Consider the following 72,089-nt stretch of genomic DNA (forward strand, 5'->3'; position numbering starts at 1 on the left):
TTAAAAGATTACGTATGATTTTGAATCATTGGAAAAGTTTCAATGAATAGAAGATCGAATAAGAAGAATCAATTAGGCAGAAAGAAAAACGTTTGTCCAATTTGAAAAGATGGGAGACTACTTAAGTATCGTGTTTTATGATTAATTTGGTGATTATGAAACCGTATCACAATTGATCATCAAAGGACACCTTAGTGCACTAGTATGGCTAAGAAGAGGAATCAGAAATTGCTGAAATGGTTTAATAAAAAAAAAGTGAATCATATTTCGTTCCAAAATCAAGTCTTAGAGTCGTACTCCAAGATTGTGACTTGAGTGACATCATCTTAAGAAGGTTTATAACACTCATCAAATATGGAGTAGAAAATGTCTTCTTATTCCTGCACATTTGACTTGGTAAGTTGTGATGCCTTGGACAGGACAAAGACCAACCAAGACCAATTGTGTGAAATGTTTGTCTTGATGAGAAACTACACTAACTCTTGAATATTTGTTTGTCAAGAAATGTTTCTTGACAAGAGAATCATATATGTCAAGAAGTCAGTGGGAGTGTTAAAGATCTTGAAAAGTTTCAAAAACTAATCAAGAGTAGACCCATTGTTAATCACTAGTTGACATAATTTTGTTTCTATGCCATTCCAGTAAAGTTACTTATGCATATGAGTTCTACGAGTTCTCAATTGACTGCAAGCAACTTGTTCAATGAAAGTGCATTGACTAGTACAGGTAAGCTGCTAAATAACTTGGAAGCAATGGTGGGACCCTTGATGGCAAAAAATTAAGAATGAACAAGTTCTGTCCGTAAGAGTTTGGATTTGTCACAAACATTATCTTATGATTATGGTTATGACAAATTCACATGGATAGGAGCACATACACCATAAAATCTAAGTGTCATAAGGTTTCTCTCCTTCATGAAATTGATTGTGAGGAAAGGCTTTCACTAGGAAGATTTTAAGGAGATAGAAATTGTGAGAATTGCATTCTCAAATCCGATCATGATTACGACATCCCTCTTCATGGTTCGTGTTGTGAGATTTGGCAATTAGTCTAAACATTTAGGACTTATTGCTATAAGTTCTGAATTAGTTTAGACATACATATGAGTTGTCTAAGGAAAGTTGTATGAGTTTAAGAAGCTTAGATAAAGGCTTAGCGAAGTATATCGTATTAGAAATATGAACTTTGGAAGTCAATAGGTGTTGATTTCTAGAAGTTCAACTGCTTTCTGAATACATGTCAAGGCTAGTTGGAGCATAAATGTTATGCTGGTATGGATATAATTATCATGTTAGTGGGAGCATGATTATTATTTTAAGTGTTGCAAGTTAGAAATATTATTTATAGAAAACAAAAGTTTCACTTTGCAAAGTTGTAGGGGTTGAAAAAGTTGTTTTGCTATAATTAAGGGAGAGAATATTATACTTCATTTCAAAATCTAAAAGCTTGGATCGAGAAATTTTAATCAAATTTAGTCAAAGGACATATATGGATGTGATGTTGTAAAGGTTCAACTTAAAAGAATTCTATATATGGCAATATTATAGGAAGAAACTGGATTTGTGTCCCATACGCTTCGGGTATAGGATCGACTGCATATGCTGTAATATTCGAACGTTCTAATTTTTCCAAATGCCTAGGGCATTAAGAGGGAAAAAGGACTAGAACCGGATTTGACTAAAATGATTAAACACTATCAAGGACGATCTAAGGTTCGCCGAGGCTTGGTCTCTTGTGGGCAGTTGGAAGTATAGTATTAGATGGAACATATCGAAATTATTATGAATAGATATGATTCTATTTAGAATGTGTTGTCATATGGAAAATATGGAAATGTTTCCATAAATGGGAGTTGGACATCAAGAATCTATGTCTAGATTAGAAACTTTTATGCAAGAAGGATGTTCAAAGGAATGTACTTTGAATGCGAGACTTCACATCTATGGAATTGCCTTGTAACAATCTCCAATAGAGAACTTTGTAATATCATTGGCAACGTCTTGGTGGCTTTGGAGTTGTGACATTACGAAAGGATCGTTGCATAAAATGTTAGAATCTAACATATTCTAATAGTGGCAAGAATTTGGTATTCTTACACTTATGACAAGGATTAGGAGTTGTGAAATGAGTATTGTTGGAAATGTGTTCAGTAGATCTATTTCACAAAGTAAGGACCATAGGTAAACATAGTGTGCATGCTTGGAGCATGGGGCAACTGTTGTTATAATTCAAGTAATAAGTTGATTATCCGAAACATTATACAATGAATAATGAGTAATCAATATGGTGATTAAATAAACGTGTTTTATTTATACTCAAAAGTTTGGGGCCATATAGGATTAGTTTTATTCTTGTGTTTCACTTTGAATTTTTGACTTCCCAAATAATAAGATTATTCAAACCATCCATAGTCGATAAAAACTTTGGAAGTAGGTATTGAAGCTAGACTGTCATAAATCTGACTGTAGATTGTCAAAAGCGTTTAGACATAGCAACAATCTGCTGCAGTGTTCATGAGTACTCCTGAAATAAGATTTGGGTATTGGATTAAACCCACACTCACTTGGATCGTTTCACGGATTTTATCACGAGTGATTGGTGAGACGATACTATCTTATATTCTTGAAACGGAGACAAGTGAGTTGTAGTTTGCAAGTCGGTTGCACATTGACATATGTAAACGCACCAGTAACTTGGTGTTATAAAACATATTGTTGTGTGTAATTTGATGAGTAAATAGAAGCAAGAATGTGAGTCGAAGTTTATCTGTTTCTTTTACCCAATGTGGGATAAAAGCGATATCTGTGGGCCCCTCGATGATTTAGTGATGACACCCCTAAGCGCTTGGCCAAGCCTGGACTAAGTTGATGTGTTCAATTGTAGTCTGTTGTCAACCGTCATAAATCGGAAATCAGGAAACAACAGATACACTGAGAGAATGATTACAATCCATCTCTCATGTCTATACGATATCTAGAATGGAGGAATATATGATCCCTTATCTAAAGGGCGCGTTACTGATAAGATCAGAGTTGACAGCGGATTTTGAAAGCTACGATTGCTAATCAGGTTCTGAAGTCGTACTTGCAAAATAGTTATTAGACTTATCCAAGTGGGAGAGTGTTGGATTAGGTGTCTAAGCCCATTGTTTTGGTATGTACATGACCCGATTATGAGCATAGTCCTTTTGGTTGCCTTCACCATAGCAACTGATAGGATGAATTATGAAGAAAGATGATTAATTATGATTTATTAATATATTATGTGAATAATATATTAAAAGAGAAATCATATTGTTTAATTAATATTGATCAAGAATTAATTTAAAATTAATTTTGGGGTCAAAAGAGATTAATTAAATTAAGGGGACTGATACTATAAGTTTAAGATAGTTACAAAGTTGGGCTTAAGATCCATAAGGAAGCAATGGACAAATTCTCTATAGGAGTCCATATAGAAATTGTCCAAGGGGCCTTCTAGAAGGATCTGTGGGCTGCTTAAGGACTAAGCAACTGGATTAGGTTTTCCAAGTTGAAAACCCTAGTAGCCTCAACTATATAAGGGCCCCTAAGGCTCCCAAACACGTGGCTAAGCATTTCTAAGAGTATCTTGGACGTTTTTGGTGCCTCTACTGTCTCTCTTGTTTGCCCTTGTTGCTAATGGTGTCTGTGACTCCATTAGAGGTGCAACACTTGGGGGCACTAAGCTTTCAGAAGTCAAGATCAAGAAGTATTGTGATTGTTATTGCTACATAACAATCAAGGTAAGATCTAAACCCTAATCATATCTCAATTTCGATTATAGTATGCTAGAACTAAGGTTTATTACTTTGGTATTCAATGTTGTATGTTCAAATTAGAAAAACCTAGATCAAAGCAATTATGGTTGCATGAACACCATAGGAATGATGTTATGCTCATAACCCATCAAAAACTTGTGCACTCACCAACATCGCATGTGTTCCTAGGAAATAGTAAGAGATTTAGTATGGAAAGGATTATCGGCATGAAGACTTGTAAATTCTGTTTAGTAAAGGTAAATGGTTGGCGTTTTGGGTATAGGATCGAGTACCTTCAAATGTTCTGCAACTGGATTACGGCATCCCTCTTCCGAGTTGTAGAATATTGTGTTGGGTCCTAGCCTTAATATCTCATTTAGGTGTTTTATTAAGGACTCAATCAACTAACTTGAAATTTTCTCCCGTTTTGTAGATGTCAAAATCTAACAACCATGGTCTTCCGAAATCCTTTGGAAAAGGTTTTCCACATGAAGATGATGTTCCACGATTGGATTGTGGAAAGAGAAATCATGCTTCACTTCCTCCACCCCTCCTATTATTCTCCCTGACCCAACGTGTTTGAAGGCTTGAAAAGTTCAAGGTCACTCAAGCCCTATTGGCAAACAAACACGAAGATGGAAAGTCTATATGTGCTCATGTCTTGGATATGAAGTTGCATATTGATAGGTTGGGAATGTTGGGTGTCATTGTCTCAAGGAAGCTGGTTGTTGACTTGGTTCTTCAATCACTTTCCGGATCATATAGTGAGTTCATTAGAGAGTACTATAGGATGGAACATGACGTGACCCTCATTAATCTTACATATTTTCTTATTGCTAGAGAATCAGCATTGATTTGGTGCACTGGTAGAGCAAATTTGACTGGTAGATCAACCTCCCAAACTTCCATGGACATTGACAATGGCAACATTGGAAGTCCAGAAAAGTCTTCTCTTCCCAATGGAAAGGGATCGGCCAAGGTCAAACCGTTTGACCGGATGGTAAAAAGAAAGGCTGAATCTGAGATTGTCCCATGTACAATTCCAAAATAGTCTATTTGATTCTACTGCTAAGAGAAGGGGCATTGGATGCGAAGCTGCCATATCTACCTGAAGGATCGCGAAGATGGGAGAGTCAAGATGTATGACACTACTTCAGGTAAATCCACTATCTAACTCTATTAACTTCCAATATGTAGATTCTTAATACATGATGTGATAAGATTGCATTTTGTTGGTTTGTAGGATCGAAGAAAAGAAAGGAAACTTAAAGGAAGAGTGAGTTGAGTCTAATCACGAAGAAATGGATTTCGATCGCAAGGTTCGAAGATCGGATTTTTGAGCTACTAGTTTAGAGTTAGGATAGATTACTTAGGAATATGTAATAGCATAGTTTTCATTTGAATTTGCATTGTAAGGACAAGTTTTTCCGCACCATTTATAAATAAAATAAATTTTGATTTTGTCTTATTTATATATCCTTGCAATGTTATTTGTGAAAATTGATGTTTGTATCTTTCTATTATAAGCAATAATAGTGGATGTGATTTTTAGTTATGTTATTTGTGGTAGTGTCGTAATTTTCTAAGTAAGGAAAGATTCCCATCGCCCAAGTTTCAATTGGACAGAAGCTTGGAATCATATGATTTGATTCATGTGATGTATGGAAATCTTGGTAATTTGGAAAATTAAGACTAATTCCTTGTTCTCACAAGCATGAGAGTCAAGTGAACGACTAAAGGATCTAGTACACAATGTTGTGCACTGGTCAGATAAACCACATAGAATGATAAGACTATTCGTCATGATTTGCTAAAAGTTTAGTAAATGTGGTTATGCTTAAAAGATTAAGTATGATTCTGAATCATTGGAAAAGTTTCAATGAATAGAAGATCGAATAAGAAGAATCAATTAGGCAGAAAGAAAAAAGTTTCTCTAATTTGAAAAGATGGGAGAGTACTTAAGTATCGTGGTTTATGATTAATTTAGTGATTATGAAACCATATCACAATTGATCCTCTAAGGACACCTTAGTGCACTAGTATGGCTAAGAAGAGAAATAAGAAATTGTTGAAATGGTTTAATAAAAAAAAGTGAATCATACTTCGTTCCGAAATCAAGTCTTAGAGTCGTACTCCAAGATTGTGACTTGAGTGACATCATCTTAAGAAGGTTTATAACACTCATCAAATGTGGAGTAGAAAATGTCTTCTTATTCCTACACATTTGAATTGGTAAGTTGTGATGCCTTGGGCAAGACAAAGACCAACCAGGACCAATTGCGTGAAATGTTTGTCTTGACGAGAATCTACACTAACTCATTAATATTTGTTTGTCAAGCAATGTTTCTTGACAAGGGAATCTTATATGCCAAGAGGTCAGTGGGAGTCTTAAAGATCTTGAAAAGTTTCAAAAACTAATCAAGAGTAAACCCATTGTTAATCACTAGTTGACACAATTTTGTTTCTATGCCATTCCAGTAAAGTTACTTATGCATATGAGTTCTACGAGTTCTCAATTGACTGCAAGCACCTTGTTCAATGAAAGTGCATTGACTAGTACAGGGGAGCTGCTAAATAACTTGGAAGCAATGGTGGGACCCTTGATGGCAATAAATTAAGAATGAACAAGTTCTGTTCTTAAGAGTTTGGATTTGTCACAAACATTATCTTATGATTATGGTTATGACAAATTCACATGGATAGGAGCACATACACCATAAAATCTAAGTGTCATAAGGTTTCTCTCCTTCATGAAAATGATTGTGAGGAAAGGCTTTCACTAGGAAGATTTTAAGGAGATAGCAATTGTGAGAATTGCATTCTCAAATTCGATCATGATTACGACATCCCTCTTCATGGTTCGAATTGTGAGATTTGGCAATTAGTCTAATCATTTAGGACTTATTGCTATAAGTTCTGAATTAGTTTAGACATACATATGAGCTATCTAAGGAAAGGGGTATGAGTTTGAGAAGCTTAGATAAAGGCTTATCGAAGCATATCGTATTAGAAATATGAACTTTGGAAGTCAATAGGTATTGATTTCTAGAAGTCCAACCGCTTTCTGAATACGTGTCAAGGCTAGTTGGAGCATAAATGTTATGCTGGTATGGATATAATTATCATGTTAGTGGGAGCATGATTATTATTTAAGTGTTGCAAGTTAGCAATATTAATTATAGAAAACAAAAGTTTCACTTTGCAAAGTTGCAGGGGTTGAAAAAGTTGGTTTGCTATAATTAAGGGAGAGAATATTATACTTCATTTCAAAATCTAGAAGCTTGGATCGAGAAATTTTAATCAAATTTACTCAAAGGACATATATGGATGTTATGTTGTAAAGGTTCAACTTAAAAGAAATCTATATATGGCAATATTATAGGAAGAAACTGGTAAAGTATCACGTTTTTTCATTATGAATTGTGTCCCATACGCTTCGGGTATAGGATCGATTGCATATGCTGTAATATTCGAACGTTCTAATTTTTCCAAATGACTAGGGCATTAAGAGGGAAAAAGGACTAGAACCGGATTTGACTAAAATGATTAAACAACTGTCAAGGACGATCTAAGGTTCGCCGAGGCTTGGTCTCTTGTGGGCAGTTGGAAGTATATTATTGGATGGAACATATCGACATTATTATGAATAGATATGATTCTATTTAGAATGTGTTGTCATATGGAAAATATGGAAATGCTTACATAAATGGGAGTTGGACATCAAGAATCTATGTCAAGATTAGAAACTTTTAAGCAAGAAGGATGTTCAAAGGAATATACTTTCAATGTGAGACTTCACATCTATGGAATTGCCTTGCAACAATCTCCAATAGAGCACTTTGTAATATCATTGGCAACATCTTGGTGGCTTTGGTGTTGTGACATTACGAAAGGATCGTTGCATAAAATGTTAGAATCTAACATATTCTAATAGTGGCAAGAATTTGGTATTCTTACACTTATGACAAGGATTAGGAGTTGAAAAATGAGTATTGTTGGAAATGTGTTCAGTAGACCAATTTGACAAAGTAAGGACCATAGTTAAACATAGTGTGCATGCTTGGAGCATGGGGTAACTGTTGTTATAATTCAAGTAATAAGTTGATTATCCGAAACATTATACAATGAATAATGAGTAATCAATATGGTGATTAAATAAAGGTGTTTTATTTATACTCAAAAGTTTGGGGCCATATAGGATTAGTATTATTCTTGTGTTTCACTTTGAATTTTTGACTTCCCAAATAATAAGATTATTCAAAGCATCAATAGTCGATAAAAACTTTGGAAGTAGGTATTGAAGCTAGACTATCATGAATCCGACTGTAGATTGTCTAAAGCGTTTAGACATAGCTACAATCTGCTGCAGTGTTCATGAGTACTCCTGAAAGAAGATTTGAGTATTGGATTAAACCCACGCTCACTTGGATCGCTTCACGGATTTTATCACGAGTGATTGGTGAGACGATAATATCTTATATTCTTGAAACGGAGACAAGTGAGTTGTAGTTTGCAAGTTGGTTGCACATTGACATATGTAAACGCACCAGTAACTTGGTGTTATAAAACATATTGTTGTGTGTAATTTAATGAGTAAATACAAGCAAGAATGTGAGTCAAAGTTTATCTGTTTCTTTTACCCAATATGGGATAAAAGCGATATCTGTGGGCCCCTCGATGATTTAGTGATGACACCCCTAAGCGCTTGGCCAAGCCTGGACTAAGTTGATGTGTTCAATTGTAGTCTGTTGTCAGTCGTCATAAATCAGAAATCGGGAAACAACACATAGACTGAGAGAATGATTACAATCCATGTCTCATGTCTATACGATATCTAGATTGGAGGAATATATGATCCCTTATCTAAAGGCCGCGTTCCTGATAAGATCAGAGTTGACAGCGGCTTTTGAAAGCTACGATTGCTAATCAGGTTCTGAAATCGTAGTTGCAAAATAGTTATTAGATTTATCCAAGTGGGAGACTGTTGGATTTGGTGTCTAAGCCCATAATTGTTTTGGTATGTACTTGACCCGATTATGAGCATAGTCCTTTTGGTTGCCTTCACCATAGCAACTGATAGGATGAATTATGAAGAAAGAGGATTAATTATGATTTATTAATATATTATGTGAATAATATATTAAAAGAGAAATCATATTGTTTAATTAATATTGATCAAGAATTAATTTAGAACTAATTTTGTGGTCAAAAGAAATTATTAAATTAAGGGGACTGATACTATAACTATAAGATAGTTACAAAGTTGGGCTTAAGATCCGTAAGGAAGCAATGGACAAATTCTAGATGGGAGTCCATATAGAAATCGTCCAAGGGGCCTTCTAGAAGGATCCTTGGGCTGCTTAAGGACTAAGCAACTGGATTAGGGTTTCCAAGTTGAAAACCCTATTAACCTCAACTATATAAGGACCCCTAAGGCTCTCAAAAACATGGCGAAGCATTTCTAAGAGTATCTTGGACGTTTTTGGTGCCTCTCCTATCTCTCTTGTTCATTCTTGTTCCTAATGGTGTTTATGACTCCATTAGAGGTGCAACACTTGGGGGCACTAAGCTTTCAGAAGTCAAGATCAAGAAGTATTGTGATTGTTATTGCTACATAACAATCAAGGTAAGATCTAAACCCTAATCATATCTCAATTTCGATTATAGAATGCTAGAACTAGGGCTTATTGCTTTGGTATTCAATGTTGTATGTTCAAATTAGAAAAAACTAGATCAAAGCAATTAGGGTTGCATGAACACCATAGGAATGATGTTATGCTCATAACCCATCAAAAACTTGTGCACTCACCAACATCGCATGTGTTCCTAGGAAATAGTAAGAGATCAAGTCTGGAAAGGATTATCGGCATGAAGACTTGTAAATTCTGTTTAGTAAAGGTAAATGGTTGGCGTTCTGTGATTTATCAAAATCTTTATACCGTCACCACTCGGCACTTTCCGCCATCGGCCGAGGAGGGTGTGACAGCAATTCAAATCATGGCTAGGATCGGGTCCTTGAATTTCTTTTTCGTTTATCATGGTGAAAATTGGTAAATCATCATTTACCTACCTTCAAATGTTTTGCAACTGGATTACGGCATCCCTCTTCCGAGTTGTAGAATATTGTGTTGGGTCCTAGCCTTAATATCTTATTTGGGTGTTTTATTGAGGACTCAATCAACTAATTTGAATTTTTCTCCCGTTTTGTAGACGTCAACCAGACTAGTATGGGGAAATACTAGGTGTCAGAATAAAAAGGTTTAGGAAGTTGACTCATCGCCATAATTATGTAATTGTTAGACAAAGGAATTTGAAACCCTTGTGAGTGTACTCTAAGATTGTTATATATAAAGTTCTAATGTGTATATATGATTATGATAGGTAAATAAAAATAGTAATCCTTCCATAAATCCACACCATATTTAAAATAAGAGATTTAGGTTTCATATTGGTGTAAAATTAAGATAAGATAAAAAAGGATTTAAAAATACAAATATTAGATGGTAATGATAAAGTAGAAAAATTAGAACTAAATAACTAAAGAGGAAATTTAGTTATCCCAAAAAATAGGAAAAAGGAATCAACACTCTGATGAAGAAAATGGTCTCCCACTCGAGATTACCATAAGGTTTGAATTTCAAGGACGAAATTCCTAAAACAGGGGGAAAATGTAACAATTGGGAATTTCCCATCACCAATTGTCACTACAGATTAGCATCAACCAATGATAATGATAGAACTTTTCATATTAAAGGAAAATATGATCAGTTAGATAATGATAATAGGGTCAAAAATGAATGACCAAGAAGTTATATCATTCTTATGACGATTAGTGTACCTGGAAAGTACACAGTAAAGTGGTTGCAAGGATATAAGTGTTGCAAAAATCTGACCTGATTGGAGGAGTTATGATTTTATAAACATAAAAACCAACCACGTTAGTAAACGTTATTAACGTCTAAATAGAATAAATAGATCGGTTGAGTTTTGGATAGCATCACTAAAAGGAAAATCGTAGTAACCCGTGAGATAAGGACTTTGAAAGGAAAAAGGTCAAAACCAGAGTTCGTATGAAGGAGATACGGGTTAAAAAATTATAAAATACGGGTTAAAAACAAAAGTCAAAATTTGGCAACGCGGCCTTAATGAAAATTGTAGTACTAGTAGAGAGCTACACAAATATATAAAGAGGTTAAAAAAAGATTCATATGAAGGAGATATGAATTTTTATAAAAGATTTAGGGTGCACGCCAGGTGCACGTCACTGCAGCGCGCGCACCTGACACCCGTATTCGTCAAAAATTTAGGAGACGTCGACCATTAGAAGAGTGACACGTGGCAAACTCCAGATGGAGCCACATAGCAAGTGCACGCTGCACACCCTCTATAAATAGAGGTGCTCACTTCTGATTTTTCTCATCCCACAAACTCTTCCAAATCGTCTCTCTATACCTCTCAAGCTGTTTCGGAGACCCTCTTGATGACGCGAAGCTTCGTATGCAATGGCTCGGATGCTTAGAATACGCTACGAAAGTGAGTCCCGTATTTTCACTATTTTAAATGTTTTAAGGGGAGATACATGCTTATCAAATGGTTTTATAAAAATATATTTATCGTTATAAATATCAAATCATTTTGCAAAGCTTAAAGCATTAGGATAATGTTGCTATAGCTACTATGCCTAGTTTTAAACTATGACATTATGCCTAAGAAATATGATGTCTGATAGAATCAGAAGAGATAATACCTAGTTGTTATAATAGCCAATTCCCCATGATAACATAGTACCTAGAAGTTATGTTGGTCTAATGTAGGGATATGCACTGTACTTAGTTGTTACTCTACCTAAATATCCTATTTGTAATAACCATAGTTAGGGTATATATATGAATACTTATATATACCAAATAATTATGAGATCAAAGATTATAATTAGCAAATATACGCTAAAGATAGATATGATGATAGTTATAGTAAATCCCTAAGTAGGATTAAGATAAAAGATTATACCTATCAAATATAAGATACTTATATTGCGATAATTATAGGAAATCCCTAGGAAGGATTAAAATAAACGAAAAAAATATAAAAACCTAAGATCAATGCGTTAGTGAGCTGATAATTCATCCAAAGGCCTTGATTAAATTCGGCATTCCCCAGATACCTATAATCATTAATTTTGCGAGACCTAGAAAGACATGTATAGATCTATACGGGGTCTGACAACCCCACCTGTGATTCTAGATACAATCCAGGCATGATAACTTTCTTATTATTCACTATTCGATGTCTGATGAAACGTCATGGATGGGCACAATTTTATTCAAACAGTGTCGATTATATGGGCTCATGGTAATACATTAGATCACCTTAGAGTTCAGACTACCATATATGGACGCATTGGAATGGTAGATAAAATACGTTAGGATTGTTAGATATCCTAAAAGATAATAAGATAGGATCATTATATATACTAGAGATAATAAGATAGGATCGTTAGATATACTAAAAGATAGTAAGATAGGGTTGATAAAATACTTTAGGAAAAGTTTTTCTAAAAGAAAAGGATTCTTAAATTATACAACCAAATAAAAGTCGAAACTCCAAAAACATGTGTACTCACCAACATTATGTTAACGTTTTCAAAAATCACATGTGTTCCTAGGAAAGAGTAAGATATCAAGTTTGGAAAGGATTATCGGCATGAAGACTTGTAGATTCCCTTTAGTAAAACTAAATGATTGGAACATTGTGATTTAGGAAATTTTTATACCGTCACCACTCGGCGTTTTCCGCCATCGGCCGGGAAGGGTGTGACATAAATCCATCTCATGGCTACCATCGGGTCCTTCACCATGTCGAACTCTGGGGGCTTTGTTTTGCTGAAGTCCTGAATTGGAATGATCCTCTCCCTTGAACCCCCGTAGCAGTAACAGCTGCGGTAGCTGCAGCAACAGCCTCAGACACAACGACGTACCACTCATCGAACATCTCAATCATCGCGATACTGATATACCCAAAGAGCTCGAAATGGCATCCCGGATAGCAACAGCTACCTCAGTGTCGATTAATTCACGAATGTCATCATCTGTCAATCCTGGCATCTCCAGGCTGCCAGCTCCCGATCCAGAACCTCTCGTGTACACCATACTGAAAATGAACCAAATTATATTAGAAATTCCATAATTCATACTATTACCATTATTATAGAAAATTAACCCCTCGGGGTTCGTGACTTCCTTCCATACTACCTTCCTCACCTACTTGTATTTGTCTTAAAGGATCTTCACAGACCACGCAATACAAAACCCCACATCTAGGATATGGATACATCTTAGATTCACTCTCTCAAGAGTGGCTAATCATCCCTCAAGCTTCACTGCTACCATCCATGCAGCCGCTCGTGCATGTAATAATACATAACGTTGGACTCCATAGACAGTCGAATTCTTGATTATACCCTAATCCCACAACAGGACAAGGAACATGAGATAAGACTAAATTAAACATACTTAGGCTATAAAATCTTAGTTATGTACAACTATGATGCACACACTAATCAACTATGGTAATGATGTCCATTTCATCTATTATACAAGAAATTCTCCTTGGCTATCAGGCATCATAATATATGCAATTCTAACATGCAATTCCTGAAGATCCTTAGCCTATACACAAGCATGCAGTTCTATCATAATCATCATAAGAAAATAACAATGTGGGTATCTTGGGGTATACTTTCTTACTCCGGCTGATCGTACACAACTCGTCCTTCCTTGATTACCTTCGAAAACAGTTTTAAATACAATGTTGAAAACAGTTTTTGAAAACTTTTACATATCATAAGTTTGAGTCTGGATTAACATGAGTTCTCATCCAACTCACTCAAACCAGGGCTCTGATACCAACTTGTAACATCACAAAAATCACAATAATTTTTTTTCGTTTTTCTATTTAGTACAAATAATTGTTCAATCAAAACCCAAGTCATAAGAATCAAATATCCAAATTTAATTATCCCAAAATCAGAGTATCATAAAATCACCAAAACATATCATTGAAGGATGTGTACGATTACATCTTCGCCTTGCCCCAATCATCAGAAGTACTTGAAATATAACACTTAAACTATAAGCAAAAGCTTAGTGCGTGTACCCATAATATCCCACACAATAGAACATAGATAGACATAGATGTTGGGTCCATAATCATTACACTGGATTACCCTCAGGTCCGCTGCTATCGGGCTGGATTACCCCCGGACCACAGTCATCGGACGATATTACGTTGGCCCAATCAGTCATCAGAGTTCAATGCCCATGTCTGTTGGCTTACACACATAGTAGTAAAGCCTCAACCCATACCGCACAAGGTTGACATATGCAACACATAAATCATATAATAGCACATATATTCATACAAATCTACAGATTACTACAACATAGCAACGTTCTACATACTAGGATACATAACCTAGTGGGCAAACATTATTGACTTCGACCCACGAGTAGAGTGAGGAAAACTCACCTCCTGGTCTGAAATGTAAGAGAACATATCTCTGCTCCAAGTGTTGTCTTTACTGGTCACCGAAGAAATAAACAGGGACCTAATCTAAATTTACTATTGCAATAAACCAAAATTCCCCTAAGTCAAACTTGACTGAGTACACCCTGCGTACTCAGACACTACATGCAGCGTAGTGAGACCCTTCCCTGGATACAGGGATCCTCATCACTACGCTAAATGTACCACCAAGTACGCCAATGTACTATCATTGGATCCAAAAAAATTTGTTAAGTCCTTAATGCAGTATGCGAATACACAAAACTTCAGGTCTAAGTAAAATGGGCTATCTCAAAGGATAAAGTCTCTTACTTTATCCATTTACATGCATACAAAAGGGTGTATAATCAAACCCTAGGTCCAAAAGTCATCCAAGGCTCCAAAACTCAAGCATGACTTAATGGGAGTGTCCAAGATCTCATTTTTATGAATCCGTGAGCTTAAAACTACAGAAAAGTACATCTCAAGCACCTAGAGTAGCTCATACTCCACTAGGCCAAAACTATGGGACCAAAAATGTACACAAACTCTAAACTAGAAAGTTCACAACAAATAACTCATCAAGTTCAAGTCTTTATACCTTCTAGAGGTTGCTTGCAAGGTGGAACTTCCAGATCTACAATTACTTGAAGCTTCCAAGATGATCCCACCACCTTCCTCTCCCTTCAATCACACAAACACACACTCTCAAGCTCAAAAGGCTCACACAATGGATTAGGGTTAGCAAGGGACGTTTTTGGAGATGTAGGTTGATGAAGGAAAGGTTTTTAGGGGATAAGGATGTTTAAATAGTGCTCAAACGCTAAAAAATTAGGGTTTGCTCACCAGCCACGTACATGCAGCTTACTCGTGAGTACGCCCAACGTACATACATGAACAAATGGCTTCTTTTAAAGAGCTACGCCATGTGTACGCCCCAAGTACACAAGGCTTAAGGACCTAGTTTGCAACAAACTTCATACTTACGGTTAAAACAGAAATTCTAGGTGTTACAATTAAGATAGTGGTGATCTTTTACCACTCCCTTTCAACACTAGTCCCCATTCTTTGTACTATGTGGAGCTGGCATCAAAAGCCATCACATTTTCTAGTACTCTTTTCTTTGGTGAATACCTCTGCTATTTGGCCATCGATCTTCATCTCTCGTATCTCAATTTCTTCCATCAAGACTTTCTCTTTGATAAAGTGATATTGCACTTTAACATGTTATGTTCTAGCAATAAATGTTGGATTTTTTCCAGCACGATTGCAAATTGGTTGTGTAACGACCCGGATTTGTTTTCGTCAATGATGTTAGCTTCCTTTAGTCGAAGTTTTATTTTCATATGATTATTTCGGTTTCAAGGTTATATAATGAAATAAATTAAAGAAAAATGATGTTATTTAATAATTAATAAATAAATAATTTAATTAAATGAATTTATGAGATTATATGGTTAAACGAACTCCTTGGAAAGATTTAAAATATGATTGAAGTGCTAAAGTTTTATTAAAAGAAACTTGAAAATGTTTTAAATTAAAAACAAAGTCTTCTGCTAACATATTCTGTAAAACATTTTTTAAAACAAAAAAAAAAATTTGGTAAAAATCACGATGTTACATGTTGGTACCAGAGCTAGTACACGGGTCAATGTGTTATATGGGGACGTTGAACCTTATAATGAGGGTGAAGGTGGGTTGCACCTGATCCCACATTGGCTTAGAAGGAGAAAGAAGCATTTCCTTAAAAAAGGTGTGGGTACCTTCCTTTTCACAACGCGTTTTAAGGTCATGAGGGTAGCAGATCCCATAAGAACTGTGCACTTAAGCATGCTCGGGCGGGAGCAGCACGAATGGTATCAGAGCTAGGGCACAGGTCGTGTTCAAAAGGGATGGAAACCCCTATATCCTCTTAATTAGGTGCTTTATGCTCTTAAGTTGGGGAGGGTGTGTGTCAAGTGATATAGGACAGTTACATGTAACTTTCTGAACATTCCGTTCTGGCAATTGTTATGTATAACTAAAGCTCATCGTTATTTAGGATCATGTCGTGCACTAAAGAGGACATCAATATTGAGGGTGCCCGTGGGGAATAGAACAACCGTACCCTGGACAAACCACCATTTATTTTTCAGACCCCACCTGATGGTCGTCTGTCACGAGCTCAATCAACATGGAGCGAGCGTAATGTAGGGAGTGCTACCATCATTTATGACCTACTGGAACAATTGAGGAGATGTGGTGAGGAGATGGGGGTTTGTGATGCATACATTGCTCAATTACAGCACGCCATGCGACCCCTATAACTACTACCTTCCGAGGGTGATGTTGTCGGGGGGTGGAGGGCTATTGAGGATATGGTCGAGAGTCGCTCAGTTACTAGGGAGCGGAGCAGGGAGCCCATCAATGATCATGATGAGAGTCGGGGTAGCTTATTTAGAGCATTTAAGGACCACAAACCCCCTGTCTTTCAGGGTGGAGCAGACCTGACTATATGTATGCACTTGTAACGCAAGATAAGTTAGATATTCTGTTCGTGTGATTTCACTGAATCTCATAAAGTCAGCTATATTGTTTTGAAGTTGGATGGTGAGGCCCTTGAGTGGTGGGAGGCTACGTACTTTGTTATTATTGAGGCATCACGTCGTTCCATGACCTACGAGATCTTCAGCCGAAAAGTTCAGGAACATTTTTATCCATCGGGTTAGATGAGGAGAATCGAGCGGGAGTTCCTTGACCTGGAAAAAGGAACTATGTTGGTTTCAAAGTATAACTTCATGTTTTCTAAGAAGCTACAAGTGGAAAATTATGGTGAGGGATTACCAACTGAGTATAGGGCTACAGTGAGGCATAACATCACTTTGGCAGCTGCCATGGATGAGGCTATTCGGGTTCAGGTTCATTTAGTTACACCATGGTGTACCATTGCGAGGAACGGAGAGAAGAGAAAAGTTGAGGGTTCATTTGAGTCCTCAAAGAAGAAGGGTCACCTAAAGAAGAAGAGTGACAAGCCAACCTATTGTAAGAAGTGTCACTCTTCCTATTAGTGCCCTTGTAGTAGTAGTACCATTGTTGCAAGCGATATGGTAAGGTGGGCACCGTTATGAATATTGTATGAGTGATGAACGCATGTGCTACAACTTCCACCAATTGGGACATATCAATACCCAGTGTCCCAACCGCAAGGAACAGATGGGAGCTAGTGAGAGGAAATATGAAGCACCAAAGCTGAAAGTTGTTGCTTTCAATATGACAGCTGATGAGGTAATTTTCGGAAACCTCTTAGTTAATTTTGTACCTTCTTATGTGGTACATGTTCTTTTATGCTATATGATGCTTGTGACTGTAATTAGTTGGTTTCATTGCATTTATGTACTCATTTGTGGTGTACCTCGGACTCCGTGAGTTTTGATGTTAGATAGTGAACACAAGTTTCCTTTTACATTGATTCGTTTTGGAGTATAACCCTATGAGGTCACCTAGGAATAAAATGTTTCCATCAATTAGAGATTCCGAGGACGAACCCTTTTTAAGGAAGGAAGAAATGTAACAACCTAAATTTGTTTCCATAAATGATGTTAGCTACCGTTAGTTGAAGTTTCATTTTCATAAGATTATTTCGGTTTTAAAGTTATATAACAAAATAAATTAAATAAAAATGATGTTATTTAATAATTAAAAGATAAATAATTAATTAAAAGAATTTATGAGATTATATGGTTAAAATAATCCTTGGAAGAAATTCAAAATGAATTGAGGGGCTAAGGTGTTACTAAAAGAAACATGAAAATGTTTCAATTTAAAAACTAATTCTTCCGCAAACGTATTTTGTTAAAGAATGTTTTAAAACGAAAAAAAAATTATGGTAAAATTACGACGTTACAAGTTCTCACAGAGAAGTGGCACCGTATAGTCAACTTTTTGATGTAAGCCCTCCATTAAGAGTACTGCTGAGACTAAAACTCTTTAAGATCGATAAGATTCTTAACAAGCATTACAAGAACAAAAAGTAAATAAGAACACCAGATGAATCAAACAGATGTCGAATGATTAATAAGTCACAACCTCAGAAGAACTCTATGAAGAATTGCTACTGTAGAGGTATGGTAGGGTTACAATAATGATATCAACAACTACTAACTACGGTGCATGCATGCACTATTTATACAATAACCCTAATAATTAATACGGATGGACAGGCCAATACCGTGAACATAATGGACATTAACAAAAAAGCCCAATGACGCAATCTAATATACTCAACAATCTCCCTCTTTGCGTCAGTTGAGGCCCGAATCCTTCAGCCTTGGATTCGCATCTGTACATCGTACACGTTTGGAATTAAGGCATATAATGCTTGGCGAACTTCAATATACCAAAGAATCATATCAGAGAAGCACTTGATATCATTTTTCTTGTTGCCTCTAAACTTGCTCAGTTGCTCCAAAATAAACTCAAGAAAGGTTGTGGTGTAGAGATGCTTATCTGAAAGATAGAAACAACCTTTACGAAAATCTGCTCCAGATCGCTCCCTAGCAGAATAAACCACGAACCAATATCCACAGTAGATTTTTCCTGGCTTCAATTTTTCAAAATCCTTAGGATTTTCCTTAAGGACAGCCAAAGGTTTCATTCGCAGTACTGCTGCAATTTCAGCATCAATCTCACCAATTTCCTGGATGTAGGACTTTATCATAATTTTAAGATGAGACATGACAGGTTCATACTTTTCCTTGTTTTTCCACAACAAGTTATAAAGAGTGATCCAATCATTTGGGTTGAGGCATGGAAGATCTGCAAGAGTAAACTCGAAGCATTGATTGGTTGAACCTCTTGCTACCTTAAACTTACCGTATGGAAAGCGACCAGTCTCAATCGGCCCTGTAACTTTCACTCCTGTAATCTTGCTCAATGACCAAGTCTCATATTCAGGCTTCATATGCTTAAGATAGAAAGAGAAAAGCAAATGATCAGCTCCAATGTATGTGATTGGAGCAAGCGATACTTTAACGAAAGCACGAAAATGAAAAGCTTTTGGAGTGATAGGCATATCAAGTTGGGAGTCTCGTGTGTTCTGAAGCTCGAACGAAACTACAGGTTCCAACCAGTATTGGCTCGGAAGATCAACAACATCACGCTTCATTTGCTTTAGAGTCCACTTAGGAAACAACACCTTTTTACTTTGCAAAATGTCATGTGCTTCTTTTTCAGCCCTTTCTTTTTCCTCAGCTTCACGGATGATTCGATGATGCTCATCCATTTCAGCGTCACGAACTGTTCGTCTTTTTAGTTCGCCTTCATAAATCTCCTCGTCTTCTTAATTGTCAATTATCGTGTCATGACGAAACAGCTTTTCCTTGCCTTTAGGTTCCTTCTTGGTAACAGGCTTGACAGGAACATTTGGTGCTTCCTTTCTTGATCCACCAGCCACATTTTCTCCCCTTGTTTCAGATGAAAGGCTTGATCAGACACACCTTCAAGACTATGTAACATGGAAAAGACTGGCCTTAATTTGTCTGCCAGATGCTTACGCATGGTGATAGTGATCATGGAATCTCTGGTCTCAGTGTTATCTGAGAGTGTAGCAGGTACATCAGTTATGTAGTTTCGCATGAATGCCCTCTCTGATAACAAATCATGGACCTGTTTCTCAGATGCTTGAAGTTTGCTGCTTAACACCTTGGCTTCTTCGGTTTTAACATCAAGAGAATCCTTGAGAGTACCTTCGGTGTCAAGTTCGTCTTTAAGCTGAGAAAGCTGAGACGAAATAAGAGTTCGAAAGGAGTCGTGGTCAGTTTTCAGACCAGCACGAATCTCTTGGAGTTTTATCCTTTCCGTCATGAAGAGAGAATCCAGACTCTTCAAGGCTTCATTTGCAGATGTGGTGTTGGAATTGGAAGTTGTTTGAAAGTTATCCATGAAAGCAGTGGTTTGCTCAATCAGTTTATTAACTTTCTCGGTAGTGGATTTGCAAACCACAGCAGAATCAGCAACAACTTTATTCGAGGTTTCAACAGAGGCATTATGTTGTTTCATGATTCGCTCAAAGAGAGACTCCACAGCTGCTTTGGCATAATCCTGTGTAGACGAGACTTCGGTAGATTGAAGCAGTTGGTCAATCTTTTCATGTAGAGATTGAATTTGCGCTTTAGGGACGTGTTCCACACCATCCTTCTCAGTCCTAATTTGGAAGGGACTGTAAGTAAAACCTTGAATATCATCGTCTTCGTCATCACAAAAGACCATGTCTGGATCGTCACGGTTAATAGGTGAAATAGGAGGTGAAAAATGAGTTGAAAAACCTGAGGTTGCAGCCCCCGTATCAGATACGTTGACAGAAACAAAAGGTTTAATATAGATAGTAGGAGCTATGGTGGAATCAGCGTAGATAGGGATGTAAATGGGACTAGTTGATTGTGGTTGAGACGAAACAGGTGGAGGACTAGTGGTGACTGTTTGAGAAATGACAGGAGGTGGACATGGTGCAATAGTGATGGCAATAGAGGTGTGAGTGGGAGAAGGAGGTGGAGTTAGAATCTTAGAATTAAGATTTACCTCATGGATTGGTGAGGGTGGAGGAGAATGACAACGAGGCGAATCCTCAGATTGGGAGTCGTCACGCTCGCTTGATTCTTCAATGATGTTCTCCATAGGAACATACTCATAATCTCTTGAGGAAGAGGAGCTAGGCTGCAGAGTCATCTTTCTTAACTTTCGTTTCTTTGGAGCGGAAGGAGCATTACTTTGTGTCTTTCTCTTCTTGGGTTTGGAGACTTGTGTTGATGGACCTTCAGAAACCCCTTTCTTCTTATCTCCATTCTTTACTCCCTTTTTGGGTTTATCAGCATCGTCCAAAGATTTTTGCGTCTCAGGAGTTATTTCTCTTGGACTAGAAACTGGATTATTCTTGTATGACTTAAAAATAACACTTGCCCCAGACACGTTTCAAAACATGGATTCAGGAATTGATCCTATGAAGGAGAATTTGGAGTTGTCTGAGATGATGATCTTTGTTGTGTGGAATGTGGCGATATAGGCCTTCAACGAATCCTCCATGACAGGAACATTAAGCTTTTCAATTGCCCTTTCCACCACTATGGTCCAAAAATGACCACAAGAGATTTCACTGTGCCTCGAAGAAGAGTTCATACTCTGTAGCAACTGAGCCCATAATATTGATCCGTAGTTAAGGTTAATCCCATGGTAGAGGTCATAAAGGATTGTCATAAAAATTTTGGTGGCACCATCCGACCCATCAACTATCTTAGAAAAGGCTTTGAAGATGAGAGTAGACAAACCATTCCATTGTGGTGGAAGAGAGGATTTCTTGAACTTTGTGATCGTGGTGAGAATGTCGTTGTACCCCATGTTATAAAACATCTCGAATATTTGGGCAGTTGTAATTGATTCTGGGTTGACCATAGAGTCATCATAAGTTAGCCCTAGCAGTGAGAAAAATCGAGCTTTTGAAATCGAAGCTTTCTCGTCAAGGATCTCGAAGATGATCTTTTCCGCTTCCTTCTTGTGTGTCGCAGTGGAATAAGCCTTGCAAAGCATTGACAGTGGAACCGACTCTACCTTGGTTAGGGCAATGACCAACAGTGAGTACTTGAGACATTCAGCTATAGGCAGGATGTAGGGATCGTACTTGACTGGTGCAAGATCCAAGATTAAATTTTGATTTGGCTTGATTGAGAAAAAAGAGGAATGAGTGGATTGATCTTGAGCGGATGAAGAGTCGGCCATTGTTGCAGGTTATTGGAGAAGATGAACAGTAAGAGAGAATCTTCATTTTAGGATTCTTGATAGTTTTGAAAGTGGTAAAGTTGAATGTAAGAATCGATAACCCTTTTATACAATTTCCCAAGAGAGAGAATTGAATCATCGAGCGGATAGCGATCTCGTAAACAATGCCGAAAAACACGTGATTTGACAATTGTCATCCCGAGAAGCGTGTCAGGCGGCGTGATCAATTGGTGACGTTTCAAATTCACACGCCTTTAGTTTGAAATCTTATCCATTCCCCGCCTCTTCATATTATCCTTTAACGCTTCATAATCTAAGTTAATAAACGAAGCTCCTTTCGCCTGAATAATCCCATGCGGAAGCGAGATACCTTAACATCCTGTAAGAGGAATAAGCCATAGTGACCACGAACAAGACTTTTGGAAAGTCAATAGACTTTCGTGCAAGGGTGTGCCAAAGAAGAAGAAGTAAATCAAGTTATATCTATGGGAATCAAGAGAGACTTAGAAATGTTTGTGTGGTTTCCCGTTGAAGTACGATCAAGTGTTTGTGAAGAAACATTGAAATGCATCTTTTAATTTCGGCTTTAAGGGTGGCTTTCGCTTCAACCAAACTACGTACTTGATATAAGAACTAAAGTGGGATGAAGTACTTGTGTAGCCAGTGTAGCTTTAAACACCAAGTAGGTTTGATAATTTTGTAGTGACTTGGGAAAAGTTTAGAAATCTCAAAAACAAAAATAAAACAGGATCTGTTGGGAAGAAATGTCTTAGTTTTAGAAAATTTCATAAAGATCTCAAAAAAAAGAGATTTCTTGGTACATACCACATGAGTGGTTTCGTTAATACATGGGTGAAAAACTAGAACAGTCAATTGTTCACCGTCAATTCATGTAAGGTATTGGATTGTGGGTTTCATTTAGATCATGGTGAAATAAAACTAAGATCATTAACACAGATGTTGTGTAACCGTAAACCTCAGTGGTACATGTTGAGAGTCTCAAGGGTTACTTTCATGGTATCGAAAATAATGGAGAAAAATGGTGAGGTGCTTAAAGAACCGAAAGTAAGGTAGCTCATGACTTAAGTGAATATAACAACCTGACTGGGAAAAAATGATTTGTATATATCGAATCAGTAAGGCTTCACTCTAGAGTCGTCGAGGCTTTGGAGAACATGCAACAGCATGCTTCTAGGGACACTTAGCTAGTATATAGATTAAGAGTTGATACCTTCCCCATGATACATTGTTGAGACAAGCAGCAATTGTAAAACAATCTAATTTAAACAAATTAATTTAGAAAAATATTTTTGCATTTTCGATATGTCTGAAAAATAAATAAGAACAGAAACGAAAAATATTTTTGTATTTTAGATTTTTCTGAAAAGGAAATAAAAACAGAAAGGAAAACAAATAAAATGTACGAAAGGTATACATAAAGTGTCAACCAAACGTTCGCCTTTTGATGGATGAAGCGAAACATACCGAGCATTCGGTACAATTCGGTGCCCGAAAAATTCGGAACCGAAATAGACCGAGTGTTCGCACTATTTCGCTTGTTAAAATTTTAATGAGGCGAAAGTGGTTTCGGTACAGATTCGTCGTCCATCATTCCTAAGCCTTGGAGTATTCTGTTGAAGGTTGCTTCAGGCAAGGCTTTCATGAATACGTCAGCGAACTGATCAGCGGAGCGCACGAAATGAATTTCAACGTTTCCATCTTCCACATGATCCTTGATAAAGTGGTACCTCAGTGCTATGTGTTTCATCTTTGAGTGTTGCACTGGGTTGTGACATATTCAGATTGCGCTTTCAGAGTCACAATAGAGTGGGATTCGCTTAATGTTTAGGCCATACTCTCTTAACTGACTTTGAATCCAAATGACCTGCGAAGCACAAGATGCAGCGGCTATATATTCAGCTTTGGCTGTGGACAATGATACACACGTTTGTTTCTTGGACTGCCAGCTGTAGTTCTTGTTTCTTATCAGAAGATTTTCTTGACAGCCACCATGTGAGGTTCGCGTGGATTGGATTGAAACCTGACACAGTAACAAACAGAAAACATAATATCGGGTCTACTAGCTGTAAGATACATTAGAGACCCTATCATTTGGCGATAGAGCGTCATATGAGCAGCCGGTTTTTGCAGAGATGGTGTTAGCTTCGTCCCAAATGCCATTGGAACCTTTACTCTTGAGTCTCCGATCATGCCTATCTTCGTCAGTAGAGTCTTTGTGTAAGCCTCCTGATTGATAAAAATGCCTTCTGGTCCCTGTCTTATGTTCAATCCAAGGAAAAAGTTAATTGGACCCATTGAACTCATCTCAAATTTAGTCTCCAGCAACTTACGGAATTCAGCTGTTAGGCTAGAATTTGAGGAACCAAATATGATGTCATCGACGTAGATTTGGACGATCATTAAATTGTCACCCTCTTTCTTGCGAAAGAAGGGTGCGTCAACCGAACCTGGTTTAAACTTGGACATCTTTAGAAAACGAGTTAATGTTTCATACCAGGCTCTAGGAGCTTGCTTCAGACCATTTACGGCTTTGTCCAAAATATAGCAGTGACTGGGTTACTTTTCATTCATGAAAACCGGTGGTTGCTCAACGTATACGGTTTCTTCTAGTTCTCCGTTCAGGAAAGCACACTTGACATCCATCTGAAATACCTCGAAGTTTTTGTGTGCTGCATATGCCAAGAAGATTCGAATTGATTCTAACCTTGCTACTGGAGCGACAGTTTCTTCATAGTCGATCCCTTCTTCCTGACAATATCCTTTTACCACAAATCTCGCTTTGTTCCTTATGACGTTGCCTTCTTTTTCCATCTTGTACTGAAACAACCATTTTAGACCGACTACAGATGCATCAGGTGGCGTGGGAATCAATCTCCAAACCTTGTTTCGTTCAAACTCATTGAGTTCGTCTTGCATAGCCTGAACCTGATCAGAGTGATCGATTGCAGTATAAACTATTTTTGGTTCAACTTTGGAGACGAATGAATTAAACATGCAATATTCCACTTGAGAGAATAAGGCAGTTTTCTTCGCTTTCAGTTGAGAGTGTGTAAGAACTCCCTCATATGATTTACTAATAACTTGAGTTTTTGGGAGATCTCTTGTTCATTTTGTGAGTGGAGGGTAGGATGGATCATAAGCAGGATCCAGTTCAGCGTTGACTTCCTCTTCGAATTCTGATTGAAAATCCGAATCAATATTTGTATTTTGATTCTCCCCCTCCAATGATGACACAGTTTCAACATCAGGTTCAGAATTCTCCCCCTCAAGTGGACTTTCATGGGTCATGGTTGGAGATGGGTTCTCCCCTTGGAAAGGCGAATCAGATTTATTTGCCATAGACTAACCCTCCCCCTGCAATGGAGTGCTTTCTTTTGAAGGTTCGCTTGAGATTGGAGGTTCGCTTTCCATTTCTTTTGTGGCATCATCGATTATCTTCTTTATTTCATCGACTTTATTATCTGCTGCTTTTGCTTCAGAGTGGATAGCCTTCTCTGGCTCATCAAAAAGTATCATGTATTGCTCATAAAGGTCAACTATTGGAATTGTGACTGGACTTGGTGTTGGAAACATGTATCCCATTTGACTTTCGCTTGATTGATTCTTCTTCAGGTAGTTGTCGTCAAACGTGACATATAAAGTTTCTTCCGTTTTCATGGATCGTTTCTTGAGAACCCTATATGCCTTAGAGGTCAGCGAATAACCTAGAAAGATACCTTCATCTGCATTCACATCAAACTTGCTTTGGTTTTCTTTAGAATTAAAGATAAAACACCTGGAACAGAAGAGATGGGAAAACATGACGTTAGGTTTGCGATTATTTAAGATTTCATATGGAGTAAGGGTAAATCGCTTATTCAAGAAGGATCTATTTTGAGTGTAGCAAGCTGTGGCGATAGCATCAGCTCACAAATACAGATGTAAACATGCGAAACTAAGCATGGTTCGGGCTGCTTCCCATAAGGAACGATTTTGCCTTTAACTACGCCATTATGTTGTAGAGTGTAGGGAGCAGAAAAGTTGTGAGTTACTCCCTTTTTAGCTAAGAATTCTTCAAACTCTTTGTTTTTAAATTCCAGCCCATTGTCGCTTGTGATGTTATGAACCAAATTTCGCAACTGAACTTCCACTTGCTTTATAAAGTTCTTCAGCTTTGGACTAGCCTCTGATTTTTGTTTAAAAAAATATACCCAAGTGAAACGGGAAAAATCTTCAACAATAATAAGTATATACTTACTACCACCGACACTTTCGATTGCAGACAGTCCATGAAGATTAATATGAAGAAGCTCAAGAGGCTCGATGATCTTTGTGTTTACAAGAGTTGGATGACTCTTTCTGCCTTGCTTCCCCATTTCGCATGTTGCACGCAGGTGATCTTTATCAAACTTTAAGAGAGGAAGTCCTCACACGTAATCACCAAGAACTAGCTTGTTGATGTCTTTGAAGTTAAGGTGCGAAAGCCTTCTGTGTCATAGCCAGCTTTCATCAAAGTGAGCCTTCGTTAGCAGACATATAGCAGGCTTCCCTCTTATGGGATTTAGGTTTAAGGGCTACATTTCCCCTTTTCGCTGTGACATCAATAGAACTGCTTTCGTCTTTTTCTCTATAATTTCTGATCCTTCATCATCAAAGGATACTTTCAGGCCAGTTCCCACAACTAATTGTGAAATACTAATTAGATTGTGTTGCAACCCTTCCACATAAGCCACCTTCCGGATTGAAAAATCTCCATTTATGATCATACCGTACCCTTTTATTGTTCCATAGGAATTGTTACCATACTTTACACATCCACCATCTTTGAGAGCACAAAACTCTCTCAGCTCTTCCTTTCTTCCTGTCATGTGACACGAGCAGCCACAATCAATATACCATTCATTGTCAAACTGCTCGTCACGTATGACACACAAAACTTAAGCGGATTTAGGAACCCAAAGTTGCTTGGGTCCGGGTGAGCCTTTTTACAGAACAAGGAAAAGCATTAGAAAGATCAAGCATATACATTTGTTTTTATTAAAGTGGTTTCGTCTTTCCTTTTAAGGGTGAAAACCTTGATTTTGTTACTCGTTTTGTTTGATTCAGTTTGTTTTTCTTTATGTTGATTCTTAACAAATTCTCTCTTATCCTTCCTAGGGTTAGTGATCGTCTTCTTTGTTTCAACTTTAGAATCTGAGAAGAGCTTTCCCTTCCCTTTAACATCCTTGATAGAAGTTTTCTTTTTGGAACTGATGAATTATAAGAGAAACTACCATTTTATTTCTGTGAAGCGTAGGAACGACAATGTGAACACTGTTTGGGTTTCGCCTATGAATGTACTTTCGTCTTTTGGTTGGAAGCTTTTTCTTTACGTAGATAGTTGGAGTTCTGGAATTGCCAAAACTACTTCCTTTCGTTGAGATTTTTCTGATATCTCCTATTCCGTTGACGTTTCTGCTCTCCAAGTTGCTTGGATGATTTGTGAATATTCACATTTCGTTTCGCCTTCCTGGCATGAGGTTCGATTTTCACTAACTGAGGTTCGCCTGTACTTTTAGTTTCGCTTGTTCCTTTCGAAAATTCACTTTGAACATCCTTGGTCCCACTTGTACTAGATTTATTGAACCTCGATGGTTTGTTTATTGATTCAGCTACGTATCTGTTTTTCACTCTCCACGAGGTTTGTTCCGATAAACCTTTCGTTTCATCTGCATTGTCGATTGGGGCTGGCCAAAAATACTCATCACAGCCATCACCGTTGTCTTCATTTACTAAGTTTGTTAGCTCAACCGTATGATCCTTAGTAACTCCAGTGGTAGTGTACACTTGATTTGGTACTGTTTGTACCTTTTGGTATACCACAACCTTCTCTTTCAGGACTTTGACCTTGTATTTAGACAATCGAGCGAACTCAACAGAGTTTTTGGATATAAGGAATTTTGTTGGTTCAGGTTCTGTATTAATAAATTCAGAACAGTCAACCTCATCCTCTACAGATATTTCACTAATGTCACTGTCCTCATCAAATACAGATGTATTTTCAGCATTGATCTTTTTATCTGAACTCAACTTAGAACTCGACGAATCAAATTTTTGTACAGTTTCGGTCTTTATTTTAAATCTGTCATTTTCATCCAGTAAGTTTCTGAGCATGTCCTTGTGGTCTTTAGACTTAATAAATGACTCAATTTTGTCCAGTCCAATTCTGTAGGCTTTACAGGTTTCTTCGGATGAGACAATTGATTCACAATTATAGCAATCAACAACTATTTCGTCTTCCTTTAATACAAGGAAAGGCAAAATCATTTTGTGAATTTTATTTCCAATCTCATAATTTAAATGCAACTGAGTAATATTGGAATAAAGAGGTTTAGCAATTAAGCAAAAAATATTCCTTTGTTTCAAAAACTTTAAATTGTCACGTTGCAAATAAATCAATTCATCTGTTGCCCTAATCAACTCTAATTCCTTCTTCTCGATCCACATCCTTCGCTCCTCACTCTTGGAAGACACGCTGCTAATTTGATCAGTTAGGTTAGAATTCGTGAGGCGAGTTTGTTTTAGGCTGCCAGTTAAACTGGAAAAGGTAAATTTTAAATCATTTAATTCTTTTTCATAGTTAGATATGGGTATTTTAAGTGATTCAGGGATGGAATTTACCTTCTTGATCAACTGATCACACTCATTGATCTGCTCTCCGACTGGTTTTGCTTCTTCCCTCTCCTTTGCTCTCCGACTGGTTTTGTGGTAATGCAGCGTGATGTTATTAATCTTCCGAGCCAATATTGGTTGGAACCTGTAGTTTCGTTCGAGCTTCAGAACACTCAAAACTCCCAACTTGATATGCCTATCATTCCAAAAGCTTTTCTTCATTCTTCTCTTCTTCCTTCTGAGAAGTATTTTTGTTCTCCTCCTTTGCCTTCTCAGAGCTATAACTCCCTTGCCAGTTTCGGTTCTTAGCAGAAGGGAATTTCTTCCTTGCGAACCGCATGGGGTTAGACACCATCAGAGCATACTCCTCACTAGTAAGATCACATTCTGAGAGATCAGTCTCAGGTTCTTCAACGGCCATGGATTTACCTTTAGCCACAAGTGCCAAAGAGCCCAAACTAGAAACAACTTTTGAGTCTTTTGTCACAACACTTTCATGTGACCTGAGAATCCCTACGAGCTTTGCCAACGAGTAAGTCTTGAACTGTTCATGTGCATTAACAGTTGAAACCACTGCCATCAATTTGGGTCTTAGGTCATTCATGAAAGGGACCTTCTGCTTGATCACCTCTCTGCCAATTCCGTGCTTAATCATCTTACTGAGAAGATGGTTGTAGCGATTGAATGTTTCTATAAGACTTTCCTCAAGCTTTTTCTTGAAGTCACCAAACTCCGAAAGTAGAAGAGTTTGGATGGAATGCTCGAGATCCTCATCGGTGGAATATAACTCATTAAGCCTTTCCCAGATTTCCTTTGCAGTAGTACACGTACTTACCAGACGAAAGGTATCAGATTGTAAAGCGAATCTGATCATCCTCATTGCTTTTACATTGCTAATCAGTTTGTCCTTCTCATCTTGAGGGACTTCTTTCACATCTACCATTAGTTGATTGTACTCTTTTTGTGTCTTGATGGTTCTGTTGGTTTCGGAGTGAACGAAAGGACCCAAAGTAATGGCCTCCCAGATCAAATATATGTTATCGTCTGAACCAAGAACATAGTCTTTAAAATGAAGAGCCCATACCTCATATTCATGAGTGTATAGGATCGGAATCCTTGTGGTCGAGCCAATGCTGTTAGAGATGTTGATGGGATTGTTTTGAGACTCGTCGAGAGACATGATGATTTGATCTGCATACCTGTCAAGAATCAGACTTGTAAAGATTGAGTTAGGGTAATATCGAGATCTAGGAACAGCGTCAATAAAGTGATGACGGCTCCAATGGATTCGATAAAAGCGGAAACCCTAAAGATTTTCTTCTAACAGAAGAGATGCGTATTATTTACACAACCTCCTGCTCTAATACCAAGATAAGACTAAAACTCTTTAAGATCGATAAGATTCTTAACAAGCAATACAAGAACACAAAGTATATAAGAACACCAGATGAATCAAACAGATGTCGAATGATTAATAAGCCACAACCTCAGAAGAACTCTATGAAGAATTGCTACTGTAGAGGTGTGGTAGGGTTACAATAATGATATCAATAACTACTAACTACGGTGCATGCATGCACTATTTATACTATAACCCTAATAATTAATACGGATGGACAGGCCCATACCGTGAACATAATGGACATTAACAAAACAACCCAATGACGCAATCTAATATACTCAACAAGTACCATAAATATACTTTCATGAGCTGATACAACCTTTTCTGTGTACATTGCTTCTTTAATTGATAATTGTCACACCCCAAAACCGGAACGGCGGAATCGTTCGGGGGTGGAGGACGTCATGTACAGTATCACAACAATGCAAAGTAGTAAACAAGCAACAACATCATCCATTGCATTAATAATATAATTTCATACAAGTGTCTTCTGTCAAGTTCTATAGACACCAAAAATATACACATCAAAATTAAGAGATGAGTCTGGAACGAACTCCATCTTCTCAAAACCTGGCTCCGGTACCTGTCTACTGGCGACCTGAGAATACAAGTTATTTTGAAAGCGAGTATCAGCTTTAAAGCTGGTGAGATCATAAGTATATTAGTGTCTGTGTTTGTATGAAATCATTTGTAAGACGTTTTTAAAGTATAAGTTTTGTAAAAGTTTGTATTTGTTTGAACTCTCCTACAAAACCCTATGTTTCCTACTAACAGTAGCCTTCTACCAAGGCATCTAGTGTCTGTGTGTGTGTCTCTTCTAAGAGCGTGTATTTTCCCAAATCTGACTATCATTAACCAAAAATATAGCTCTTACATTATTATTTATTGTGTGAATATCACAAAGTAAATGTAAAGGGAAAATGACATAGTACTGTAGTGTTTTATTAAGTAACTACTGTTGTACTAATTACTTTAAACCTATTGTTATTTAAAGTACCATGTGATCGGCCTGTATCCTGCTACCGACTCTAGTAAAACGACAATGTAAGATGTCATAGAAATGACGTTTGGCACCCGTAGACTTGCAAGTCCCACTGTAGCGAGCAGCAAGGTGTAGGATAGTCAATCCAGTATAGATCTATACACAAACTCATATGCTCTCCAATTAAGGAGATTCTGGATACAAAAACAGTCATGGCAGGTGGTGCCATGCCCTGCGTAATGGCTCACATAAATGTAATAATGTATAAGAATGTGCTAGCTGTATTGTATCTTCTCCCTCTGTGTAGCCTGTATGTTCTCTCTGTATGGTATTGTTTGTTATCTCTTTCTCTGTATGGTATTGTTTGTTATCTCTTTCTCTGTATGGTATTGTTTGTTATCTACTATGTATGGTATTATTTGTTATCTCTTTCTCTGTATGGTATTGTTTGTTATCTCTTTCTCTGTATGGTATTGTTTGTTATCTACTCTGTATGGTATTGACCCATGTATGAACCGACTCTTTGTATGTTTCAATGTTTTAGTAATAGTATTAGTATCTTCCTAAACTACCCCTATAGTAGTTTACTAGTAATGTATGAACATGTTTGTATACCCTTGCTACCCAAAGGTATAGAACTGAATGAAAGACGAAACCTTTTATATCTATATACATATACATAATATATAACTAGGATTCAAACGACCTTCGGATAATTAACCTTGATACCCTAAGTCCACAACCAAACAAGGAACAGGAAGTAAGGTAGACTAGCAGTCCTAAGTCCTTTCAATCCTACTTATATAGCTATATCTACATAGATACACAGAATATAAGTTAAAAGGGTTTAATAAAAGTATTTGATATGAAAAAGAGTTTGTAAGACAGTTTGAAGTAAAACAGTTTGGTAACACAGTTTGAAAAGTAAGAATCCACTTGTTTGGTAGCTATTAATCACATGTGATTGATATAATAACTATAATTATCAACTTGTATTCCCCCCCATAAAAGCATTTAAAACATTTAAAAGGTTAATTAAGGGGTATGAACTCACCTGTAGTGAGTGGTTTGGATGAACTGAAGAAATAGGATTGCTACGTGTCAAGTGAAGACTTGTACACACACAATGATCCTAGTTAACATATAATAACACATATATGTATCCAATTAGTCTTTAAACAACTAATTAACAAAGTTAAGACATCCTAGGACAAGTTAAACACCTTATATAGGTGTTATAAGTGCTAAGGATTGCATCTAAGTATTATAGGACATTGCTATTGAGCTTAGGGTTCAAGGGAAACCCTTACATGAGTTTACGCTTTATTGACCATAACTCATTGAGTTTACGGTCGTAAACCCATGAGTTTACGGTCGTAAACTCAAGCTTTCTTGACCATGAGTTGTTTTGAAGCTTTAGAAGTCCTTAGAAGTGTTTCCACTTGAAGTATAAGCCTATGGAAGGGATTAGGGCACCATTTCACTCCTAAATGGAGTTTACGACACTTAGACCATTTCCCTTTGGGTTTATGGCCGTAAACCCTTATGGATTATGGTATTTTGATGTTTTCAAGTTCTTAACATATCAATGAAGGGATCCATGCTAGTTACTAAGGCTTAGGAGGGACTAGGGCACACTTTGGTACCCTTTTTAGGGTTTACGGTCCAAGAACATCTTGGACCGTAAACACCTTGATCTTGGTGTTTCTTTGATGATTTCTTGTTATATGGAAGTGTAACAAGCCTTAAGATACTCTAGGATTGAAGTACTTACAAGATAAAGGCTTGAAATGAGCCAAAAGTCCAAGAACACTAGTGTGTGTTCTTGGTGTTCTTGGTGAAACTTGAAGATTGAACCTTTTGGAATGATTTCATGGATAGAAGTGTGTTAAAACACTAGATTAAGTAATATAACCACTTAATAGGACTAGAAACACATACTAGATGAAGATCTTGAAGAAATCTTTGCATGATAATTGAGAGAGATTGAGATTTGTTCTTTAAAGGTAGAAAAATGGTAATAAATGACTAAGTGTCACTTATATACCCCCTTCCTTAGGGTTTACGGCCGTAAATTCCTTGTTTAGGCTGTAAACTCTAAACTTTTGATGTGTCGGGACTTGATCGTTGCACAATAAACCCTAGAGCATCCTCTCTCCTGATATCTCCTGAAGCGTTAAACCTAAAAATACTCAAACTTATTCCAAAAAGTCTGAAAATTAGCAGTAACTATTTTGACTTCTAATGCATTGAAATATTATACAGAATAGAAATTTCGGGTTGTCACATCATCCCCTCCTTAGAAGGAATTTCGTCCTGAAATTAGAAGGAATTTCGTCCTGAAATTTCGGGTTATCACATCATCCCCTCCTTCCTTCGTTTATCAGTGTAGCTTTTCTGTCGGTCTCTAGAGGCTTTCAATCGTTCACGAATCTGAACGATCTTCTCTGTCGTTTCCCGAATGATCTCCGGACCTGTGAGAGTGCTTTTAGGAACTCGTCCTTTAGCTAACTGGGTATCACCCACCTCAGCCCAACACAGAGGGGATCTGCACTTTCGGCCATAGAGGGCCTCGAATGGAGCAGCCTTTATGCTTGTGTGATAACTATTGTTGTAGGAAAATTCGACAAGGGGTAAATGAGTATCCCATGCTTTCCCAAAGTCGATCACACAGGCTCGCAGCATATCTTCCAAGGTTTGGATAGTCCTCTCACTTTGCCCGTCTGTCTGCGGATGGTAGGCTGTACTCATGTCCAGCCTAGTTCCTAGGGAACTTTGTAACGACTGGCAGAACCTCGAAGTGAATCTACTATCTCTGTCCGAGATAATGGATATGGGAACACCGTGCAGTCGTACAATCTCCCTAATGTAAGTTCTTGTAAGCTTCTCCATCTTGTCTGTCTCTTTGATAGGCAGGAAGTGTGCGGACTTGGTCAATCTGTCGACGATGACCCATATGGTATCAAGTCCACCCGTTGTCTTGGGCAACTTGGTTACGAAATCCATAGTGATCCGCTCCCACTTCCATTCCGGTATCTCTGGCTGTTGTAGTAGACCGGAGGGTTTCTGGTATTCAAAATTGACCTTTGCGCAAGTAAGGCATTTACTTACGAAGGTAGCAATCTCCGCTTTCATGTTAGGCCACCAGTATAGCTTTTTAAGATCCAGATACATCTTATCTGAACCTGGGTGGACGGAATAACGAGTGTTGTGTGCCTCGTTCATGACCAAGTCTCTGAAACCACCAAGTTTCGGGGTCCAGATCCGGTCCATGAGATAATAAGCTCCGCCACCTTTAACCTCCAAGTTCCTATCCATTCCACTCAGGGATTCACCTGCCACATTTTCAGGTTTCAAAGCGTCGAGCTGAGCCTCCTTAATTTGTGTGGACAAGTGTGATTGGATAGTCATAGTCAATGACTTGACTCTACGACCAGAATATTCTTTCCGACTTAGGGCGTCAGCTACTACATTGGCTTTACCCGGATGATAACGAATTTCACATTCATAATCACTGAGTAGCTCGACCCACCGTCGTTATCTCATGTTGAGCTCCTTCTGGTCGAATATATGTTGTAGGCTTTTGTGATCTGTAAAGATTGTGCTTTTTGTACCGTACAGGTAGTGTCTCCAGATCTTCAGAGCAAACACAACTGCTCCTAACTCAAGATCGTGGGTGGTGTAGATGACCTCGTGTGTCTTCAGTTGTCTCGAGGCATAGGCGATGACCTTACCTCGCTGCATCAGAACACATCCGAGTCCTTGATTTGACGCATCGCAATAGACAACGAAGTCTTCTATCCCTTCGGGGAGGGATAGTATTGGTGCGGTGCACAAGCCTCGCTTGAGCATTTGGAATGCTCTCTCCTGCTTCTCTTCCAAGTCAAAGGCCACGCCCTTCTGGGTTAGTGTCGTAAGAGGTTTCGCAATGCGGGAGAAGTTCTGAATGAACCTGCGATAGTAGCCAGCGAGGCCTAGAAATTGACGAATTTATGTAGGCTTCTTCGGTGCTGACCAATTCTCAATGGCTTTGATTTTGGATGGGTCCACGTGTATTCCTTCCTCGCTAACCACGTGCCCTAAGAATTCAACTCGTCGGATCCAAAATTCGCATTTCGAGAACTTCGCATAAAGCTTCTCCGAACGTAGTGTTTCTAAGATTAGCCGTAGATGCTGACTATGCTCCTCCTTACTACGAGAGTAGATTAGTATGTCATCGATGAAGACGATGACGAACTGATCCATGTAAGGACGACACACCCTATTCATTAAGTCCATGAATACTATGGGCGCGTTTGTTAATCCGAACGGCATTACTACGAATTCGTAGTGTCCATAACGAGTTCGGAAGGCTGTCTTCGGAACATCCTCCCCTAGCACTTGTAGTTGGTGATATCCGGATCTTAAGTCGATTTTTGAAAAGAAATTCGCCCCTTGAAGTTGGTCGAATAAATCGTTAATCCGAGGCAAAGGATAACGATTCTTGACGGTCAGTTTGTTGAGCTCCCTGTAGTCGATGCACATACGAAACGATCCGTCTGTCTTCTTGACGAACAAGACTGGAGCTCCCCAGGGTGAGAAGCTTGGTCTTCTAAAGCCCTTGCTGAGCAGTTCGTTAAGTTGACAGGACAGTTCTTGCATCTCTGCATGTGCTAGATGATAGGGCGATTTGGCTACGGGGGGTAGCCCCTGGAACAAAGTCGATTCTGAACTCGACTTGTCGTTGCGGAGGTAATCCTGGTAGTTCTTCTGGACAGATGTCGGGAAAGTCGTGTACTACTTGGATGTTTTGAATGTCTTTCGTTTCTTGGCTCACATCGACCACATGAGCAAGGAATGCGCGACATTCCTTTCGCAAGAATTTTTGAGCTTGAATGCTCGAGATGATATGAAGGTTTGTGCCGGGTTTGTCGCCATATACTACTAGAGTTTCGCCAGATGATAGATTAAGGCGAACAGCCTTTTCGAAACACATGATGTCGGCACGATGAAGACTCAACCAATCCATGCCGATGATGATGTCGAAACTTTTGATTGAGATCGGCATGAGGTCGATCGAAAATGAATGGCTATCTAAAGTTAGGGTACACCCTATGAATATACTGCTAGTGCGCTCTGTCTTTCCATTAGCCATTTCTACAGTGAACGGTTCTTTAAGTGCTCGTGATTTTTGCTTAAGTAAATGAGCAAATTTTTTATTCACGAAGCTCCTCTCCGCTCCACTATCAAATAGTATACATGCATATGAGTTATCGAGGAGAAACGTACGAGTGACCACTGTAGGGTCGGCAACCTCTTCCTCGTGGCCTATGGCCAGAACTCTTGCCACTCCACCGGCAAACCCTGCCTTCGGGCAGTTCCTTTTGAAGTGGCCTGCCTCGCCACATCCGTAGCAAGTGTGGCCCACTCCTGTGCCGGGGACTTGGGTGATTGGCCTCACCGGAGCTTTGCAGAAACGGGCAGTGTGCCCCTTCCTATTGCAGTTTGAGCACTGCATTTCTCGGCAGGCTCCTGTGTGGTGGAAGTTGCATTTGTTGCACTTAGGCAAACTTCCAGAGTACTGCTTGACCGGAGCAGCAGCGGCAGGTGCTATCGCGACATGAACTGCCACGACCTGCTGCTTTTTGGCAGCCTTCATCTTCTTCTTGTCACCCCAGAATTTCCGCTTGGACTCAGTGGTTCTGGCGGGTTCTGAGATGGCCAGGGTGGTTGTTGTGGCCGGGGTACAAACCCCATGGTCTATGAGCCGCTGTGCCAATCGTTTGGCACTATCAAATGTAGTGGGGTGTGAAGCCAAAACATTTCCCTGGTATGGTGGCATCAGCCCCCATATGTATCTCTCGATCTTCTTTCCCTCCGTATGAACCATGTTGGGACAAAGGGCCACCAGTTCACAGAAGCTGGCGGTATACGAGACTATGTCGGAGCCCTTCATGGTTAGGCTCCACAGCTCCTCTTCTAGCTTTTGGATCTCGCCCCTCGGGCAGTACTCCTCAATCATGAGGTCTTTCATTATATCCCAGCCCATAACATTAGCCACCACAAGGGATAGTGACTTGACATGGCTATTCCACCATGTTAGGGCTTTTGATTCGAAGGTACAAGCAGTAAACTTGACCTTGCTTCCCTCCGGGCATGAGCAGATCTCAAAGACCGACTCTGTCTTCTCGAACCATTGCGAGAGGACAATGACTCCACCAGTTCCCTTAAAGGATAATGGCTTGCAGTTCGTGAAGTCCTTATAGGAGCACTCTCTCGAGCGCACGGGAGCTTCACCCTGAATAGACTGCACAGGGGTTCCTCCTCCAGTGGAACCAGAAGAGTGATATTGAGCCATGGCTGTAGCCACAGCCGCAGCTACAGCGGCATTTAGTGTTGCTGTATCGATCTGAGGAGCAGGTGGTGTCGGTGCGGGAGGATTGCGTCTTGTTGATTTACGTGGAGGCATCTTTGAACTATAAGTTTAGGAAGATGAAGTCAAGGATAAGAATTTAATAGGAAATGATAAGGATGAACCATGGACTAACTCTCCATAGCCCAACAGTAAAATTGAATAGCAAGAGTCAAGGATGATCTAGTACTAGCAGATGATAGCAATTGGATATTGATTTCCATTAGATTAGATATCTGTCAAAGATATTGGGATTACAGATGTAACAAGTTCAGGAAAAATGACCTAGAAGTAGGTCTTACATCAACCAAGGTGGGAAAAATTTTGACAGAACTATGACCTAATCAAGACCTAACAGGTCTAAGATTTTTAAAGATAGGAATTTAGACTAGAGTTTTTACACAAACTAGGTTATATCCAACAGAGAAGTCGATAAGACTCTATCGGCGACGAGAACTACTAGAGTGAGTTCTTGAATCCGACAGAAGGCGTTCTATGTCTCTCACGCGCCTATCAGATCTTGCTTGCTGAGCTCGAAGTTCCCTGACTTCGGCTTGGGTTTCAGCAAGTTCCCTCTGTAGAACTGCATTGCGGACCTGGGTCCTTTCATGAGTAGCCTCTAGTTGGCGAATGCTGACAGTGTTAACGCCAGAGTTGGCGTCAACCTCCACTACTCGGTCAATAGCTGCTCGACCATGCTCGGTGTTCCGAGCAATCCTACGGACCATTATGGGTAGGACCCTGTCAGCTGAACCTCCCTCAGTGATGTTGTAGAAGCTTCTGTCTCCGTTGTAGGGAATGGGTTGACCCTGTTCCTGACTCCATCTATTCAAGTTTGTGGCCCACATAGGAATGGGTCCTTGAAATGCTGGACGAGGGTTCAGGTTTGGGTCTTGAGCAGCTGGGGGTAGGTTGTTGACTTTAGGCTCTGAGTCAGAACCATCAGAAAAGCCTTCAGCTTCGTGATCATCCAAAGGGATTGGGTGATCATCTTCTGGCTCTTCACCCAACCATCCTGCATTGTCGTTGTTGGGATAGTACGGGTCTCCGGGGATATGGAATCCAACCATGAAATCTATGCGAGAAAAGGGATAAAGAAATAACTAAATAGACGAACTAATTACATAATTATAAGATGATCTTTATCAATTACTCCAACATTTGCGTAGTGCATACCAGTCATAGGTAACCTAGACAGGATAGGCCTTCGAATAAGTGACCCTAACTCTAAGCCCACAACCAAACAAGGAACAGGAAGTAGAGCAAATATCACAGATTTTAAGTCTATGCCATCCTAGTTACCTATAACCTTAATGTATCCACCCCGCAACTATTGACATACCAATAAAGACCTTTTTAGTTCTCAGATAAGTAATTATAGTAGCACAAAATACTCCTATAGTATTTTAAGTTTAATGTTCTGTTCTACTATTCTTGTTGTAGTAGTGTTGGTAAGTTTTTAGACTTGTTGCAACCTCACAACCATACTTAGGCACATGCTAATCACTCCTCGGATAATGTAGTTGATCAGGCTACATCTTCCCAGGGTTGACCATATGTCTCTAAGTCTACTTGTGCTGTTCAACAATTGTAATACTTTTGTTCTGTCCTAGTGACACTGATTTTAGTATGAATGCAAGTATGTATACTAGGTTAAATATTTTATTATTTAAAAGTATAAACTCTTTATCAGAGTATTTTAATCCCGCTTGTGTTTATAGTTCGTATATCTTTTATGGGTTGATACACTCAATTCACTATAAACAAGGCTCTGATACCAATCTGTCACACCCCAAAACCGGAACGGCGAAATCGTTCGGGGGTGGAGGACGTCATGTATAGTATCACAACAATGCAAAGTAGTAAACAAGCAACAACATCATCCGTTGCATTAATAATATAATTTCATACAAGTGTGTTCTGTCAAGTTCTATAGACACCAAAAATATACACATCAAAATTAAGAGATGAGTCTGGAACGAACTCCATCTTCTCAAAACCTGGCTCCGGTACCTGTCTACTGGCGACCTGAGAATACAAGTTATTTTGAAAGCGAGTATCAGCTTTAAAGCTGGTGAGATCATAAGTATATTAGTGTTTGTGTTTGTATGAAAGCATTTGTAAGATGTTTTTAAAGTATAAGTTTTGTAAAAGTTTGTATTTGTTTGAACTCTCCTAGAAAACCCTATGTTTCCTACTAACAGTAGCCTTCTACCAAGGCATCTAGTGTCTGTGTGTGTGTCTCTTCTAAGAGCGTGTATTTTCCCAAATCTGACTATCATTAACCAAAAATATAGTTCTTACATTATTATTTATTGTGTGAATATCACAAAGTAAATGTAAAGGGAAAATGACATAGTACTGTAGTGTTGTATTAAGTAAGTACTGTTGTACTAATTACTTTAAACCTATTGTTATTTAAAGTACCATGTGATCGGCTTGTATCCTGCTACCGACTCTAGTAAAACGACAATGTAAGATGTCGTAGAAATGACGTTTGGCACCCGTAGACTTGCAAGTCCCACTGTAGCGAGCAGCAAGGTGTAGGATAGTCAATCCAGTATAGATCTATACACAAACTCATATGCTCTCCAATTAAGGAGATTCTGGATACAAAAACAGTCATGGCAGGTAGTGCCATGCCCTGCTTAATGGCTCACATAAATGTAATAATGTATAAGAATGTGCTAGTTGTATTGTATGTTCTCCCTCTGTTAGCCTGTATGTTCTCTCTGTATGGTATTGTTTGTTACCTCTTTCTCTGTATGGTATTGTTTGTTATCTCTTTCTCTGTATGGTATTGTTTGTTATCTACTCTGTATGGTATTGTTTGTTATCTCTTTCTCTGTATGGTATTGTTTGTTATCTCTTCCTCTGTATGGTATTGTTTGTTATCTACTCTGTATGGTATTGACCCATGTATGAACCGACTCTTTGTATGTTTCATTGTTTTAGTAATAGTATTAGTATCTTCCTAAACTACTCCTATAGTAGTTTACTAGTAATGTATGAACATGTTTGTATACCCTTGCTACCCAAAGGTATAGAACTGAATGAAAGACGAAACCTTTTATATATATATATACATATACATAATATATAACTAGGATTCAAACGACCTTCAGACAATTAACCTTGATACCCTAAGTCCACAACCAAACAAGGAACAGGAAGTAAGGTAGACTAGCAGTCCTAAGTCCTTTCAATCCTACTTATATAGCTATATCTACATAGATACACAGAATATAAATTAAAAGGGTTTAATAAAAGTATTTGATATGAAAAAGAGTTTGTAAGACAGTTTGAAGTAAAACAGTTTTGTAACACAGTTTGAAAAGTAAGAATCCACTTGTTTGGTAGCTATTAATCACATGTGATTGATATAATAACTATAATTGTTCAACTTGTATTCCCCCCCATAAAAGCATTTAAAACATTTAAAAGGTTAATTAAGGGGTATGAACTCACCTATAGTGAGTGGTTTGGATGAACTGAAGAAATAGGATTGCTAGGTGTCAAGTGAAGACTTGTACACACACAATGATCCTAGTTAACATATAATAACACATATATGTATCCAATTAGTCTTTAAACAACTAATTAACAAAGTTAAGACATCCTAGGACAAGTTAAACACCTTATATAGGTGTTATAAGTGCTAAGGATTGCATCTAAGTGTTGTAGGACATTGCTATTGAGCTTAGGGTTCAAGGGAAACCCTTACATGAGTTTACGCTTTATTGACCATAACTCATTGAGTTTACGGTCGTAAACCCATGAATTTACGGCCGTAAACTCAAGCTTTCTTGACCATGAGTTGTTTTGAAGCTTTACAAGTCCTTAGAAGTGTTTCCACTTGAAGTATAAGCCTATGGAAGGGATTAGGGCATAAATGGAGTTTACGACCCCTTAGACCATTTCCCTTTGGGTTTACGGCCATAAACCCTTATGGATTATGGTATTTTGATGTTTTCAAGTTCTTAACATATCAATGAAGGGATCCATGCTAGTTACTAAGGCTTAGGAGGGACTAGGGCACACTTTGGTACCATTTTTAGGGTTTACGGTCCAAGAACATCTTGGACCGTAAACACCTTGATCTTGGTGTTTCTTTGATGATTTATTGTTATATGGAAGTGTAACAAACCTTAAGATACTCTAGGATAGAAGTACTTACAAGATAAAGGCTTGAAATGAGCCAAAAGTCCAAGAACACTAGTGTGTGTTCTTGGTGTTCTTGGTGAAACTTGAAGATTGAACCTTTTGGAATGATTTCATGGATAGAAGTGTGTTAAAACACTAGATTAAGTAATATAACCACTTAATAGGACTAGAAACACTTACTAGATGAAGATCTTGAAGAAATCTTTGGATGATACTTGAGAGAGTTTGAGATTTGTTCTTGAAAGGTGGAAAAATGGTAATAAATGACTAAGTGTCACTTATATACCCCCTTCCTTAGGGTTTACGGCCGTAAACTCCTTGTTTAGGCCATAAAATCTAAACTTTTGATGTGTCGGCACTTTATCGTTACACAATAAACCCTAGGGCATCCTCTCTCCTGATATATCCTAAAGCGTTAATCCTAAAAATACTCAAACTTATTCCAAAAAGTCTGAAAATTAGCAGTAACTGTTTTGACTTCTAATGAATTGAAATATTATATAGAATAGAAATTTCGGGTTGTCACAATAATGATAATGTTGGTTGTCTTTTGCTGCACCACGAAATTGTTCCCGACCCGAGCTTCAACACATAGCCACCGTTTAACCTTTCGGTATCATGGTCTCCTGCATTGTTAGCATCACAATATCCAAACAACATGCAATGTTCTTCTCTTTTTTATAAAAAATCATGGTCAATTGTACCATTAACATATCTCAAGATCCTTCGGGCCGCATCCAAATGAAGTTTCTTCGGACTTTGCATGCATGTATTGACTCATAACTCCAACTGCATAAGCGATCTCACACCGATATAAAGTTAGTTAGATAATACTACCCACGAGTTGTCGATACATTTGTCCATCATCTAATTCTTTTCCTTTATGTACATATATGTTGGCAGTTACCTCTATCAGTGTTGATACTGGCTTACATTGTAACATGCCAAACTTTTGAAGTATATTTCTTATATCGTTTTCTTGGTAGATAAACAACCCTTATTTTGTGTGATCAACTTCTAGCCCCAAGAAGTGTTTAAGCTCCCCTAAATCTTTCATTTGCAATTGCACTGATAGATTGTTTCTTGTTTGATGGCTTTCTCTTTCGTTATCCCCAATGATGATAAGTCATCTACATAGACCAACACAATTTCTAGTTTTCCTTGTTTTTCCTTGTTTAATAAGCTTGAGTCTGCATATGCAACTAAATAACCACTTTGGTTAAGAAATTCAACAATCTTACCATACCAAGCTCTTGGTGCCTGCTTCAATACATAAAGAGCTTTTCTCAGTTTACACACATGATTGGTATTAACTACATCCTTAAATCCCTTTGGTTGGTTCATGTAGATCTCTCAGTCCAATTCTCCATGAAAGAATGCATTCTTCACATCCATGTGCCATAATTTGCAAAGAAAACAGACCCATGATCTCATCTCAAGAAAAGCATACCACAAGAATCTTGTTGTGCATTCCCTCACTGCCATACTGTTGCCAAAAATCCCAACCATCTAGCCCTTTGTTGGGTCTACATCCCATCTCTGAAAATCACATATATGCTCTCTCTCTCTCTCTCTCTCTCTCTCTCTCCCTCTCTCTCTCTCTCTCTTTTTTGCCCCCCCCCCTCTCTCCCTCCCCTCTCTCTCTCTCTCTATGCTCAAGTTGATCATAAGAATCACTTCTTTCTTGATTCTTGCGACTCAACTGGTACTACCTCGAGCAAGGCCCTCGAGTCCGCAAAATCAACTAACTCACCTAGGTCTGCATCATTCAAACCCAACAAGACATGGCCACTAAGTCCCAAACAATCACTAGACCCATTGTGACTTCCCTCGATTCGACTATGGTTCCTATACTTCCAGTAGCACGAGCCCAATACTACCTTCCAAACCTATCCACACTTTCCTCGAGAAGCATCGCGAGTCCTCTAAATCACCTTCTCATAAGAATAATACCACCTAATACCCACTGAACAACGTAGTAACCACACTAAATCACTTCCTAGGCTCTCCCAGGATCCCCACCTCATGCTACCATCAGTTGCTGAAAAAAACCCTATTTATGTTAGCTAACCACTTCATGAATAAAATTACATGCAACAAAACCAAAATAATCTTTCGACTACACGACCTAACCCCAAAACGGTTAGACTCAAACGAGATCTGCGCAATAGGGGTCGAATAAATTATTGAAATGTCCCAAAAATATGATCGAAAAAATTCATTTTTAATTTAAATAAAACGTTATTTCAAAAACATTATCCATACAACCCAAATGAAAATAAGTATTTCAAACATCATAACAATCAAAGTGATATCTAAAAAGCGGAATCCATGTGGTGTGTGTGATACAGTCAACCCGAGCTCTTCCCATTGGAACCAGAAGTACTTGAAACATAAACTGAAAACCTTACGCATAAATCTTAGTGAGCTCCCCAAACTAACCCATATAATACATAATAAATCACATATTGGGCCCCGTATGACATCGAACCCTGCTCGGTATACATATATGTTATTCTTAGGCCCCGCCTTACATCGGGGCTAGCCCACTATACATAAACAATAGATATCACATAATCATGCTAACACATACATTGATCATAAACAATAGCATACGATTCCATCATCGGGCCTCGCCCGACATCAAGCCTCGCCTGGTATACATAGCAACACATATCACATGTAAGGGTCACACTAACTCCTAGCACCCTAACATAAACAACAAGGGCCAGCATCGGTGAAAATCCCTGGTTGCTGGTCCAACGAGGAAACTCAACTCGACTACTTAATCTTACTGAAAATCCCTGGTTGCTGGCCCAATGAATCCTCGAGCTAATCAATACCAAAACAACACCCAATTAACATTTGGGTTCTAATCCAAATCCATAAATCCATACTTGGGGTAAAAAGACCATTTTACCCCCAACCAAGCTTGGTCCAAGACTAAGGCCCAAACTCACAATCTAAAAGCCCCAAAAGCCAATTAATCAACCAAGGCCCAATTATGGCCCAATTTTCCAAATTGGGCCCAAACCCCTTACATGGGCCTTACCCTAAAGTCCAACCATTTTTCCTAGTCCGGAACACTTGCACTCAGAGGACCCAATAAGAACTCAAACACCCAAGCCCAAAAGAAAGCCCAAGATGTAAAATCCCACCGGACTTAGTACGTCGGGCGTACTCAGCTGTACGCTAAGCGTACACGCTATTTGGCTTGTACGCAACGCATACAGACTTGTATGCCCAACGTACTCATCCATTAAGACAAACTCTTCATTAAGATCTTAATGCTTAAGTCCAGAAGTCCAAACCACATATCTGATTCCTAATAAGTGTCTAGAATCATCAAGTCATTGACTTTGTGACTTTGCATGCCCCAAAAGAACCTAACTTCAAGATATAGCATCATACGTTCACCAAATGGACACTATCTCATGCATGGGGGATTCTAAACCCTAAAGGTGAAAAATTTATGAATCTAGAAACACAGAAACACCAAGAGTGGCAACTCATAGCTCCTGGAGTGGTATCAAACCACTGGATCTCATTCTTGGGGCCAAAAACAGACCAAAACTCATATATAATATATCTAAGCTTTTTACCACAAACAAGTTGGATATGAAGAAAATAATCAAGATCCACATGCTCTTCCTTGATCCACCACATTGCACCAAGCTTTTACTTCGTGAATATGGAATAAAGCACACTAACATGGACACAATAAGCTCAAAACACAAAGGAGAGGCTTAGGGTTTCGAATATGAGGCTAAGATGTCAGAGGAGGCTGAGAAATGAGGGTTTCATAAGCCATAAAGGTGATTGTATAGTGTCAAACTTCGACAATTAGGGTTTTAAGAATCCTCATGTCTGCCCCGCATACAAGGTTGTACACCTCACGTACGTCTCCGGAACCCCGTCAAACCCTCGCAAGAGTACACTAAGTTTACCATGTGGTACGCCTCGCGTACTCGCTTCATAGCTTGTACGCCAAGAGTACCATGTGGTACGTCTCGCGTACAACAAAATGACCAAAATGCAATTTTTACATAATTCAAAGGAAATACTGAAACATACCAGGATTCAGGTGTTACAATTCTCCCCTACTTGAATCAGACTTCGTCCTCAAAGTCCGCTGCCCCGAACAACTCCAGATAGTGCTCTCTCATCTCATCCTCGGTCTCCCTTGTCCACTCTGATCCCTTGCGGTGCTACCATTGCACCTTCACTAGCTCGACAACCTTGTTCCTTGAGGTCTTTTCTTCCGATCCAAGATCGCCACCGGTATCTCAATATAGTTCAGGCGGTCATCCACCTGAATATCCTCCAATGGTACCACTGCAAAATCATCCACTAAACACTTCCGTAGCTGAGAGACATGAAACGTGCTATGAATCTGACTGAGCTCAACTGGAAGATCCAAGCGATAAGAAACCCCGGCCTACCTCAGCCATAACCCTAAAATTACCACTATACCTGGGGCCTACCTTGCCTCGCTTCCTGAACCAGATGACACCTTTCCAAGGTGACACATTCAGGAGAACCATAGCTCCCACCTAGAACTCTAAGTCTGACTGGCACCTATAGGCATTACTCTTCTGCCGACTTTGAGTTGTCTAGAGCCTAATCCGAACCTGCTGAATCAGATCATTGGTCTTGAGCACCACCTCGGTACTACCCATAACGCGCTGACCGACTGCGCCTCAACAAATTTGGGTCCTGCATTTCCTCCCATTAAGCATCTCAAAAGGATGTCGATCAATGCTAGCGTGATAACTGTCGTTATATGAAAATTCTGCTAATGGAAGATGCGTATCCCAACTCCCTCCAAAGTCCAACACGCACGCACACAACATATCCTCTACAGTCTGAATAGTCCACTCACTCTGACCATTGGTCTGCGGATGGAATGTTGTACTGAAATGAAGATGAGTGCCCAACTCATCGTGAAACCTCTTCCAAAATCTAGAAGTAAAACGAACATCCCTCTCAGATACCACTGATACTGGCACCCCATGACATGCCACCAACTCCCTGATATAAACCTCAACCAACTTCTCTGCAGAAAATACTCTCCTGAACTGGAATAAAATGCATGCTCTTGGTTAAACGATCTATGATGAGCCAAATCGAATCCACTCCGCACGCACTCCTGGGAAGCTTCGTGATAAAATCCATGGTGATGTCTTCCCATTTCCATAAATGAATCTTCAACAGTAGCATCTTGTGGTGAGGTCATTAATGCTCAGCCTTGACTTTCCTACAATTCAAGCACCGCTCAACGTACCAAGCCACATCTCGCTTCATGCAAGGCCACTAATAATCAGGACGAAGATCCTTATACATCTTTATCGCCCCGAGATGAATGGAGAACCTCGACTTGTGATCCTCTTCCGTCAGAATCTGACACACACCTCCCCAATACTAAACCAAAACTCGCGTATGCAAAATTAACAATCCACAACTATCATAATCAAAGGAATCCACCTAACCCACAACGCGCTCGCTCTTCTGGTTCTCTCCCTTGATAGCCTCGACTTGAGCCTCATGAATCCACACCAACAATGGAGTAATCACTGTCATCCTCAAACATATGTCTGTTATCGGAGCTATGACCGTCTTGCAGCTGAGAGCATCGACCACCACATTGGCCTTCCCCGAGTGATAAAGGATCTCGAAATCATTATCCTTCACCACATCCAACCATCAACGCTACCTCATATTCAGATTCGTTTTGTCCATCAAGTACCTCAGACTCTTTAGATCCGTGTAAATAGTACAACGGACCCCATCGAGTTAATGTCGCCAAATCTTGAGGGCAAAAACCATGGCCCCTAACTCCGAATCATGCGTCGGATAATTCGCCTCATCAGGCTTCAGCTGCCTTGAAGCATAAGCGATCACACAACCCCTCTACATCAGCACTACCCCCAAACCTGTGATCGAAGCATCACAACCGATGTCTCAGACTCTCGGAAGCTGCCTGCTGCTCAGGTCCCAGTGAAAGGTAACTATATTCTTCGTCATTCGGGTCAAAGGAACAGCTATCTTGAAGAAATCATGGATGAACCTCCGATAATAACCAGCCAAACCAAGAAAACTACGAAACTCAGATGGAGACCTCGGAACCTCCGACTACATCACGACATCGACCTTGGAAGGATCAACCAACATAAACTTCTATTTGACAAGGTGGCCCAGAATCTGCACCTCGCGCAACCAAAACCCACACTTGGAGAACTTTGCAAAAAGTCTCTCCATCTTCAACGTCTCCAGCACTTCCCTCAAGTGCTCCTCGTGCTGCTCCTGAGTCTTGAAATAAACCAAGATATCATCGATGAATACCATCACAGACCGATCCAGCATCGGTCTGCACACGCAGTTCATGAGATCCATGAACGTGGTTGGAGCATTGGTGTACCCAAACGGCATCACCACAAACTCACAATGACCATATCGAGTCCGAAAAGCTATCTTATATACATCCTCGTCCCTGACCCGCCTCTGAGGATACCCAGACCGCAAATCAATCTTGGAGAACCATGATGCACCCTGAAGCTGGTAAAAAAGATCATCAATCCTTAGAACTAGTGTGATGAGACCCGTCCTTCTTCTTCACAAACAGAATTAGTGCTCCCCAATGAGAATTTCTCGATCGAATAAATCCCTTGTCTAACAGCTCCTGCAGTTGTGTAGACAACTCCTGCATCTCGGGAGGAGCCAACTGATACGGTGCTTTGGCTATCGGAGCCACACCAGGAACCAAATCAATCCAAACTCAACCTGTCTCTCCAGAGGCACCCCAGGCAAATCCTCCGGAAACAAATCCGGGTAATACTGCAACATCGGCACATCATCCACTGTCGCCTTACCCTTATCTCCGGCATCCATGACATAGGCGACATAACCCGAGCAACCCTGCTGAAGATAGCGTCTGTCCCTCGCTGCAGAACACAAAATCGGCCCACACTGCGGTCTCTCCCCATGAGTCACCAACTCTCCCCCACTTAGTGACCAAACCCGATAACCTTGTTCACACGTAGGGCTCAACCAATACATGCCCACGATAAACTTGTTCCCACGTAGTGGAATAGGAACCAAATCAACCGGATACTGCTCGCTAAATAAATGGAGAGTACAACCCCGATGAACCCTCGCTACCCGAACATACCTATCATCAGCAATCTTGAAATCTAGAGGAAAATCCATCTCCCCTGGAGCTCTAGCAAATCTCCTGCTCAGAAAAAGCAATACAAATTATCGGGTAGCCCCCGAATCAAAAAATACCAAAGTAGAAATATTGTTCACAAGGAACGATCCTAAACTAAAACATATAAACATAAGCAAGCAATTCAATCTAAACAAAGACATAAGGAGAAGATATATACCCATCACTACATCGGGAGATGCACGCGCCTCCTCGGTCATACACTTGAAAGCCCTGCATTTCGCCACAAGCGTGTCTGCCCGGCCCTAGCGGCTGTCAGTAATCCGAAGAGTCGCAGTAGTGGGTGCTCCTGCTCAGCCAAACTCGGACAATGGGCCTTCTTGTGGTCCCTTTGATTGCAATGAAATCAAATCAGATCGGATCCCTGGGTGGTGGTAGCAGTACAATCCCTGCTATAATGACCCGTATGGCCGCACTTGAAGCAAACAAAACCACCACCCCTGAACGCTCCCTTGTGCGCCCTTCCTCACTTGCCACAGTGGCTACGGCCCTGATAGCGTCTTGATCTGGCATTCGATACCTTCGGCCTCTTGCCCGAACCCCCTGATGTTTGAACCTCATACGACTTCCTCTTCCTCTCCATCTCCAGGTCAATCTCTCTCTCCCTAACTCGACCTATCAGATCCTCCAGCGTCTTGCAGCTGGATCGGCTCACAAACTGCCGAATGATGTTCCTCAGCATCTCATGGTATCGGGCCTTCTTCATCTCCTCACCCAACACATACTGCGGAACCAGAAGCGCCTTCTCCCTAAACATCATGGTGATCTCAGCCACCGTCTCCGTAGTCTGGCAGAGATCTTGAAACTCTCACGCAAACTGCTGCACCTCAATCACCGGTGCAAACTTTGCTCGGAACTTGGTCGAGAAATCATCCCATGACATCACATCAACCGCATCATCACCCACTGCACGCCTTACCTCCTCCTACCAATGTCAGGCCCTGTCCTTCAAAAGTAGGAAGCTAGTCTGAGCTTGTCCCCATCGGGACAACGACTGGTGCGGAAGGAGTTAGTAACATCTACTAACCACCACCGACTTGCTATGGTGTCCTTCTCACCATGATAGTCCGGAGTCCCACACGCCCGGAACTCCCTGAATGTATAAGAATGTGCTCTCACTAGTGCCATCATCTCAGAACGAAACGAGCTCAACCACTCATCCAAAACCTCTATAATACCCTCCTTAACCGTGCTGAATATCACAAGAGTCTTATCAAGAATGCAACGAGTAATCTTAGACGATATAAACTACCTAGTCTGCTCATCGAGCTGCCCAGCTCCAGATCCGGAGACTGAACCTTCACTAGCACCAGAACTGCCAATAGGTCTGCCTGTCAATATCACCATACTGAAAATAGACCATATAAACCATCAAAATATGTATCAAAATATATATATCGGGGAATCACAAACTCCACAAGCTCCCTGGCCTCATCACAACTCTCCTTGAATCGAGTACGGATCCTCTGCTTCCAATAGTACGGGCCCACACTATCTTCCACATCTATCTGTACTTTCCTCAAGAATTGCTTTTAACCAACCAAGTTAATTTATATCCCTACAACTTTCCCTCACAGATAAGGCTCTCATCACTAGATCTCATCCTAGGTTTTCCTAGGGCAAACTCTATACTACTCTCCGCCATCAGCTGCAGAAGGAACCCCCGCTAACTCTCTCTGACTAGTTTATGAATACAATTACATACCACTAAAATCGGATAATTCTTAGAATGAAAGGTCTCACACTACAATGGTTGGACTCAGACAAGAGTTGTGCAATAGAGTTAAAACCTAACCTTCTAAAACTATTTAGTTACCATAGTATGCAAGAACTCCTAATACCACAAAGCAAACAGCATTCGAGCATCAAGTAACAAGAACCAAGCACAACTTAATTAGACCATCCTATCATTGATTGATCGGTACTAACATGCAAGTCTACAATTTCTTACAATAGGCATACAAAGGAATCTCTCCTAGCATTCTATCATGCAAAAACTAAGCAGATCCATAGTCCTAAGTAGCATGTGATTCATAGATTCACAGATCTAAACATATCAGAATACATGTATGGGTGTTTTGGGAAACTTACTTGAGCTTGGTTGATTGCATGCACGACACCCTTTCTCATTTTAGAAAAACTCTTTTCTTGAAAATATATTTCTTTTGAAAAACTTTACCAAATCCTCAGTTTGACTTCAGACACACCCGAGAGTATTTCTGAATCCCTCAAACCAAGGCTCTGATACCAACTTGAAACGTCCCAAAAATATGATCCAAAATTTCATTTTTAATATAAATAAAATGGTATTCCAAAAACCTTATCCATACAACCTAAATAAAATTAACTATATCAAATATCATCATAATCAAAGTGATATTTTAAAACCGGAATCCATGTGGTGTGTGAGATGCATTCAACCCGAGCTCTTCCCCTTGGAAACAGAAGTACCTGAAACATAAACTAAAAAAAGTAAGCGCAGAGCTTAGTGAGTTCCCAAAAGTACCCCATACCATACATAATAAATCACATACTGGGCCCCCGCCCGACATTGAGCCCCACTCGATATACAGATCTCTTATTCTTAGGCCCCGCCTTACATCGGACCATGCCCACTATATACATATAATACATATCAAATAATCATGCTAACACAAACAATGATCATAAGCAATAGCATACGATTCCATCATCGGTCCTCGCCAGGCATCGAGCCCCTCCCGATGTACATAGAAGCACATAACACATGCAAAGGTCACGCAGACTCCTAGCATCCTAACATAAACAACAAGGGCCGGAAATGGTGCCTTAGACCCACTAAACCCAATGACGAAACTCACCTCGACTGCTGAATCTCACTAAAAATCCCTGGCTGCTGGTCCAACGAATCCCCGAGCAAATTAATACCAAAACAACACCCGATTAACGTTTACGTTCCAATCTAAATCCATAAATCCATACTTGTGGTAAAAAGATCATTCTACCCCTAACCTATATTTGTCAAATACTAAGGCCCAAACTCACAATTTAAAAGGCCCAGAAGCCAATTAATCAACCAAGGCCCAATTATGGCCCAATTTTCCAAATTGGGCCCAAATCCCTTACATGGGCCTTACGCTAAAGCCCAACCATTTTTTCCAGTCCAAAAAAATTGCACTCAGATGACCCAATAAGAACTCAAACTTCCAAGCCCAAAAGGAAGCCCAAACTTGAAGCCCAACATGCAAAATCCCACGTGACTGAGTACGCGGGGCGTACTCAACTGTACGTTAAGCGTACACGCTATTTGGATTGTACGTTGTGCATACAGACTTGTACGCCCAACGTACTCATCCATTAAGCAAAACTCTTCATTAAGCTCTTAATTCTTAAGTCCAGAAGTCCAAACCACATATCTGAGTCTTAATAAGTGTCTACAACCACAAAGTCACTGACTTGGTGACTTTTCATGCCCCAAAAGAACCCAACTTCAAGATATAGCATTATACTTTCACCAAATGGACACAATATCATGCATGGGGGATTCTAAACCGTAAAGGTGACAACTTTATGAATCTAGAACCTCAGAAACACCAAGAGTGGAAACTGATAGCCCCTTGAGTGGAATCAAACCACTAGATCTCATTCTTGAGGCCAAAAAGTGACCAAAACTCATATATAATAGATCTAAGCCATTAATGAACACGTTCATATATTTTAACCTCAAAGAAGCTGGAAATTAAGCAAATAATCAAGATCCACAAGCTCTTCCTTGATCTACCACCTTGCACCAAGCTTCTACTTCTTGAATATAGACTAAAGCACGCCAAAATGGACACAATGAGCTCAAAACACAAATGAGAGGATTAGGGTTTCAAATATTATCCTAAGAGGTCAGAGGAGGCTGAGAAATGAGGGTTTTATAAGACAAAAAGGTGATTATATAGTGTCCAACTTCGAAAATTAGGGTTTTAGGAATCCTTACGTATGCCCCGTGTACAAGGCTGTCACCCCGCGTACGTCTCCGGAACCCCGTCCAACACTCGCATTAGTACGCAAAGAGTACCATGTGGTACACCCCGTGTACTCGCTTCGCACCTTGTACGCAAAGCGTACCATGTGGTACGCCCTACGTACAACACAAGGACCAAACTGCAACTTTTAATAATACAAGGGCAATAATGAAACATACAATGGTTCAAGTGTTACAATTATTCTAAAATTATTTAGCCTTTGCAACATGTAACTTAACATATGTAGTTAATAGTTAGATCACATCAATATAAGTCCCATCAAGCACAAAGCAAACAACATTCTAATAGTGAAACTGTCTGGCACTAAGACACCATAAAATTATGAACGTCCTTACACACAAATTCCGGATCACTAGGCCCACGCATCAAAGATACACATACATCTTGTATCGATTCTCTCAAGAGTGGCTTGTCATTCCTTGCGTTAGCATGTTATAAACTATATTCCCTCATAATGATACTCCCAACATCGATTAAATAGCACACCATGAGTATTATATACTCCCTAGGCTATCCTATGATCCTCATCTCACCCTGTTATCAGCTACCTAAAGACTCTCATTGGTACTAATTAACTACTTATTGAATACAATCGCATGCAACATAAATTAAATAATCTTAGATTGAAATGTTCAGCCCCACAACAGTTAGACTCAAACGAGAGCTACCCAATAGGACTAAATCCTTCACTCTAAGATTATTTAACAGGTGCACCATGTATCTTAGCATATTCAATTTTTAGTTAATGCACACCCGAAAGAGTCCTACAAATCTACAAGCAAGCAGCATCCAAGCAGAATAAGGCCTTACCATTCACGCAATTCTGTCATCTAATTCCTAAAGATCTCTACTATAAAACTAACATACAGTTCTATCATAATCATCATAAGCAAATAACAGCGTGGGCATCTTGGTGTACATTTTGTTGCTCCGGCTGATCGTACACATCTCTTCCTTCTTTTGTTACCATTAAAACCAATTTTGGAAACTTTTACAGATCTGTAGTTTAAGTATGGATTCACACAAATGCTCATCCAATTCACTCAAACAAGGCTCTAATACCAACTTGTAACATCCCAAAAATCAAGGTAAATGTTTCATGTTTCAAAAACAACCAAAAACCCTAAATGTTTACAAACAAAGTTTCCAAAGTATCAAAGTACTGAATCAGAGTATCCCAAAATCAAATTTCATAAAAACTAAAGGATATGCAGGATCAAGGCTTCTTCTTGCCCCGATCATCTGAAGTACGTGAAACATAAAACTTAAACTGTAAGCTAAATATTAGTTAGTTCCCCTAATGTACCACACACAACCAAATAGATATACGTAATGCATGTTGGCTCCACAACCTCCCGGTTGGATTACCCTAGCCCATAACCTCCCGGTTGGATTGCCATACATATTACATGTTGGGTCCACAACCTCCCAGTTGGATTACCATGGCCCACAACCTCCCGGTTGGATTGCCATACATATTGCATGTTGTTTCCACAACCTCTTGGTTGGATTACCTTGTCCCACAACCTCCCGGTTGGATTACCACTCTGCACTACAATCTCCCAATAGGATTACACCGGGTTTGTTGGCTTGCAACAAAAAGCAGTACAGCCTCAACCCAACCACACTATGTAGACATATATAATAGATAAACATATAACTAGTAAGTAAAGGTAACCATACAGATCTCCCAATATCACATATAATAAGAATAACATCATCCTGTATACGAGGATATAACCTAGTGGTCCGGCGTTGGTGCCTTTGACCCACGAGTACAATGAGGAGACTCACCTCACAGTTTGAAAAGATAGCAGAAAATAACATTGCTCAAAAGCCAAACTCCACAGATCACCTATACAAAAAATAGTGGCCTAGACTCAAATCAAAACTCAAAATGTCCAAAATTCTCCAATGCCAAACTTGGTAAAAGTTCATCATCAGCAAGTCAAGAATCAAGGAAAGTCAACTGACTAAGTACGCTTCGCATACTTAGTGACTATGTTGGTTGTGGTCGAAGACTTAGTGAATCATTGAGGTTCAGCTCAGTACGCGTATCATACCACTTGGTACGTCTGACGTATTGCGTTTGAACCCTTTTCTCTTCAAAACGTGCTTATTCCTTTAATACCTTTCCTACAAACTCAGGTCTAGACCCAAAACATTTTTCTATGTTATAAAGTTTCCACCTTAATGACTTTCCATGGCTAGACAAGGCCCAAAAGCTAAAACCCTAACTTAATAACCTATTAAGACATCATAACCCTTGCATGGGAGGGTTAGAAGGACCAAGATCACATTTTATGATTCCTAACATCTAAAAACGACATAAAGGGAAGCTCTTTTGTTAAGGTAACCCATACTCATGAACACCAAGCTTATGGGACCAAAATGAGCAAAAACTCAAGGCTAACAAATCTAATCAAATACTCATCAAGTTTCATACATTATACCCCTAAAGGATGGTTAAGGGTGAAATACTTCTGGATCCAAAGTGCCTTAAGCTTCGAGGATGATTTCCTTTCCTTCTCCTTCCTTCAAGAACACCACAAATACACTCTTAAGGCTCACGCAAAGGATTAGGGTTTATTAGGGATGAATTGGGAGATGGAGGCTGATGAATGAAGGGGTCTCAATGACATATTGATGCTGAAATAGGGCTCAGACCCTAAAAATTAGGGTTTGGCCATTAGCCACGTACGCCCAGCATACTAGGAAAATCACGCGTCCCCCATAATGGGGTTGTGGGACTAATTTTGGAATAATATCACACTAAGGGGGTTGAAATGGAAAATAACTGAACAGTGGGTGTTACAAATCTCCCCCACTTATATTATATTTCATCCTCGAAATCACTCCTTACTACTTTCATAACATAACCGACAACTTGGAAAATCCTTCCACAACTCCAATCTGAACTAAGAAGTCGAGTCAAACAGGCGACTGCCCTCCCACACTACAATCAAAACCCAATATTAGAGAAACTTACATACCTTGAATAATATAGAATCCTTGACCCACTAGCTATAACCACTAAAGAATAACCATCACTACTCTACCCAAAATCCAGTAATCTTATACCTTATCTGACTCCCAAAAAGGAAAAACGACCCAAAACACAGTCAATATGACTTCACTTCGTAACTCAAACCATACAGAACTATTCTGACCCGAAATTAGCTTGCGGATACTACTAGAAAATAGAAGCTCTGACTATTCACTGTTGTTGAACCCTACACTCGAAAACAAGGCGACTCCCAGCACGTGTCTCATATAAATAATCGTAGTAGTGAAACATGAACAAAGACAATATATTCCACGAATTCCCTTTAACCACCTCGGTACCAAAGCATCTTATAAATAAAACTCGAGAGCCCACTCAAAAACCCACAACTACCAACAAAGAACCCAATAAGTTGAGAATACTCAACCACAATGACTATATTCCTCTCCCGAAGTGTAGGACCCAACTTCCAGTGAGAACCACACGACCGGGAATTCTTAAAACTACTACCACAACCCAACTTCACCAATATACATCCTGCTACCGGGGGCCCATTAGTTCTAAACTTCAGAAACCATACTCTAATACTGATGACCATCCATTCGTTGTAGCTTCCCCTAGTCCCTGACTAGGAACACCACCAAAGCATGCGGAAAGAATACTCTATACATACCGATCGTGAATTTTGCCCACTCCCAAATCCGTAAATTGTGCCTAAAAAATTTAAATACACACTTGACTTCCTGACAAGCCATCACCAACCCACTGCTCCCATGAGCACATTGATGGTTCATCCAAGAATTTCACGTTGCATCCAAATCCTTTATCAAATCAGGTGTACCTCCTACTAAGAAGTCACTCGAGACATTCACAGCAAATTTCATGACACGAGATTCCATAATCGATGCCTAACATGCTAAGAAAACTAATGACCCGGGACCTAAGAGTCTCAACCAAATGGCTATCGGTCCCACTCGTATGAATCATACAGCCACCGATTCACGACACATCGTGATAATTTTCTAACCACTTAACAATAAGCTCGCGATACTATGCCGATTTTGCCGTCATCCCATCACTGGCCTGAAGACTCATCACCAGCACCACAGGGGCCTAAAGATACTCAACCATCAATCCACCGACTTTCAGGAACCCAATCAACATCCATCTCAATGCTAACCGAACACAACACAGGCTATACCCTTCTATTGTGCATAATTCCTTTCACAGTACAGACTACTACCAATGCAAAATCAGACGAAAACATGGTTGCACACAACCAGAGAATGGGATAGGCGGTTGCACTCTTGTTCCAATTCAAGGGCTATAAACCAATTAAGAACCATGCCAATAACTCGAGCAAAATGTTCTCATCCTATCTTATTCAGCCTACATATGTCCCCAAGGGAAAAGACATAACCAACCCTAGATTTACTTTACTCCTTCTTCCTCACAACCTTACCCATAGGGTGTGGCACCAGAAGATCTAACCGAAAAGACGAACCTCAACCGCTAACAGAAACATCCTCATGAATGGCCGAAACTAAGATACCAGTCTTTGACTGAAACCGAATAGATTGTAGCAATACGTAACTAGCTCGATAACGCTTCCAAAATCATCAGGAATGATGTCAAAACCCTGGTCGGGTCAATCCAAAGACCAACCCTGCCGACGCGACATGCTGAATTTAGATTATGTGTAGATCCAAAGCCACACCTTAAATCTAGTCAACGCTTCCCTAACATCCGGACTTCCAATAACCAAGGAAATATGCCAAACTCGAGTCATCTATGAACAATAATTCCACAAACAACCATTGAGGGTACCCATACCCGTAAACCAAAATGTACAATGTATAGATCTTGACAATAGGTTGACACATCCATTGAACTCCAACTAGTACAACTCTAAACTTGTAAAGAACTTCTGCTATTGAAGATTAACGAAAAGACCAACCATCGAGAGTGCATGGAAAACTAATCTATTGATCCAATACACTTCTTGACAAAGAGCAAGTGGGACTAAACATACAAAACTCTGAAACTGATTGACCAATCAGCAACTGCCCATCTTGGACTATAGATATCAATCTATACAACAAGCTGACAAATCCCTCAACAATCAATACTCAACCTGCGCGACCCAAATGCCTCTTGACTTGTTCCTCGACTTTACTGAAAGGAACCACTAGCCACAACGAGCTCCTTGTACAACAACTTCTTGCCTCGAAGGCGACTCTTGCATTCCTAAACATGTACATCTGATGGTAACTTGTTTTGCACCCCCGTCTTGCCAAAATCTTGAACCGAAAATTTATATGACCCATTCTTCTGAAATCATAACGCCAACAGATTGATGATTCTCCAAGTAGAATATCCATCTCTCCCCCACTTACGGTTCGAACTACCACCAATTGACATTGCAACAAACCAAAACTCAAACCGACTCACCCAGTTACATATCATACCTGACCCTTGTAATGTATAACACCATACACGATGATCTTTCAGATAAAGACCAAGCAAACTCAAAGAGAATTTGAATCCCAGACTGAGACCTCGGGAACTCCCTAATCATTACTACATCTAACATCAAGAATCCCATGCATATGCACAAGCCATAATTTTGACAGTCCATTCATAACACTAACTTCCTATCTAGAAACAAATGAACTTCCACACTCTTCGCTTGATAATCCCAACCGTTAATTCATCGTGATAAAAATTCATAAAAATAAAAGGTATCATTCTCATAGTAAGGATACATAAGATATAACAAAAGTTGTCGCTCCCGATTCACTGCCCTGATCACCTGGAACTACCAGCTAGCACCTGAATTGCCTGTATCGAAAGAAAACAGACCTTTGATCTCATCTCAAGGGAACCATACCACAAGAATCTTATTGTGAATTCATACACTACTATACTACCGCCAAAAATCGCAGCCATCTAGCCCTCAGCTGCCTTTACATCCCATCTCTTAAAATCATATGTTTTCTCTCTCTCTCTCTCTCTCTCTCTCTCTCTCTCTCTCTCTCTTTCTTCTGAACACGGAAAGCTGGAAGAACATAGCCTCTGCCATAGATAGTGACATTCCAACCCTTCTACTAGTCACTCAGCCTCCAGCTGCAATCCTCAAGTCGATCATAAGAATCGCTTCTTTCTTGAGTCCTGCAACTCAACTAGCACTACATCCATCAAGGCCCTCGAGACCTTAAAATCAACTAACTCACCTTGGTTTGCATCATTCAAACCCAACCTAACATAGCTACTAAGTCCCAAACAATCACCAGAACCATTCTCATCCTGAACAACCATAACCAAAAGATCGACAGATACGGAAATACTGCCACAAACCATGGTTTAGAAAACCATGCTATCTACCACCAACCAGCTCCTTAGAATCCTCGTGAATTCCCTTGATACGAGTATGGATCATGTGCTTCCATTAGTATGGGCCCAATACTACCTTCTATTGGGTCAAAGTTATGGTTTATACTTTGTTTTTCTGAGCAATTGTATTTTTATGTAATATTTCATGAGTTTACGACCCAATGGGTGTTTACGGCCATAAACCCATTTACGGCCCATGTTTCTCATGTATATATATAGGGGTGAGGGGTGTGAGGAATAGATTGATGAACAGAAGAGAGTGTACGGCCAAGAGAGAGAGAAAGGAGTTTTAGTGTGTGTAAGTGTGTGAATCTTGCGTAAGGAACTTAATTCATATCAATACATACAAGATTCATCCTCTTCTTCTTCTCCTTCTCTTCTATTTGATCTGACATCATCCGTTTGATTGGGATTCCGGACCATCAAACGGATCTGATTGATACACAAGCAGATTAGGGACTTACAATTGGTATCAAAGCTTGGATTATATCAGTCAATTTTGTCAGATCTGGAGCTTATTTGATCTTATTTTCGAAAGATCTTTGCGTTTTTGGATAGATCTCTGAAAATTAAGGGGGGTTTGTTCTTTGTGTTTTTGATAAAAACGTGTTTTTGATCGAGTTTTGGTCGTAACCAGCGAGGCGGCGGCGGCGTTTACGGTCAGCAGCTAGGGTTTCCGAGCTTTACAGTCCGGATTTTACGGTCCGGAGTTTGCGGTCCGAGTTTACAGTCCGCAGTTTGCGGTCCGAGTTTACCGCTCCGGAGTTTACGGCCGGAAACAGTTTACGGTCCGAGGCCTCGGAGTTTACGGCTCGCATGTGTACGGCTCGGGTTTACGGTCAGCAGCAGTTTCCGGTTCGCACCAGGTCCTCGCATCGCGTCGTCGGTCTTCGCACCTCGCATCGCTTCGCACCTCGCCTCGTTCAGGAGCCTCGGTCTCGCGCCTCGCACCTCGTCCTCATAAGCAGCAGCCTCGCCTTCGCATCTAAAAAAATAGGAAGCGGATTTGGAGGTGTCGGGGATCGAACCCGGGTCTCCTCCCTACTAATCCCAGCGCGTTAACCAACTCCTCTAACATCACCTTTGTTCCTTTCCTTCTCATTCTTTATTCAAAAACACTCCCCTTCGGTTCCAAATTTCGCAAATTAACAATTTCAGCCCAAAATTTAAATTTCTTCTAATTTTAAATTCCAATTACAACCAAAAATTTTAGTGTTTAATTTTTTACTTTTGACTTAAAATTTTGACTTTGACTTTTAAAACTTGACCTTTGACTTTAAACTTTGACTTTCTCATTTAACTTTTAAATTTTCAAATTTAGCTTTTCGGTTTGACTTTTAAGTTTGACTTTGAAGTTTGACTTTTTAAATTTGACTTTTAAGGTTGACTTTTGAGTTTTTAGTCAAAGGGCATATTTAAAAAAAAATGAGTTCTTCAAACGTTCCAGTCAATGAAGTTTCATGTAATCCATCATGTAAAACTACGATTAAATTTCTTCGGGAACAAATTGATTTATTAAAAAGAGAAGTTGAGGACCTGAGATATGAAGGATATCAACTCAGGAAAGGACAGCAATCCCTTAAGGCCTAGTTAGAGACAAAAATAATGGACTTTAAGAGAATTCAGACAGAATACAGTGAAAAATGTGAACTTTATGATTATATTAAGAGACAGAATGATGAGTTAATTACTGAGTTCGATACATTAAAGCGACATTTTGATTTTAAAAGGTTTGATGTATCAAACGAGGTAGTTGCCAATATGATTGACCATTGCCTGCAGTTCAAACGAAACCAGCAAAAGGGTTTAGGATACGATAATGTACCTCCTCCTTTTAATCATAATTATCAGTATCAACCCTTGTCTAAAGAGGAGATTGCCAACGAACCATTCATGGTTTATGTCAAGCCATGTGGTTTTGTTTCAGGAGGATTTATTAATGTTGAAAGTACTAACGTTTCTACTTCCCCTGCAGATCAATCCTTAGATCAGTCAAAGCACAAAGTTGAAGGATCTGTTTCTGATAACAAAACTGAGCCTGCACCTGATGTTTCTGTATCCAATGAAAAACCTTCTGTTTCTAATATTAAAGTTGATGATACATCTTGTGATGCTTTTGATGCCTTTGCATCAGATCATGTTGAGTTAATTTGTTTTGACATATTTGATTATTTGTTTGAAAATACTGAGGTTCTTGTTTCTAGCACATCTATTTCATGTGCAGGTAAAGTAGCAGAGGATGAGAACAATGAGAACACCACTGAACAAACCAAAATCTCCTTGAGCTCTGAATCTGTTGCTTCGAACTCAGCTGCTTCTGATCAACCTGCTGTTGAGAAATACAGGCCACCAATTCCAGTGAAACAGAGTGCTTGTTGTAATTGTGCTTGTGGGAACAATAAGAGACAAGGCAAGGATACGCCACCAGGGGCAGGAAGAAGCAACTTCACAGTGAATAAAAAGGCATGTTTTCACTGTGGAACACCTGGACACATTGCCCGAAATTGTCCTAATCGCGCATACGTTCGCTACTATGCACAAGGCTGGCAGAACGCACCAAGAGGGAGATACTTCAAAAGAAACCCCTAAAGGTCACGTTCAGACCATGGTGACTGGAACGCGCAGAAGGCCAAGAATCCAACTCCCAAGGGCAAGAAGGGAATGTCGGCCAAGAAGTCCAATCCAAGAGATGCTCCCGTGAAGCCAAAATCAAAGTCATCTCAACGGCCGACATCAAGATCAAAAGCAAGTACTGAGCGACCCATCGGATCGAAAAAGAAATGGGTTAAACCCAACTACAAATGGGTTCCAAAGGCTCACTCTCCCAAATCTTCTAACGATTCTAATATTTCTACATCTTCTGTTTGTGATAAGCAGGACATGTCATGGGAGAGAGTACCGTGTGTTAATGACAAAGGTCGACCCAGTTTCAAAAAATGGATTGGGTTCCAAAGACCAACTAATCCTGCTCTGTATCGGAGCAGCTATGGAGGCATATCTTCAGACTTTGGTTTGTTGGTAGTGGCTATTCCAGGCACATGATAGGGGACATCTCTCAACTGTACAACATTCAGACCTTTGTTTGAGAGTATGTGTCCTTTGCGGGAAAGGAAGAAAGGAAGGGATCACTCATGGGGTTAGTGTTTAACGATGTGAAGAATTTTTGGATCTGTTCTGAGATTACGCGTGCTGTTCTCAGACCTTCTGGATGAAAATTCAATCGGTGACTTACGGTTTGAATTTTCTTCTCTATACTCCTGAGTTTTTCTTAAGCTGATTCACTTTAAAGACTAATTTTTGTTTTAGGATAGTTTAAATTTGTGCATTTACTTTCGTTTCTCTCCTATGCACAAATTTAGGGGGAGAAATAAAAACAAAACAAAAATTAGAATATTTAAAAAAAAAATATCCAAAAACATTAGAAATTCAGAAAATCCAAAAATATGATGTTAATGAAATGTGCTTGCAGGTGATGTGCTGGGAAGTGATATAATCATGTGATAACAGGCAATCTGAATCTGTGTAAGGGACATAATCTGAACTGTCTATGCTCTGTGTTCAATGCGCTGGTAGACACGAGAGATTAAAATGGACTTGACTATGCATTTATGAACTTAAGGAATCTAGAGACTTGAAAAATCTTGACCTAGATAGATCCATTTAGCCTGACAATACGATGCCCAGATAGGTTGAGCAGGGAGATATACATGATAATCCACCGGTCACACTAAAATAATCTGTATCTAGAACCGTGGTTTAACTCTTCCTCGATGTACGGACTTTGTCCTTAATTCCGGTATTGATGGGCCGACTGGGGAAATCCGATAAAGTAGGTCTGTAGGAAATTATTTTCATGCTTTCTTTCTGTTAGTCATATGTTGCCTCCTCTGCGTGATTGAAATACATCCGACCTGGACTGCAACATATGCAATTCTATTTCTCTGCATCTTCTATCTATACAATTCTTCCTGTCTGTTAGTCATATGGTGTCTCCATTGCGTGATTGAAATACATCCGACCTGGTACACAGTATATGCACCATTCTACTTCTCAATCCCTCTAAATCTAGTTAGTCATATGTTTCACCCTCTGCGAGATTGGAAGAGATCCGACCTGGGTGTACAGCATATGCATTCTAAATCTGACTTCTCTCATAATAATTGTCTGCTCACCTAAAGTAAGGGGTACTTTGGAAGTTCCTGATTATTGGGGTATGTCAAGAAGCGGGAAACATGTTCTAGTACATTTAAAATTGAACAATCACTAGGTTGTCTGTAGATCTCGCTGCTCAATTTTGGTGGACAACAATATCTTTGGTCGTCGTCAGCTGAATGGTCCTTTAGGAATATTATCTAGGAACATAGGATCACATTGTCTTGTCACTTATAGTATGTCCTAATTTTGTCACAATCTCTCGTGTTTAAGTGGACCACAATACCGGCGATTGACCAGATCTATTCATGAAGGGAGAGGTACTGATAAACGGATAAAGACTGTGTAAAAACTTTGATCCCAAATCACTCTTAAAGTTAGATATCATTTTATTTTTGTTAAATTGGTTCATAGTTTCTTCTAATTTAATATTAGGGGAGAATTAAAAATTTTAAAAACCAAACAAAAATCAGAAAATAAAAAATCCAAAAATAGTGTTATTTCTGTTTTATTTCTTTTTCAGAAAATATGAAAAATCCAAAAATTTTTGTGTGCTAAGTTTTCTTTTAGTTTTGTTTTGTCTTGAAAAGTGAATTCAGGTGAAGATGAAACTCATGGAGTTTGTGTCGAAGATTTCTGAGCCAAGGCTTCATCTGTGAGCATCGAAGAATTCTCATTCGAAGGAGCAAGAAATGAAGATTATTCCTGCGACATTCAATCTTTCTGTAACATCCGGATTTCCAGGGACATTATCGTGTATGTTAATCTTGACATTTGAGGAGGGACTCGACGAGTTGAGGGACCAACTCGCCGAGTCGAGTCGAGTTGATCGTGTGAATCTAATGAAGGACTCGACGAGCCCGAGGAGGGACTCGCCGAGTACGTGCTGGGCAGAGAAACCCTAATTTCCTGGGTTTGAGACCTATTTAAAGGAACTTATAGCCTCATTTGTGGCTACCCTTCCTTGAGAGCAAACCCTAAACGTGTACGGAGAGCCATGAGAGTCTTAGAAGCTAAAACTTGGAGTAAACTAGTGCATCTCTTGAGGAGAAGAGGAGATCACCCATCAAGTGAGCTAGAGAATCAGTGGATCTGGTGTAACTTCGTGCAAGGGCTTGAGTAAGAGGTAAAAGCTTGCACCTTTCTTGTTATTTGGCTTAGATCTTGTAGATATGGAAGATTAGGGTTTCTTCCACCATTTTTGGGACTTCTCATGAGGCCTAGACTTCAGATCTGGACCTTGTGAGGTCTAGAGAGTCCAAAGATTATAGCTTTAGTTAACCATAGAAGAGTTATTGTGGTTAATCATCCTTGTTAGAGTTATATTGGCATTATGAGCCTTATATGCCATGTTTAAACGTAAAGCTTGCAGCTTTAAGTGACAATCGACCCTCAGGATGTTAGATCTAGTCTTTGGGGTGCTGGATCTGCCTTAAATCGTCTGAATGAACATGTTGTATGAATGAACTCGCCGAGTCGATGAGCCGACTCGACGAGTTGGTTAGGGTTGGTCCCGAGGAACCGAATCAGGCGATAGCTCGACGAGTTGGGGGTCAACTCGACGAGCTGAGCTGGACTGTCACGAAATTTCTGAGGAAAGTAAGTGGACTCGATGAGTCGCAAGGGTGCACTCAGCGAGTCGGGTCAAACATGGACTGTTGACTCGAGTTTGACTTCGGTTGACTTTGGGACTTTGATCAACATAAGTAGTAGAGACCATGGAGGGGTAAAATGGTCTTTTATCCACTTCAAAGAGTTAAAGAGAGGAAGAATAGCCTTTGGTCATTAGAGTTGTGATTAGAGTATCACTTAGAGATATTCATCCCTTGTGTTAGGTGGAGGCTAGTTTGAAATCCGGGAGTGGGGTCTTTACTTGCTGCTGGTCAGGTGAGTCTTCTCACTATACTTTACCATGAGTGGTAATTAGAGTTATGTGACAGAGTATCTTGTATGCTATGTATGTGATGTGCTGCACTGCATTATTTCTATGTGATTTATGTTGTGTGTATTCCAGAGTTTACAGAGTTAGGACCGGAAGGTCCACAGAGTTAGGACCAGAGGGTCCACAGAGTTAGGACCAGAGGGTCCACAGAGTTAGGGCCAGTGGGCCCACAGAGTTATAGCCTCGAGTGGCTAATATGTGTTATATGTGGTATTTTGGGGAACTCACTAAGCTTCGTGCTTATCGTGTTATATGTTATGTGTTTCAGGTATCTCAAAGGATCGCGGGAAGGCACCGGCTTGATTGTACACACCAGAGAAAGATTTAGGTTTTGAGGAACCTGGATTTTTAATGGAGTTGTGTTTTGTAATTTGAATAAACGAGATTTCCATACAATTTGTTATGAAAAGTATGCGATTTTAAAATGAAAAATATGTTTGAAAAATTCCGGTGTTACAAGTTGGTATCAGAGCCTTGGTTTGAGGGATGCGGATACACCTTCAGGTAGATCTGGACTCAAACTGAGGATTTGAGAAAAAATTTCAAGGAAATGATTTTTCTAAAACGAGCAAGAGTTTCTAAAAGAGTACAAGTTGGAGCAGTGTCTACAATCAGCCAGAGCCCGAACGGTGATTTCCCAAAATACCCTTACGTTTGTATTATGAGATATTTATGAGATATGCTATGAGATATTATGCATGCTAGCTATAGGCTAGGTATTTCATATGTTAGGACTAGAGTGGCCTGATTTGTGATGCCTTAGCCTAGGAGTTCTTGTTATATGTGATGTGCTTTCGAGCATGTGTTGAGTAAGTGTATCCAACAGGAATCCTCTAGAGAGGGATTTGAGTAGAGGAGTAATCTAGGAGAGATACCTAGATGAGCATTTGAGGAGTCTACTGAGAGGGTAGTCAGACGCCCGCGTGGGGTAAAGTTGCTTGAGTTCGGTGGTATCCTTTGAGTATGAGGAGAGCAAGTGGGTAATAACCTAGAGTGGTTTTGCATGTTGGTAGAGATAATTCGATGCTCGAATGCTGCTTGCTTCGTGCTTTGTGGAACTCTTGATGATGAGAGTCAGCTACTATGTGAATATGACGATATTCAGGAGGTAGATCGCTGGCATCATAAGGAGTTCTTCAGCAGCTGATGGCAGAGAAGTATGAGAATCTAGGAAGAGCCTAGGAAAGGGTGACCCTAGTCAGATGAGTACGCTAACAGAGTTGGATATTTCACAAGAGGAGCGAACACGCGTGACGGGGCTGGTGATTGAGAAGGCCGAGCAGCTACTTAGGAACACGGGGATGGTCTGTGTGGAAAGTATGGGTAGATGTGGCAGGTAGTATGGGCCCGTACTACTGAAAGCAGAGGACCCATACTCGATACAGGGAACATTCCGGAGGTTTTAAGTAGCAGATCGAGAGGTGATTTCATGGTTTGAGTACCATGATTTGTAGCAGATCGAGAGGTGATTTCATGGTTTGAGTACCATGATTTGTAGCAGATCGAGAGGTGATTTCATGGTTCGAGTACCATGATTTGTAGCAGATCGAGAGGTGATGTCATGGGTCGAGTACCATGACTCGTAGCGGGTTGAGAAGAGATAACATAGTTCGGGTACCATGATTCATAGCAAATCGAGAGGTGATTTCATGGTTTGAGTACCATGATTTGTATCAGATCGAGAGGTGATTTCATGGTTTGAGTACCATGATTTGTAGCAGATCGAGAGGTGATTTCATGGTTTGAGTACCATGATTTGTAGCAGATCGAGAGGTGATTTCATGGTTCGAGTACCATGATTTGTAGCAGATCGAGAGGTGATGTCATGGGTCGAGTACCATGACTCGTAGCGGGTTGAGAAGAGATAACATGGTTCGGGTACCATGATTCATAGCAGATCGAGAGGTGGCCACATGGTTCGAGTACCATGACCCGTGGCGGTTAGTGTTACTTGTTCTACCAATTATTCCATTGAAATTGGTTAGACTGAGATCAGATGTGAAAGACCATGGGGCCAGAGGGCCATAATGAACGAGTTTAGTGGAGCATCCCTTGAGAGGAAATCGAGTTAGCTCTGAGGGATTGTTATGAGATGCCAATTGGAGTCGCAAGACTCAAGAATGAGTAGAGATGGCGGTTATGGAGGATTACGGCATGAGTTGAGCAATCAGCCGATAGTGGAGATGTCACCTTCTGTGACATGGATGGTATTATTTCCGTTTCCTGTGGGAAACATAAGAGGTGTTGAGAATTCGGTTTCCGAGCTTGGGGGTAGAACCCTGCGGGTTAGCATTGATGGCGACCTTCCATCAGAGTATTTGGGCAGTATGTCTGCCGAGACGTAATGTTAGAGCAAGAGCAGGTTGTCAGCGGGAACTGAGATGGTTAAGGACCAGGATACACCCTATTTAAGCATAGTAGGGCATGTATTAGCTGTAGCGGCAGACGATCAAGAAGAGGATATTGGGGTGGAGGCTCTTATAGTCTATCATGAGTATCGAGTGTGGTAATGAGGACTCCACTCTTATTACAACCCACGTGATGGAACATTGGTTGAAGAGTCGAGGATGAGGAATATGATAGTTCATTATTTTTAGACTGAGAGTCAGGGCTACGACTGGACAGTTGAGATGTCCGATAGTGGGATAGTACGAGGTTCGGAATGACTAGAGGTAGTCATGATGAGAGGTTTCTGAGGACTTCATCGGAGATTCGGGGTATTTGGAATTGCTCGATCCCCATCAGGGAGATCATCGAGCATTGCGTATCACCTTCCAAGAGTAGGTGCGATGTTAGTGGTAAAAGCAGTCTGTGGGTTAGATTGTTGGCGAACCAATTGGTGATGGTTCGAACCCTGAGTGCGGGAGAACCGGGTACTTTTGAGGAGATCCGAGATTTGTTCAATAGCAGTTAGAGAACTGGATAGAGAGGCCTGCGGTGCGGATTCCTAAAGACCAGGGTTTTTGGTGGTCAAGGAGAGGTGCAAAGTGAAATAGTGCATGTGGCACGTGTTTGAGAAAGGATGAGAGTCTCCACGGCAAGTGGCCATTGGTCGGAGACCTTGTGGTGGTTAGGAATCCTTCAAGGTTAAAATGGTGAATTCGAGGTGGTTGGCTTGTGAGGTTAGTTCGGCGGTTGAGAATTTCTGGTTTAGAGTATGGGCTATTATATGCAGTATGGGAAGCGAAGAAGTTGATTGGGCAACCAACTTCAGGGTCGTTATGAGTATTCTTGCATGAGTTTTGAGCAATAGAGGAGGAAGTTTCGGATTATCATCTACGTGTTCTGAGTCGTTGCTAAATTCTCTGTGTTTTAATTTGGGAGATAGAGTATTCCGGGGTTACAAGAGACACGAGAGAAAGACCGGTTGCGAGATTCCGAGGAAGCAATGCGATATCTGAGTATGGGATCAGTGGTAGAGTCAAGATACTGCGAGGCGTTGTGATGGTATTCCGGGGTATCCGAGTTCAATGTCCTAAATCTCGGATTATTTTGAGTTTGAGTTTAAGGTTACGAGTGGTGTATCAAGTGTCTATGGTTCCGGTGGGGGGCCCTTCAGCTAATTGACATCAAATGGATTTATTTGAGAATGTGAATTGCAGCGAGAAAGAGAGGTTTTGTCACGACAATGGTCGTCCGAAGTAGTGATGCTTAGCCCGGATGGGTGTGTGTGTACCTATCTATGCTGGGCCGCAGAGCATGAGTTAATGATCGTAGTATGGTGTCAACCTGAGGATGAGATTGTGAAGTGGTAAGAGTAAGTGCGGTAAGACTGCGTGGAGCTGCAGTTTCAATGAGTCAGTGCAGAGAGGTGTGGTGATGCTACGGGGAGCCGTAGTACTCACTATTCAGTGAAAGGTTGTGGTGATGCTACAAGGAGCCGTAGTACTCACTATTCAGTAAGAGGTTGTGGTCATGCTACGGGGAGCCGTAGTACTCACTATTCAGTGAGAGGTTATGGTGATGCTACGGGAGCCGTAGTACTCACTATTCAGTGAGAGGTGTGGTGATCTTATGGGGAGTCGTAGTACTCACTATTCAGTAAGAGGTTGTGGTGATGCTACGGGGAGCCGTAGTACTCACTATTCAGTGAGAGGTTATGGTGATGCTACGGGGAGCCGTAGTACTCACTATTCAGTGATAGGTCGTTGTGATACTGCGGGGAGCCGTAGTACCCACTAGTCAGCTTAGTCAGCGAGAGAATGTTGTGATAAAGTGCTCTCTGATCAGAGCTTGACGCAGAAGAGTTTTAGGCTTGGGTAGCCCTAATATTTGAGTGTGTGGAAGCCTGGGGTCGAACCAGGGGCGAGACTGGGGTCTCCATGTTTGTCGGAAGTCGTTATATTATGAATTTAGTAGTGATTTTCGTGGCCAAAGAGAAGTGGATCAGTGAGGTTCGCATGGGTTGCGGGTCATGAGTCATGAGCTAAGTGGTTCGTTGGGGCGAGTGGTTCCAGCTCTGGGTTAGATCGAACTCACGAGTTTGAGTTTGGCTCTGGTAGTGCGTTGAGTAGGCAGAATGAGATTCCGGATTCAGAGCTGAATTTCATTTGGAAAGGGGTATTGCTCCTATCTGGTGCCTTAGACCTGAGTGGGTCAATTCGTTGGTGTGAGAAAACTGCGAAATGCATGGAACTAATGAGTAGTAGACGACAGAGGTCGAGATTGAAACGAATTCTGTATTCGCTTGAGGAAAAGCGAACTTCGTGACTTGTGTGTCACACTGGGCCGAGATAGCTAGTGTGGGAATGAAGTCAGTGAGACATGTTGAGGTGTGCAATGGGTAACCTTTGGAGGTTCAACTGTGGAGTCAGAAGTTGACCTAGTGCTCAGTATTAAAAAGGGTTATGAAGAACGAAGCTGGGACTTGTGATTGTGATGTCCGAGGACACTTCTGAGCGAGCCTGGTTATTTTCTTGTGTCTGAAGGGCAGAGTGTTGAGGATTTTTTGTTCGGATGGGTTCTGATAGCAGTCTAGTGTATGATCCCTGGTGGGGTGTGGACCCTTCCGTTTCTTGGAGCGTGATTTGGATCATTAGCATGATGATATGAGTGAGCGGTAGCCGATTGCTGGATTTGGTCTTGTGAGAATCAGAGGATCAGTGAGTTATCAGGGTTTGATATTCGAGGAGCGAATATCATGGTGATCGCTTGAGTAGGCGGTCTGGCGGCGGGTCAGGCCACTAGAGCTTCCGGATAGTGGGAAGGGTATATTACCGACGGAAGAGTTGGTTCAGTTATGGTCTTGGGAGTTTTGTGTGGTTTCGGGTGTCCATAGAGAAAGCTATCGGTATAGTATGAGATCCTTTCGGTGGTGCCTTTTTGGGTTGATGATTTCATTATGTGAGTGGTTAAGGAGTGATTTCGAGGGCGAAATCTAATTCAAGTGGGGGAGAATTGTAACATCCGGATTTCCAGGGACATTATCGTGTATGTTAATCTTGACATTTGAGGAGGGACTCGACGAGTTGAGGGACCAACTCGCCGAGTCGAGTCGAGTTGATCGCGTGAATTTAATGAAGGACTCGACGAGTCGGAGGAGGGACTCGCCGAGTAGGTGTTGGGCAGAGAAAACCTAATTTCCCGGGTTTGAGACCTATTTAAAGGAACTTATAGCCTCATTTGCAGCTACCCTTCCTTGAGAGCAAACCCTAAACGTGTATGGAGAGCCATGGGAGTCTTAGAAGCTAAAACTTGGAGTAAACTAGTGCATCTCTTGAGGAGAAGAAAGATCACCCATCAAGGGAGCTAGAGAATCAGTGGATCTGGTGTAACTTCGTGCAAGGGCTTGAGTAAGAGGTAAAAGCTTGCACCTTTCTTGTTATTTGGCTTAGATCTTGTAGATATGGAAGATTAGGGTTTCTTCCACCATTTTTGGGACTTTGTATGCATAAGGTCTCTCATGAGGCCTAGACTTTAGATCTGGACCTTGTGAGGTCCAGAGAGTCCAAAGATTATAGCTTTAGTTAACCATAGAAGAGTTATTGTGGTTAATCATCCTTGTTAGAGTTATATTGGCATTATGAGCCTTATATGTCATGTTTAAACGTAAAGCTTCCAGCTTTACGTGACAATCGACCCTCCGGATGGTAGATCTAGTGTTTGGCGTGATGGATCTGCCTTAAATCGTCTGAATGAACATTTTGTCTGAATGAACTCGCCGAGTCGATTAGCCGACTCGACGAGTTGGTTAGGGTTTGTCCCGAGGAACCGAATCAGGCGATAGGTCGACGAGTTGGGGGTCAACTCGACGAGCTGAGCTGGACTGTCACGAGATTTGTGAGGAAAGTAAGTGGACTCGACGAGTCGCAAGGGTGCACTCGGCGAGTCGGGTCAAACATGGACTGTTGACTCGAGTTTGACTTCGGTTGACTTTGGGGCTTTGATCAACATAAGTAGTAGAGACCATGGAGGGGTAAAATGGTCTTTTATCCACTTCAAAGAGTTAAAGAGAGGAAGAATAGCCTTTGTTCATTAGAGTTGTGATTAGAGTATCACTTAGAGATATTCATCCCTTGTGTTAGGTGGAGGCTAGTTCGAAATCCGGGAGCGGGGTCTTTACTTGTTGCCGGTCAGGTGAGTCTTCTCATTATACTTTACCATGAGTGGTAATTAGAGTTATGTGACAGAGTATCTTGTATGCTTTGTATGTGATGTGCTGCAATGCATTATTTCTATGTGATTTATGCTGTGTGTATTCCAGA

The sequence above is a fragment of the Lactuca virosa genome, chromosome 4, assembly GCF_052849685.1.
Source record: "Lactuca virosa cultivar CGN04683 chromosome 4, Lactuca_virosa_CGN04683_v6, whole genome shotgun sequence".
Classification (NCBI taxonomy): domain Eukaryota; kingdom Viridiplantae; phylum Streptophyta; class Magnoliopsida; order Asterales; family Asteraceae; genus Lactuca; species Lactuca virosa.